Below are 61,613 nucleotides of genomic sequence, written 5' to 3' on the forward strand. Positions count from 1 at the left end.
TCTGCCCTACAGCCCTGATCTTACCCCCTGTACCCTACAGCCCTGATCTTGCCCTTTCATCTTACCCCGTCTGCCCTACAGCCCTGATCTTGCCTTTTCAGACGTCTTTTTGTTCCCCAAACTCAAAGAGCATTTCAAAGGAACATGGCTTGAGTCCCTTGAGGGTACAAAGAGTGCCTTTTTGATGTGGTGTAAATTGAAGAGGACAGAGTCTTGGTGTGGCGCTGTACAAATAAGCACTAGACCACAAGGTCAGTTTGAACTGCAAGGTTGGTGACTCAAACTCACCAGCCACTCCTCAGAAGCCCTATAGAGGGTGGCTTTAAGTCAGAACTGATTAGACGGCACGGAACAACAGCAAATGGAAGAGTACAGAATTCGTCAGGGAAGGTTGTTGTTGTTGTTTAGTGCCCTCAAGTCGATTCTAACCCATAGCGACCCTGTATAGGGTTTCCAAGGAGCAGCTGGTGAGCTTGAACCACCGACCTTGCAGTTCAAAAGACTTTGCCGTCTGACACATTAGCCCACAGCGCCACACCAGGACTCCTTAGAGAGATAGACACACTGCTTTCAGAAGCGTACAGACTTAGTTGGAAGATATTTCAGAAACAATGTCACATTTTGATATTTTTGTTTACAAAGGTTTCTATGATTATGTAGACTGTAGAAGAACTGATTTTATTTGAGTTATGGTATTAGAGGAGAATATTAAAAGTCCCATGCACTGCCAAAAGAACAAACAAATCTATATTGGAAGAAGTACAGCCAGAATGCTCCTTAGAAGCCAAGATGGCCAGACTTCATCTCTCATACTTCCGACATATTATCGGTCTTGTTCCTGGAGAATGACTTCGTGCTTGGTAAAGTGGAGGGACAGTGAAAAAGAGGGAGACCTCCAACAAGATAGATTGGAACAGTGGCAGCAGCAATGGACTCAACGATTGTAAGGTTGGCACAAGACCAGGCAGTGTTTTGTTCTGTTGTGTATAAGGTCACTGTAAGTTGTTACCAACTCAACAGCACCTAACAACAACAAAATTAGGTGGCAATATTTTTTTACTTACTCTTGTTTCAATAAACAGGGAAATAGTATGTGATGGGGTAAGTCTGTATAGAACATGGTGCGGGTTCAGGATTTAAAGATTAAGGGGGGAGGTTCTTGTCAGGGGAGTGAGGTGATCCCATCTGCTTTGAAACATTACTGCAATTGCTGTATGGAGAATGGATTGTAGGGGCACGTTGGAAGTTGGAGGTGCAGTTAGGAGGTGAAGGAACTTAAAAAAACGAGGTGCTTGGCATCAGGAGAGGAGAGACTTATGACAAACTCCATTATAGTTTCTGTTTTCTGTTCTTCAGAGGTGACTTTCAAAAGTCAGATACTCCGCCTTCTTCAGGCGGCCTGGGGACTCCTCCCTTCCTCCCCCTTCCTCTCCCAGCATTCTCCCAGCCTTAGCTCAGCTGGCACTGGAATATCCATGGAATAAGCTGTTAAATGACTGGTACCGTATTGGTTACAAATTGAGCTGCAAACCGCAAGGTCAGCAGTTCGAAACTACTAGCTGCTCAGGATATGGACATGTTGGACTGAACGGCCATGTAGCCAGTACCCTGTTGTCAACCAATCAGAATTTTCATGTTATAAGTTTCTGGATCTGCTGTCTTTGTTGTTGTTTTTGTTAAGCACTGTTGAGTCAGTTCTGACTCATAACAACCTTGTATAGGATTTCCAAGGAGTGGCTGGTGGTTTGAACCACCGACTTTGCAGTTCAAATCGACCTTTTGACCTAGTGCTTACCCTACAGCGCCACACCAGGACTCCCCCCTCTGTCTTCAAGCTCTGTGAAAATGTCCTTTTGCTGTAGTATTTGGTGACTAAGGAAGCACTATCAGATCCGAGATTGTTTTGCTCATTCAAGAAACTCTTGAATTGTAACAGAACTCCAGTGTGCTCTTTGAAGCAAGACTGGATTACTCCAGGTATAAACGAGGGTGGCAGGAGTAACGTGGCTGTCAGTCAAAAGGTTGGCAGTTCAAAGCCACAAACCTGAGGGAGAAAGATGTGGCGGTGTGCTTCTCTAAAGATTTGCGGCCTTGGAGGCCCTGTGGGATAGCTTCACTGCGGCCTTTAGGCTTGATGTGCCTCAGAATCACCTCAGTGGCAGAAGGGTTTTTGGTTTTTTTGTTTTGTTTTTTGGAGGGGGAGCTTGGGTTGGGCCTAGGTGGGCACCTGTGGATGTTATGCCCAGAATTCGGGGTCCCCAAAGACCACCCAGGAGCCGTGTACCGATGCAAATACATAAGGGTTGTTTATTCAAGCTCGAGCCAGGTCTCTAAACTTATCCGACACTTCGGAATAGGGAAAGAGCCCCGAATTCATTGTCTGCAGGGTTTTTATAGAATTTTCAAACAGCTCAGGTTTCTCAGCTTTACAATCTTTGGATTGGTTAACAATTGGCAAACTATGAGATGTTACAGTTTAATTGGTCAGGACTGGTGGTCTTTGTTCTTAGGCTAGGGTAAAGGAAAACATCTGGCCTCTGGCCTTGAGCTGCCTGGCTATTTATACATATATCATTTTCTTGGAGCTAGAGGACGTGTTCAGGCTAATGTACAGAATGGAGATTGACCTTGTTTCTGGAGGGAACTAAAAACTGAGGCCTTGTCTATTAAAAATGCTTTCCTGAGCCTGACTAGAGTTTAGTCAAGCAGTCTCTAGGTAGGCAAAATCAGGTAAAATCAGTTTGGACCTTACATGGAGATGAAAAGAAGTGGACAGGACTGATAGATCATTTGAATCCAGAGTTAAAACTACTTGATGAGGAAGGACTCAAGATGACTCCTCAACCTTCATCAGGCCCTCCAGACTGCGCCCAATCAAGCCACCATACTGCTTCCCTGCTTCCAAGTAGACCCTCAGTGGTTCTTCGTGGCTTAGCAGTCATATTCGGAACCCTGTTGCCAGGCAACTCCGGTGTCTCTCTCTCCAGAAGCAGCTCTGGTAGAGCAATGGTTATGAATCGGGCTGCTAATCTCAAGGTCAGCAGTTCAAAACTACCAGCCATTCTGTGGGAGAAAGATGAGGCTTTCTGCACCCGTAAAGATTTACAGCCTCAGAGACCCTGTACAGGATCGCTATGAGTCGGAACTGACTTTACCACCACCACCGCCGCCTCTCCCCAGAGAAGTCCTGGACTACAAGGTCAGTTTGAACTACAAGGTCATGGTTCAAACCTACCAGCCACTCCTCGGAAACCCCATACAGGGTCACTATGAGTCCGAACTGACTCGACGGCACTCAACAACAACAACAGCCTCTCTCCAGAAGACTCCCTTGGCATGCCTTTCTTCACAGTTGTGAGGAGCCTCTTCCTCGTGGCCTAGCATGTGCCCCACCCACCCCATGAACATCACCGGGAATCACCTGACACATGTCCACAAGCTCCTCGGGGGCGGGGACTTCTCCTTGTCTGCCATTGTATTGCCTCCACTCAGTCCCTTGCTCCTTGGGGCTTGGTCCTCGGAGCAGCATCATTGGCACAATCTGGAAGTTTGCTTGTTGTTGTTGTTATGTGCCGTGGAGTCGGTTCCGACCCATAGCGACCCTGTACAGGGTTTCTGAGGCTGTAAATCTTTATGGGAGCACAGAGCTTCATCTTTCTCCTGAGGAACAGCTGGTAGTTTCAAACTGCTGACCCTGAGGTTCGCAGCCCAATTCATAACCACTACGCTACTTGCTTAGAAATACAGAATCTCAGGTCCCACCCTTGACTCAGCAGGCTAGAATCTGCGTTTTACCAACAAACTCTCCAGGGCACTTGTGTGCACATGCCAGTTTGAGAACATGGTTTGTTCCCTGGTATACAGTAGGCACTCATTGAATAGACTGAATAGGACAGGCTAACAAATCCAGACTCCTCAGAGCTCTACAACGGTTTCTTTTCACTGACTAGACCCGAGTCTCATAGGAGCCAATGGATGCATGGGAAGGACCTGCCCCCATGGGAGGGGCAGCACCTATTGGCAGTACCATAGGACTATGTGTGGTTACTTCTACTTTGAGATAGGAACTGAGAATATCAGCGATTTCAGATTCAGTGTATTTAGTTTTTAGGAATACTCTGGAAAGCCATGAGTATAATTTAACACCTAACTTTCTCCTTTGAATAGAGAATAACTATTTAATTAAGTGTCAGAGAACAAACTTCCAAGTACCAAAGGCAGGTGCTCTGTTCACATATGAACTATTAGCAAACAATGCAAAAGTGCTAATTAGCTCATTAACACTTCGCTGCTACTGTTGGAGAACACTTCTTTATTTTCAGTCTAAGTAAATCAGTAAGGTCAGAAGTTTCCAGTTCTGTCTTAACTTTTTGTCATAAACTAGGGCAAACTTCTGCACCTCTTCTTCCAGGAACCATGCAACGGGGCTACTATACCTTCCCATAGAGTCCTGGCATACCGCTATAGGATAAACACTGGACCGCTAACTGCAAAGTTGGTGGTTCAAACCCACCAGCCATTCCTTGGAAGTCCTGTACAGGGTAATTGTGACTTGGAACTGACTCAATAGCACTTAACAAAAACAACAACATTCCTTCCTAAAGAGTCTCTGAGAACCCCCCACCCAGAGACACCTTGGTACAAAGGCCTGGAGGTCCGCCTGTGGAGCACAGTTCTACTCTGGCCCACAGGGGGCGCCATGAGTTGTAATCTACTCTATGGTAATTGGTTCAGTTCCTTCCCAACCAGCTCCCAGGAGCCCGTCAAATGATGACGAATTAGAGAGCAGGGATTCTTACATGCTTTCCAGGTCCTAGTCACTCTGGGTCAGGTCACTTAGAGTCCCCAGGGCATGGTGGCAAACACCAGAACTGAGGACACTTTATAGCATCTCGGTTTATAGCAGACATGGACTGGCCTGAACCCCTCACACTCTGAATTCTACATTGCTAGACTGTCTCTTTGATGTTGACCATTTAAGATTCCGGGAACCTTACCAGGAGGCACAAGCCTCCCGTAGCTCAGGGTCTTCCTGCTTCCAGCAGAATTCACTCCCTATTAGGGAAGCAGGAACTTGACTCTTTTTCATAAGATATTTGTGGAATCCTTGGGTTACTTGCCTGATGAAAATGAAGCACTTGAAGTTGGAGGATGGATTCCCGGGCCTCTTGTGGACATGCAGAACATCGTGGGACAGAGACATTTGGAGACTGTCCTCTTTGTCAGCACCCGGAAGTGGGACCGACATTCTTGTTATCTCTTGTCACTAGGGGACCTCTGGCATGCCTTCTAATCCCACCATGCTAGGGCTCTATCTTTTCTGCTGTTTCCTGGAGAGCATTGAAAAGCAAAACAGCTCAAATTCTGGTCCTGTCTCTATAATCCCAGGAATTCTATGCTGGTGAATGTTTAACAACTAGCAACAATGTATGGCAGTTGCCAAATCCCAAACCGAAACAAAATCAGTGCTGTCGACATGATCCTGCAGATTCTCTGTAGGGTCACTGTAAGTAAATGATCCCACCCAGGTCAATTTCAAGCTATCATGGCTATGTCAACAGACTCACAAATTTCCCTATGTTCTTGCGGATGCCATGAGCTGCCTCTAGCCACCATCATGAACAAGGTTCCTTGTCTATTATTCTGAGAGAGACAGGACTTTCAAGGGAAGGGGCAGCGATGTTCACTCATGCTCTTGGCTCTCTGCCTGGCTATTGGAAAAAGTCAGCATGGACATCAGAAAGTGATGGAAGACTGGCATTGGGGTGTGGGGCCAAACACTGGGGAAAGATGGTTCCTGTTTATCAGGATGTCAGACAATTTCCCTGGGGCCTTCTGCCAGAAAGCCATCACTCTTTGTGCTTGAAGAAGGGCACACAGTGACACTCAGAAATGAGAGTGCCAATACAACCGCTTCAAGGACAATGGTATGCCAGGTGGGGTGTAACAGCACGTTGAGTATCACCTCTCTTATTTAGTCTTGTGCTCATCAATTGAAACCAACTTTTTCTTCTAGGCCGACTTCTTGCTGTTTCTGAGGGGCGAGTACTATAATTTCCTTGCCTTATTTTTTTTTAAAGATAAAATTCCTCTAGTTCCAAGGATTTGTTCAGAGACGGGTTCATATTTCATTCTTATTTAAGCAAAATGAAAGGTCACGGGTCCAATTCTGCAGTATCTAGTTGAATTATACTGTGAACTATTTTGTCTCTCGGCCATGGGCTGTGTGCTGTTTAACTGAAGATTTCAATAAGAAAGGTTGTTTGAGGCATATTCTGTCTCCTAAGGGAGATCAAAGGATCCCTGGTGGTGCCGTAGGCTAAATGTTGGACTGGGAACCACAAAGTCAGCAGTTCAAACCCATCAGCAGCTCCACAGGAGAAAGATGAAATTGTCTGCTCCCCAAAAGATTTAAGAGCAGTTCTATTCTGTTCCGTATGATGGCTACGAGTTAGAATTGACATGGCGGCAGCGGGTTTGGGCTTGTTTTTTTTTTTTTTTTTTTAAAGGCTGCAGCAATGGGTTCGAGCATAGCAATGGTTGTGAGGTTGATGCAGGACCCGGCAGGGTTTCATTCTGTTGTGCTTAAGGTCGCTGAGTCAGAACTGAATCGATGGCACCTAATAACAATGTCCACTGGTTGGTACTCTTGTTAGCTGCCACTGATTCAAACAAAACCCTGCCCAGTGCTGGGTCATTCCCTGATTGGCTGTGGGCTGAACTGTTGTGATCCGTAATCACCATTGGCTGGTTTTTTGAAAGTAGACCAATCACCAGGCCTTTTTTTTCCTGGTCCACTTTAATCTGGAGCTCCTGCGGAAACTTGTTCAGCACCATAGCAACACACACACACACCACCACTGACAGGTGGGTAGGGTCTCTGCTTGAGGCGTCCTGGTTGGGCCTTGGACCTGGCTCTCCCCACCGGAAGGGGAGAATTCTAGCAGTGAAGTAGCACTGCCGCCCGGTGCTCGGCACACTCGTGATGATACCACGGCTCGGTGCGCAGGCACCACACGCTGTCCAAAGTACTGATGGGAAAACTGGACAGGAAGTCTGACAAAAAATTCACAGCCCTGCAGCCTTCTGTCCCATTCCCAGGACAGCTTGGCGCCACCATTAAGAGTTCCTGGTCAGGGAACAATGAAGCAGGGGGTGACCCCAAATGCAGGTTGACCTGGCGGCAAGAGGCTGGGACCAACAAAGTCCAGAGGTAAGGAAACCTTGGCAGAGCGCGACCATCCATCCTATAAAGAAATGCTGTTGGGCTCAAGGGAGACGTGGAAACTGGCCCCATGGAACTCTTACTGGACAAGCAAAACCACTCAGCGTGTCTTTTCTAGAATATGGGTGAGGACTGGGGAGGGGGATTGGGCTTGTCTCAAAGACAGTGATGAAAATTAGCTTGTTTGTGAAGAACTGTTTTAATGAGAAGGGGATTTCACTATATGATGCTTGCGCTGTTGTGTGCCACCGAGGCGATTCCAACTTGTAGTGAACCTACAGGACCAACTGGAACTGCCCATAGGGCTTCCTGGCTGGAAACGTTACAGAAGGAGACTGCCAAGTCAAGAGCAGTTCATGAGTTCAAAATGCTGATCTATTGGCTTGCAGTCGTGTGTTTAACCATTCTACCACTTTGGAGAGATTATATAGTAAAACCTGCAACAGCTGAATAGCTGTGGAAACTAAAATGTTTTCCACTAATAGAAAGGGAATGTGTGGACTCTTGGTGTGGTACTATAGAATACGCACTGGACTGTGAACAACAAAGTTGTAAGTTCAAACCCACCAGCAGCTCCTAGGAAACCCTAGACAGGGTCTCTAGGAGTCAGAACCGACTTAACAACACCTAACAACACACTTAGGTAGGTCTTTGTATAAGAGTCTCTGTACATAACACTAGAATTTGTCTAAGTAACACTTTTAATGTGTGTGTGTGTGTGTGTGTGTGTGTGTGTGTGTGTAGATAGAACCCTGGTGTGGTGTTGTAGGATCAGTACTGGATTGGGAACCACCAGCTTCTCCTAAGAAACCCTATGTAGGGTTGCTATGAGTCAGAACTGAGTCGACAACACTTAACAAAAACAACAGAGAGGGCTAGAAAAGTGTACCCCGTTCAAAGCATAAAGGCTGCGAGAGAGATGTGGAGAAACAAAGCAGGCCCGGCGAGTTCCGGCTCTCATAGGTTTCATTGTAATGACTGCATACTATTTATGCACAGGGATACAGGAGAAATGAAAATTAAGGTTGACTGGTAAGAGTAATTTTTCGCCACAAATTTCCCTGATTTGATAATATTTGAATATATTTCGGTCTTTTGTGAAAAGGATTTTCCGTCTTCACAGAGAACAAAAAGAGCAGGAAAGTTCTAAAGGTGACTTTGTTTCCCTCTTTCCTTCTACCTTTGCGAATTGGTTTATTTATCCAATTATTTATTTCTAGCAGCATAGACTCATGTTAGTTTGTTGTTAAGTTCCGTCAAGTTGGTTATGACTCATAGAAACCCTGCATAGGGTTTCCAAGGCTGTAAATCTTTGGAGGGGAGCAGAAAGCCTCATTTTTCTGTGGCAGAGTTGTTGGTGGACTCCAACAGCTGATCTTGTGGTTCGCAGTCCAGTGCTTATCCTACAGCACCATTGTGTTCCCGTAGACTCATGTAAATTAATTTTATCCTAAGGATTACAACCCAATGTTACTTTTGCTCCAAGGGTTTCAGCTTTGGTTCTTAGGAGTGCCTCCAGGCTGGTTCCTGTGCCCTTTAAAGAGGTTCTCAATCTTTTCAGAACACTTCCTAAGTTCTCAGCACAAGACATTCCAGATCACCTTGTGTTTATGTCATCCAGACCTACCATCAACCACCTCTTCAAGGAAGTCTGCTTTTCTTTACTGGAGGCTGCGTTTTAAAGACCGAAATCTGGCTGTTGGGTATGTTCATGGCTACTGGGGTGCACACTGATGAAAGGACTTATTTTCCCTCCCTAAATATTCTTCTTTGCTCCCACCTGAATTCTAGAACTCAGAGCAACCTGCATCATTGAAAACATCTTGTTGTACTACACTTCAGCTACCTGTGAGAAGGAAGCGTGGGTCTGGAAGGCTGGCCAGTCCCTTTATTATATTAGAGGATGATGTGACAGCAAGTGAAAGCAGGCTCCTGAGCAGGAAGGAGGCCAGGGACAGTCCAGCCTTAAGCACAGCCATGGCTTCGGGGGTAGGAGAGGAAAATTGATGAGGAAGGAGTGGTCATTGGGCCTGCCGGAGCTTACCAAAACATCCCTCTGAAGACAAAACATTCTATTGGGGATGTGATGTCTTTTGAGAATTTGGGGTTAGAAAGTTGCTGAAAACAGAATATTGGCAAAGATAGCTAGTTAAGGAAACCTTATTAACACTTCCAGGGACCATGGGCCTACATGTCCACTTTCTATGTGTTCACTGGCAAAACTTTGTCCCTTTAATTGATCTCGATGTTCTCTCAAGTGCATTCAATCAACTATAAACACTTCTTAGAACCTATGTGAGTCATCTCATACTTTCTTCAGTTAAAAACCACCTAAGGTTGGACTCTTCTACCCAGTCCCTCTCCGGCCCCAATTTTAACCCATTAACCAACCACCCAGTGCAAGATTAGGGGATGTGTGTTCTGATGATCAAAGTCAAGGCTAAGGACGTACTGCTAAGTCCATCAGGGATCCTGACTCCCAGTTCTGGGGAAAGGGAGTATGGCTGGGCAGTGAGAGGAGAAAGGGCAGTGGTGGACAGATCCAACTGAAGCAACAGTGGCCATCCTCTGGGCTCCTTCCCTTCCAACCCCCTTGAGCTGCAACTCCCCCTGCTCAGGCCATGCTGTGGCCCCCATAGGCTCTAAGATGCCGGCTCTACCTGCAGAGCCAAGACCCAGGCCATTTGCAAAGTCCACTGCACTGGAGACCAGGGACAGAACGCTACTGGAAGGTGACACTTAAGCCATCAAGCATCTCCATGAGCAGGAGAGGATAAAACCCAAACTCAGCCTACTGCGCGAGTCAACTTCCACTCACAGCGACGTTACAGAACAGATTAGAGCTGCCCCCACAGCGTTTCCAAAGCTGACATCGTTAAAGAAGCAGGCTGTCACATCTTTATCCAGAGAAGTAGCTGGTGGATTTGAACTACTGGTCTCTCAGTTAGCAACTACAGCGGAGCTCCCTAACTGGGCATTTGTGGTGCCAGATCATTGTGCAGAAAGCTGTGGGGCTTCTCGGCCTTGACAAAATCCTGGGGGTCGGAGACCAGCCTGCTATCATTTATTTATGCTAGCCGGTAAACCACAGGGTGGAAGAACAGGCCTGTCATGTATTAATAAGCAGGAAGCCTGCGATCTGGGAGGAGGGCTGCCCCCTTGGGCACACAGATGGGTCACAGGGGACAAAGAAGGCTCCCTGGGGCTCCAGGTGGGCCCTTCTAAGGACTCTTGAGTGAGGCTACTGAGGAGAGAATGGTATCATCTTTTTTTCTCCTCAGCACCTTTCTCTGAAGCACCCTCAAGTATTTCATGAGCAAGTTCTGTCTTGACGGATGGCAGGCTTTGTGGGAACTGTTTCCTTGGGAAGGAGAGGAAGGTGCCTTGGGAGCAGAGGTGCAGGACTGGTTCAGGTTGGCAGGAATTCCTGGGTGTTCTTCCCGCCTCCACACTCCTAGAACCTACCTCACGTGTTGGACTGGTGACAGAAGGCTATCAGATCTCCTCAAATCGAGCACATCTGCTTTTTCAAACACGTTGTTTTTGCTGTTGCTGTCGAGTCAATTCTGACCCACAGTGACCGTCTGCACAACAGAACGAAACACTGCCCAGTTCTGTGCCATCCTCACAATTCTGCTACACTTGAGCCCATTGCTGCTGCCACTGTGCCAATCCACCTCGTTGTGGGGCTCTTCCTCTTTCTCGCTGTCCCTCCACTTTACCAAGCAGATGTCCTCCTTCAGGAACTGGTCCCTCCTGGCAACAGGTCTGAAGTATGAGAGACGAAGCCTGGCCATCCTGGCTTCTAAGGAGCATTCTGGTTCTTCTTCCAAAACAGATTCATGGCACTTTCAATATTCTCCTCCAACACCGTAACTCAACTGCATCAGTTCTGCTACCGTCTTCCTTATTCATTGTCCAACTTTCCCATGCGTATGTTGTTCTTGTTAAGTGCTGTCAGGTTTAGGTCAGGCACAACTCTGTCCTCAAACTGACATCTTTGCTCTTGAACACTTTAAAGAGGTCTTGTGTAGCAGAATGATTTTTCTCCTAAGCACCTTTCTCTGAAGAACTTGGAAGTATTTTATGAGCAAGTTCTGTCATGACAGATGACAGGCTTTGTGGAAACTGTTTCCTTGAAATCATTTGACGTTTTGTCCTCAAAAATCAGTTCAATCAGGGCTCTCCTTGCTTTATTACATTATCTTTGACCTGCCACGGCACTGTAAGGTAAGCACTGGATGGCAGGCCAGTTTGAATCACAAGATCAGCGATCCAAACTCACCAACTGCTCCTTGGAAACCCTATACCAGGGTGCTATGAGTTGAAGCTGACTCAAAGGCACTTAACATCTTTAACACCATTAGTAAATTTGTGTTTACATCTGGCTCATCAAGATGACCCAGTGGTTCCTGGTAGTCTTCACTGTACCAGCAAGGCTGGACAACGAGGGCCTGGGCACTCAGTCTCCACTGGGTAGAGATGCTTGTGGGCACAAGGCCTTGGTAATCGTCAGAGTTGTTTCTGGGTCTCTAGGCAACCTCTTAACTCAGCCAACTGTAAGCACAGGAAACCAGTGTTAGTTCACTCAGGATGCTAGTTAACATGTACTAGGGGCCTGATGTCTCTATGTGTAGGAAAGACCCAGAATGTGACCACAGGAAGGGCAGCTCCAAGAAGTCAGCTTTGATTAAAGCTCATGTCTTCATCGTCCTGTATTGTGTTTCTGCTTCTTACACTTTGCCACAATCAGCTCGCAGGCTTATTAAAGCACCCCCTACCCCCACCCCAACAGCTTCAAAAAGAAAAATGTGGATGCAATGTACGGACAAGCATTTCTGCAGAAATGTGTCACCTCTGGTATATGTTTGGGCTGCCCCTGCCATTCAATTTGTTTCTCTCCCTGCTCTCCGTGTCCCAGGTTTTGGTGGCTGTCACGCATCTCAGGAAGGCGGTGCTGGGATGATGGAAAACCTGGAGCATGAGCGACCGCCGGCTGCTGCCGTCACTCTGGCCCAGCCTCCTGTACCCACCCTGTTCAGACTGACCCCTTCTCCAGTGAGGCCAATGGTTGGAATCTCCTGTGACAATCTCAGTCCTGAGGCTCCCCTTGTCCACACCACACTGTCCACCTCAGCAGCCCTGACTGTGCAGATTTCCTCATTACAATGAGGTCTGCCTTAAAGAACTAAACAGCTCAGCAGTTATTATTGGCCCCTCCCACCAAAGCCACGTCTAGCTCTCGAATCCTCAGCAGGTCCTTCAGTTAGATTCACCTCAATTGGGGTCACTCTAGTTAGCAGCAGCTCACCTGTATTGAAGTCAGCTGGGACACCCAGATCTTCATGTGCCCTCTCCTGCAGGTTAACCCTGGGCTGCTTAACACGATGAGTTTCAAGAGTGGGAGCCCAGTGAGGAAGCACTTACCAAGTTTTGTTGAAGCCCTCATTTGACCTAAGCAAGTCATGGATTTACACAGTGCGGCACGGCTCTCGGGACCACTGCGGTACCAACCTGCCACCATGCTTCATAAGACCACTATAGTACCAGCCACCATGATCCACGTGACCATTACTGTACCAGCAACCGTGGTTTGTAGGACCACTATGGTACCAACCACCATGCTTCCTGAGACCACGATACTGTACCAACCATTGTGATTCCTGAGACCACTATACTGTACCAGCCACCGTGGTTTGTGGGTCCTACTGTACCTACCATAGTGGTTCACAGGACCATTAACATGTACCATTCTGCCACTGTGGTTCATAAGGTCACTCATCCACTGCCCTAAGAGGCCTGATTGTTCACTTGCTTAACGAACTCATCACAGTCTCCCTTGGCTTTGTCATCTCTCTGAGTAGTTACTGGAGAATTCTGGGGGGCATTTCTCAGCTTATTCCACCTAAGCCTCCAGCTCAGGGGAGTAGCAAACTTTCTGCAAGGGACTGGAGAGCCACCGTGTTAGACTCTGGGAGTTACAGGATCTGCTGGATCAACCCCTCTGCTGCGGAAGTGTGGAAGCAACGACAGCCAGTCTTTCAATGAGTCAGTGTGACTTTTTTCAATAAATCTTCACAAAAACAGGTGGCAGTGTGGATGGCCAGATTGGGCTTGAAGTTGTTGATTCTCGATCAATATCCCAATTGTCTAGACTGTCAAAAAACTGTACATTACAGTCAAGTATTGCTCTCTATCAAACTTGAAGATGAAATGTCCTTATGGTAGAAACGGACCTCACCATGAAAGGGGACTGGCCACTGTGTGCGATACAAGGTTTTAAAGATGGTTTAAATCAGAAACAAATCCATAAAACTGTTTCTAAGCATCTTTTTAAGAATCTTGAGAAGAGTTATATTTACAGAATAAAATGCCATGGGTTGGCTTAGTAGAAGCTGAGAGGCAGTAACAGATCCCAAGAGCAAACACTCGGAGACAGACAGCCGACTTCAAATCCCGGCTCTGCCACTAACCAGCCCCATGACAAGGCACGAGCTCTTGAAGTTCCCACTTCCACATCTGAAAACAGGGATGAGAGCTGCCACACTTCCTAGTTATTGTGAAGACTGTGTTGTTGTTGGTAAGTGCCACTGAATCGGTTCCAACTCATAGCAACCCAGTACAGGGTTTCCAAGGAGTGGCTGTTGAGTTTGAACCGCCAACTTTGTGGGTCAAACCAACTTTATGGTCAAGTGCTTATCCTACAGTGCCACACCAGGGCTCCCCATTATGAAGATGAGTCAGTTCACATAAAATGCTCATAAAGGCGTCCGGATCATGGCTGAAGGATGTTCAAATGGTAGAACAAGTATCAAAATCCAGTGAAATCTGTGTGAGGCAGAACTAGCTGTCAGGGAAGGCAAACTCCGTTACTTTCCACTAGAACACGCACTGGACTGCAAGGTCGGTTTGAACTGCAGTCTATGGTACTCAACAAGCGACACACCAAAGTGGTGTGACCCACTCTGCCAAAGGTGGGAAACTTGTCAGATACAGAAAAAGCACAGTCCTGGAATGCTGTGGTTCTTACGGGTTTCACTGTATCTAGGATTTTATGATACAGTCAAAGGAGCTCTGGTAAGCGTAGTGGTTACGAATTGGGCTGCTAACCGCAGGGTAAGCAGCTCGAAACTACCAGCTGTTCAGTGGGAGAAAGATGAGGCTTTCTGCTCCCGTAAAGATTTACAGCCTCGGAAACCCTGTACAGGGTCGCTATGGGTCAGAAATGACTCCACAGCACATAACAAGAAGCCTTTAGTGACTTTTGATTATCATGGGTTTGAGAGCTTCCAGGTTCAGAGCGCTGTGGTAGGGTTTCAATTTTCGTTGTAAAATTAACATATATTGGCCTAGATCTGAGTACTTTCAAACCTACTGAAATTTGCCTAGCAAATTGGAAGTCTCATTAAGAGCTGATTTTGCATATGCCAGCCACAGTGGGGGTACATTATTAGTTATCAGAGAAGGAATACACAAAAAGGGGCTTCAAAAAGTCCATGGAAAATGGAATGAAAAAATAGTGCAATTTTTCCAGGAACTTTCTTAAGCCCCCTCAGACAGACATGTAAGACAGTTTCAGAAATTATAGTAAACCACACGCAACTGTTTGCTCTGGGTAGTATCTGGGGAGGACTGCTGAATTGACACAGTAGGCTGGTCACCCTGCCATGTGGAGGAAGGGGGTCCCCCTCCACCCCAAGTACCTGGCACCACGTGGCTGCTGCCAAGTAGAGGTGTAGCCCTGGTGGTGGAGCCAGGCTAGCGGCCATAGTCAAGAGACCTGCTGTGTGGGACACACAGGGCATTCTGAGACAGGCTGGCTTCCCAGCAATTTGGCTTTGGGGATGGAATGCTAGGCTGCTGGGATGGTGGAAAACTGTCCACAGGCATCAACAGCACGCATCAAAGGGAAGGCTCCCGCTCACCGTGGAGACATCCAGGGCTTCAAACTCCTCTTGACAGTCTGAATTTTCTGTGCTGGAAGCTTCCATTGACTCTCTCAGGGAAGGTGGGGCAGACAGCGCTCTCACCTGCTCAGAAGCTCCTCTGCTGATGAACAGGCCACTGAATGGCTGGGCTGTGGCCCGAGCACCCGCATGACCCTCCGTTTCCTGGGTTAGGCTGGTGTTGCTCATCCAGGCACTACTTGAGAATCACTGGTGGTGGTCTTACACAGAAGAAAAACCTTCAGCATCTTCATCTACTGGGGGCTGTGGTAACTCTTCTCTGCTTACAGCGCAACTTCATTCAGCTTCTCCCTCCAGACACCCACCTTTCATCCAGAGACTGGTCACAGGCAGGGGCTCCGCTTCATCAGCCCATCTAGCCGGATTTAAACAATTTGTCTACAGCCTTGAATTCTTCAAACAAGAGCTTCACCACCTTCCCTGTACCTTAGCATCTGCAAAGGCTTTTCTATCATCAATGGACCACGTCCAATGTCAAGTACACTAGCTTAAGGGTGTTGACAAGATCGCAATAAGCAATCTCAAAATTAATTATATATATAACTTTAGTCGGTGTGAGGCTCAAAGAGATCTAATGTTCTTGTCAGAAGGCCAGTCCTAGAAAGTATGCTCTGCCCAAAGTGTGCGGAAGATCCAGTGAGCTGGGGAACATGAAGCCACATAAAAGGAGTATGTTGCAAGATCCAAGTGATTTAAGATGACTTTCTTTGACCAACCTCCTAGGACTCTGGGACAAGCAGGTTTAATGTCACCCAACTCTCCCTAAGCTGGGAGGGGGTTTGAATGTTTACTGCACAACACTTGCCAGGGGCTGAGCCAAGAGCAAAATCTCCTTGTAAGTAACAGTTTTCATTCTAACTAAATCCTTGAAATAAACTCTTAACTCAATCTGTGAAACAAATGAATTTTCTTTCCATGTCTCACCCCCCCATCCCTGCTGACGTAGAATATAAAAAAACGCTGCAGACACATCACCTATATAGCACAATTCAAGTTTATTCCATTTGTTCTTGCAACACAAAACTGAAACACAGTATTAGTTAGCATTCGATGTACATGAACTAGTAGGCTAATATGAGAAACCCAACAGTGTCAAAAGTATTACATGGTGGAAGGAAGAACTCAATATATCAAGATGCACAGAGCACTAGTCTCCTTCGTTAGCGCTGAGGAGGACAGGACCGTCTCTCCATTGACAACATCGAATCAGGACGATCTGCAGTCTTGAGATTCTGCATGCAAAACACGGCAACTGCTCCTGTCCGCGCGCATTCTCACCAGCTTCTTCTTGGCACAACTGCATGTGCAATGTTGCCGGGAAGAATACTGCCACAAGGGGCCAGGGGGAGTTGTAATCAAGAAAAGCCAAACTCAAATAGGTAGAGAGCGTTAAAATCCATTTTTTAGGACATTACCACACTGCACACCTTTGTCCCTCTGCTCCAGGCCCACTGGGTTCGGGGAAGTGTGCTTCCTGGCACAGAAGGGCACCAGGATGAGTAGGCGCTGCGCCTGCCCAAGAACCCAGGCGGCAGCTGCAAGGGGCAGGTCTGCAAACACCAACAGGCCAGCCGCCTGCTGAGACAACTGGCTTTATATAAAACTACAGACCATGCACGTGTTTTCTGCAAGGTTAGACATCACGTCACTGGAGAAGAGAACTTAACTGGACCCTTTTGCTAATAATGCACATAGTACCAAAAAGCAGACATGGTTTTAGCTTCCTTTATTCAAAATAAGTACAGTAAGTGAATTTCTCTGCCAAGTGGTTCAGGACTACATTATAAATAACCTAGTTTGAAGAAAAGAAGGAAAATGGTAGCCATCTTGGTCAGTCTAGTCTACTCTATGTTTCTATGTTATTTTCTCAAGCAAGGCTTCATCATCAGGGTTTACAAAACGGCGGAGACCCAGCGCAGGGCGGATCAGCGCCTGCTGTGGGGCGAGGAGCCCCGGGGAAGCTGCACAGCTGGGAGGGCGGGAGGAGGCGACCAGCTTGGCCAGGACAGGGTCATGCGCTGTCTCCAACAGCCAACTACAAGAACACACGATTTGAAAAGCAAGGTGGAAGTCGTGTCGAAGGTAAAATTCAAGTCGCCCAGGCCTGCTTGCCCAGTGCTTGTGTTCCGGGTGGACTGAGTGCCGCCACTGTCCAGGGGGTGGACTCAGTGACATATGACTTTAAAACCACACCCACCCCACTGAGCCCATCCCTTTCACCCAACTCTAATGAGACAGCAGGAGTAGCCAAAGACCAGGGGGCCTCAACAAGGTCTTGGAAAGTTCCATGATCTACTGATTCCATTTTTCCAAGAACTTTTTGAAGGCCCCTTGAATAATAAAGCATTTAAACCACCACTTTGTGATTGTTTCCTTGGACGAAGGAGAATTGTCAGGTGAGGCGAATTGTGAGTGAAAAAGCCACAGGATAAAAAAGGGGGGTATTGGGGGAAAAATAGACACACACATCCACACACCCACCAACCAATCAGCAACTGATCGCTAGGATTTGTTATTAGCCAGGCCAACTGTTCTTGGTAATCACTCAACCCTGCCGCACAAGGCTACACTGCCTTAAAAAAAAAAGAAAAATCACCAATAATGTTTTATCTTCCACAATTTGAATATAAGTCTCTATCCCACCCTGCTGCCCCTTTTAAAAAAATTTGAGGTACATTCAATTATTGCATGACTTGGCTAAGGAAAACTCTAATATTTTGAGTCAGCTTCTCTATGGGTAGCAGGTCAAAGAATCGAGTTGTGTAGTTTGAACTCACTGAACCACTTCTGGAGAAGGACCACGTGGGCCCCCCTAGGGCACTGTGCTCCCAGAGCACAGAAGGCCAAGTAGAAGGCGCCACACTTTACGCAAGACAGGACTTCTAAAGCAACCCGCTATGCAGGTGGGCTGCCATGTGTCCAGAGAAGCCCATCAAGTCTGCAAGGACATCTGATAGCAAGCATTGGATTGGCAGGGATGGGTTAAATCTGCGCACATCTCACCCCCAATAGTGGTGGTGTAACAAGTAACCAGCACTCAAGCTGGGTCTGAGAGGCATTCTCAAGAAGGGTTTCCGATTCTGCAAACACAACTTGAGTCCAATTCACCCAACTAGCAAATGAAGCAAACCCAGAGGCCTGAGGACAACTGCTCTGTGTGCAGGGTACCAATAGGCTTATGGCTGATTCTACTGTAAATCCCCTTTTCACCACCAGCACAAGTCTGCAAGTGTTTCAATGTTAGATAATGCCTGGGCCTAGAGGAGAAACAAAATGAGGCCTACTGGAATGATTGCTCCTGAAGCCTGTCGAAAGTGGACGGATTTTATAAATAACACGAGTCAGTTCTAGCTAAAGACACGTGAGTTCCACGGGGCAGGGAGAGTTATTCCAAAGTTGAGTCATCCGGCAAAGTCGGGGTGTGCCCGTCCTCACCCTGACTGAGTTTAGTGTCAGAGGAAAGATTTGGTCCCCAACCACAGGCCGCGCTCCTGACAGTACCAGCAAGTCTCCTGGGAAGCGCGCGCTTAAGGCAGAAGGCTGGAGTGGGGTGCTTTTTCTCAGCACCCGGGTGGAACCCCCCTACAGGTGGGGCTGCCCTGTGGGTGCAGCTGGCCTTGGTAGCATCAGCTCTCCAACACAATCTAGTTCACAAATTAGCTAGGGAGCTGAAAAGGTCACGTGTGAACGTCTAGTTGCTCTTCGCTCTCCCTTGGGCATTAAGCTGCGGACTTTAGTAGAACTGGGGGAGAGGCAGACTCGTTCAGGAATCCTGGTAAAGCCCGATCGGGTTTCCCCCTCCTCCAAACCTTTTGTTTCTTTCCCGGAAGTCTGATTGGTTATGAATTTTGCTCTCCCCTCACCCCTCATCAAGTATTTAGCTGAAGAAGCTGGCAGATAGAGAGGGACAGACAGACAGGCAGCAGTGAGGCCACACGGGTCGTCCTCCAGGACCGCCGCTCCACGGCCATCACTGGAGCAGCGCTTTGATGGCCTGGTTGTCGGTGGCTTCCAGAGCAGTGAGGCCGTCAGGGCCTTTCACCGTCTTATCCGCACCCTGGGGAGGAGAGGAAAGCTGTTAGCACTTTGAGAAGAGTGGGTTCCTGGCTTAGGCTAGTGTTTACACAAAGAATTTAATCCCTCTACTGATGGAGCCCATTCTACTGAGGAGAAAGCTGAAGGGCTGTGGACTATGCGGTGAAAATGCCATTCAATTTTCAGGCACAGGAATCGGGACACACGCACACCAACCAAACAGGCGAGGACTCTTCCAGGTGTCTGTTTACACTGCCACGCCATACAGTGCTCTGATGAGCGAGCCGCAGATCCCTCTGTGCACAATGAAACTGGGAAAAAAGACATCGCTTTTGCTGAAGAAGAAAGTATTCCCGTGACTAGCTCAGTTTTCTTTCTTTCTAACACTGTTTGGGAGGTGACTGAGTGTGCACCTCTCTAGAACTTACAAGCTTTCTACTTCAGATAGGCTCCCTTGCCTATAGAAATGTCGAAAACTGGCTGTTTTCCCTGTGGACAACTGGCAAGGCTGGGGGCTTTGAGGGCCGGAGCCCCCTGACACTCCGGGGAAGCCCTTTGGCTCCAGGTGCAGAGACCAGACTCCTAACCCCAGCTCTAGGCTGTGTGGGCCAGATTCACGTTCTGTGGAACCTGGGACTTTAGTTCTCAGAATGTCTGTCTACGTGTTATTTCGATCACGGCCCCCTTTCTAGAAGGAGCACCCCATTCACGCATGCAGGAATCCTCTCTCTAGAGCTCATGGCTTTATCCCTGGGACCTCACCAAATGCCCAGTGCCCAGTAGGTGCCCCATGACATGCCGAGAGCATACCAGTTGGTTTGTTCTGCTCCTCCTAACCAGGCCCTTGCCAGACCTAACACTGTGTCTCCCGTCTGAGGGTTCTTTGCTAGCTAGCTCCAGCTTCCCAGCCTGCACCAGTGTTTACTGAGCACAAAGTCTCTAGTGTCCCCGTCCCCTCATCAAGCCTCATCCTTCCTTCTGCCTGTTCCTACCAACACCCACCAAACCCACCGCATGGCACCCACTCTGACTTGGAGCAGCCATACAGGGCGGAGGGAAGCAGCCCCATAGGAGTCCAGGGCTGTAAATCTGGCGGTCTCATTGTTCTCCTACAGAGCAGATGGTGGGTTTGAACCACCACCCTTTTGGTTATCAGTCAAGAACGTAACCACTATGACACCAGAGCTCCTCTGGGCAACACATTACGTCTAAACTCGGCCTAAATGATCCTTCAAAGTCGAACTCTTATCAAACTCCTTGGTTTCTTCTATTCAGTTTTTACTCAGATCCTATGGCATCTCCCACAAATCCCTGAGCTTGCCAGATGCCATGCCTTTGTACACACTGGGCTTGACAAGGATTAAATGCCTTTCCCCTTTTCTCTGGCAAACTTGTTCATTTGTTCAACCAATCTTCAGAGCTCCCTCACTCTGCCAGCTTTCCTGTTCATTCTCAACAGCCCAATTCTTTTCAGAATATCCTTTCTACTTGCTGGAGCCAATTTCTGATACTTGAAATAAAAAAAATCCTTAGCTGACTGGAAAAAACAACAACAACAAAAAAACGAATTTGTATAACCATCCTTTTTTTCCAAAACGATAACAACTTATCACAGTAAATTCAGACTACACACAGAATAGCCATAAACTCCATATTCCATTAAGCCAGATCCAAATGATATTAGATTTGTGCTTTTTCTACTCTTCTGTCTACAATCTGCTCGTGTAAAAGCATTTCTTTGGAACAGAATGTGCTAACCACAAGAGCCAAATGTTTGAGCATGCGCCCGGTGGTGACGGAGAGAGGTGAAGAGGTCCCCGAAGAAACACCACTGTCATTCTCAGGAGTAAGAGCTGAGATGTTACGTGTCAGCCACTGATCTTCCACAGTCGTCTAGACAATCCAGTGCTGTTGGACAGTATGTGGGTAAAACTGGGGAAGAGAATCTATCAGGTTCATGTATCTCCTCTGGAGCTCCGAGGGCCCCACACACTATAATAAATACACAGACAGGCCGCGAGAAGTAGCTGGGTAAATGAGCCTCGGAAACATGTACTGAGGCTATCTGATGTTATCCCGAGCAAAAAGGAGGCTTTTGTTGTGAGGCTGCTGGTTCTCTTCAGACACATTATCTGCACACACAGCAGCAGCTCGGCTTCCATGCAAAATCAATAAAAAATGTAGTGCTTCAATATACGATCAAACACTAAAACTCCTAACTACTCAAAACCCAGCATCGTAAACACTGACTTTTAAACTTTGTTTTTAAAGTCTTGGTAGACATTTCTGTGTAAGGTGCTAGAGACACTGGTTTACCTCCTTAGAATGTGATCAATTACTTCTAGAAAGAAAGCATTTTAGAATCAAACACAAAACGACTGCCTGAAAAGATCCGACTACAACGAGTCTAAAGTCACACCCACAACAAGGTCTCTCAACTACCCCTAGTAGGACAGACACTTCTGAGATCAGGCGTCCAGTCACCTTGTGCTGGTTTGGGTGAGGATGCAGGTCTGAAAGTTTTGAAATCACTGCAGGAGCTGTCCAGAGCCCAAGTGCTTCCTCACCCACTAGAGGCAGCGCTGGGGCCCCCACACAAAAAGTGCCAACCACCGCCTCCCAGTCCTCTCTACTTCTCTGGGTTTGGTCTTTCAGACCTCAGACACCTCACTCATGGTTGTGGGGCATATTTAGGAAGTGGACAGGTCACAATTCAGGGGTAGGAAGGTCCAGGGCACAGTTCTTCCAGTCAGGGAGGCCTCTCTTTGCCTGGTCAACATTACAAAATTCTCTTATGACTGCTGATAAATGCCCACAGGACACACCACTCCACAAAATCCTCAGACTGAAGTCATCCGGCTCTAGCTCATGGGCTAGCAAACCTGCCAACAAGTCTCCTGCCCAAATGCACTCCGCCTTCCTCGCTCCGCTCTGTAGGCTGGGATACCCACTGCTGGCTACTGCTCTGCCCCTCCTCATCGTCACAGATTTCTGTCCCTGGGTTGAGGAGGTCCAATCTCGGGGCCCAATTGGCTTTTGACTTGATGGTAGTGAGTCCCCGCTCCTGCTTCTGAGATGGCTCATTTTAAGCTCACCAGGATGGTAACACTGACCACTTCCTTTGTGACAGTTCAGGTTTTGTGTCAACTTGCCTGGGCCAAGATTCCCAGTGGTTTGTTAGCTGAGATGTGGATATCCCCATGGTAAGCTATAATACAGTGCAGTTACCTGTATGATGGTTGGTTATGAGCAGCCAATCAAATGAAACGATGTTTTCTTGGGGGCGTGGCCCGCTTCCAATGTAATGGACACTCTAGCAAAGCTGGCTTGCTTTCTGCTGGGTCAAGACCTTGCATCCGCCTAGTCCTCCGAGCTCGGATTCTTCGGATTTGAGCCTGTGGTCTACTTTACTATTTGCCTGTCTGTAGATCTTGGTTCATCTGACCCAGACTAGGGATGTTTCCATCTCTACAATGTTGAACCATTGCCTTGATCTACATCTCTCTCTCTATACACACCTAGATGTTTCACTGCCTTTGTTTCTTTAGAGAGTCCAGCCTAAGGCACCGCTCATTAGATTTCCAAGTGTTTACAGTCACAATCCTGGTAACAATCATTCACAAGTGACATCAGCATCTTCCCCACCTTCTCTTACCCTGATCGGTCGGAAAAAGGCATTTGGCGGAGGGTACCAAGACTGTGGCTAGGAGGGACATTAAATAATTCACTACACTGCAGGTTCTTCTCAGAAACATCTAATGCAGACTTAGAATCTTGTTTCAAGTACTCTCAGAAACAGAAGAAAGCAAGAGAGGGAGAGAACCTACTGGAGATCAAGAAAGTCAGTCTGATAGCAGTAATTTCTGACAAAAGCTTGAAATGTTGGAGCAAGAAAGCAACTGAAATTCAACCACCATCAAAGCTGAGCTCTGAGCCAGAGCTACTCAGACGACAGGACTAATGACTTATGTTTCCGCAGCACCCAGAGGCCCAACAGCTGCCACTAATGGGGGCACTCTCCATTCAGAACAGGATAAAGCGTCTTGATGTTTAAGAAGGCATCGATCGGTACTTTCTCCCGATTTCTCACCACTGGAATCCCATGACATCGATGTGCTAAGAGGCTGAGCTCTCCAGGCCAGGTGTTTGCCCCTGAGCCTGGCACCACGTAGTAAACCCCACCCCCCGCCCCATCTAGGGCACTGTCAGCTCGCACCTATAGCCAATATTTCAGTGAAAAAATGTTTTCATGACTATTGCCTTTGGGTGCTGGAATCATTACATATAAACTTACGGATACGCTTTAACACGCTGTTGCTCAGTGCTATTGACTTGGTTCTGACTCATAGCGACCCTGTATATAGTTTCCGAGGACTAGCTGGTGGGTTTGAACTGCTGACCTTGTAGTTTGCGGTCCAGTGCTGATCCTACAGAAGCACCACACCACATATATAAACATACAAAAATCATAAAGACAATACTATTAAGGGATAATACATAAAGGAGATTGTAATCACTGATATGGAATGAAGTGTATGATTGTAAAGTTGGGGATCTGCTCTGTAAACCTTCACTCAATTCACAATAAAATGTTTTAAAAAAACTATACACACATACATATATGTGTAGAATATATACTCTGACATAAGTGGTTGGATGACAATGGTATTTTGTCAGCTGTGCCAATAGTTCCATTGCTGAAGGTTCTAGATCATCTGAACTGTCCCTAGGAACGGGGAGGGCTTGTCTAGTCAGATTAGTAGTAATTGTCTGTGTTACTAACTGCCGTCGAGTCGCTGAGTTTGAACAACCTTGTAGTCCAAACTGGCCTTCCGGTCCCATGCTTTACCCCACAGCTCCACACCAGGACCTTTACCCAGGCGACACCTCAATGCTTCTTGACTCTGCCTATCAACTTAAGCCAAGTGAGCCTCATTTGGGCCCATGCTTTCAAGCAACTCGGTGCCACCGAGTTGTTACTCATAGTGAGCGACCTTACACATAGCACAACGAAACACTGCCCGATCCTGGGCCAACCTCCCAATTGTTGCCAAGCTTAAGTCCATCAATGCTGCCACTTTGCCAATCTATCTCGCTAGGGGTCTCCCTCTTTTTATCTGAATCTCCACCTCACCAAACATGATATCCTTCTCCAATGACTGGTCTCTTCTGATATGTCCGAAGGATGAGAGACGAAGTCTGGCCATCCTGGCCTCCAAGGAGTACTCTGGATGCACTTCTTCCAACACAGATCTGTTGGTTCTTTTGGCAGCCCATGGCACTTTCAATATTCTCCTCCAACACCATAACTCAAAAGCATCAATTCTTCTACAGTCTTCCTTATTCACTGTCCAGCTTTAGCACACCTTAGTCCTCCAGCTGACATCTTTGCTCTTCAACACTTTAAAAAGGTCTTGTGCAGCATATTTGCCTAATGCAAATTTCTTGACTGCTGCTTCTGTGAGTGTTGATAGTTGATCCAAGAAGAATGAAGTCCTTGACAACTGCAGTCTTTTCTCCGTTGATAAGAAATGTTTATTGGTCCAGTGGCGAGGAGTTTTACATCGAGACACAATCCATAGGGAAGGCTGTGCTCTTTGATCTTCATCAGTAAATGTTTTAAGCCTTCCTCATTTTCAGCAAGCAAGGTTGTATCATCTGCATGTCACAAGTTGTTAATGAGTCTTCCTCCAATCCTGATTCTATGTTTTTCTTCATAGAACCCAGTTTCTCGGATTATTTGCTCAGCATACAGGTTGAATAAGTATGGTGAAAGAATACAACCCTGTCTCACACCTTTCTTAATTTTAAACTATGTTTTAGTTAAGGCAAAACTCCAGTCATCCTTCCACTATGAAAACTTTTGACAATTTCTTTCCTTTCTCTTCTTGTCATCTTGTCTAGCTCATCCCTGAATTCTTGGGGCAACTTTAACATCAGCACTTCCTGCTTCTCCAGTTACATACGTTATGCCATCCAAATCGGTACTAAAAGCTGTGAGATCCGCCTTTGCTGGAATTAAAGTACGTGGGGCAGTCTTCTCTGGATTGGCCCTCTCCTCTTCTTTGCTCAAACTGTCCATTTTATGCCACTCCTTTAACTGCCTCCAAATCTTACTCTTACCCTTAACAGACGTGACTGGATGGTACAGTCTTTCCTCACGTGCTATTCTGCCGACTCTTTTCCCTTTGCCACTGATCTTAGTGAGCATCTTAATACCCACGTCTAGCGCTTTCTTTTGTGGATAAGACCTTTTGGGGGCATGCCTTTTTTTGCTAGACATATTGTTGGGAGTTTAAGGAGGTGTTACAGTGTGAGAACTTTGAACAACTCGGCATTACAATCCTAGCTGTTGCTTTGTATCATAGGAAATGCTGAGTAAAATCACAGTATAAAACCCTATACAGGGTTGCTATGAGTCAGAACTGGCTCAGTGGCACATAACAACCTAGGCCTGGCCTACAATGATGTCAGCATCAGTTGTGAAACCACAAAGTCTGAGTAGTATGCTGTTAAGAGTTGGACACGGTCCAACTTTCTATCTGACCCACCTCCTACCACGGACTTCACTGGAGACCTGGTTAGGTGCTATAGTGAACATGAGACAGGAAGCAGCGCTGCTTGTTACTCACAAGAGGTACTCTGCTCCCACACAAAAGGACAGTCCCAAGTGTCGGGACGACTTGTACTTCCTTACCTAACTGTGTCATGCTGTGACTCATGGAGACACGGCATGTACAGAGCAGAACTGCTTTGTCGTTTTGCTATGACCCTGATCCTTCACAAGGCCTCTGAGGGGGTGCAAATGGCCAAGCTGTCGCTAGCAGATGAACGCTGCGCTGCTGGCATCACCCCGGGACTTCTGTTGTACAGACAGAGGTCCTTAAGCTCAGAGAGGTTAAGGAACATGCCCATGGTCAGCTAGGAGTTAGACTCATAGTGACCCTGTACAGGGTTTCCGAGGCTATAAATCTTTACCAGAGCAGAGAGCCTCATCTTTCTCCCGTGGAACAACTGGCAGTTTCAAACTGTTGACCTTGAGGTTAGCAGCTTGATTTGTAACCACTAACCTATGAGAACTCCTCAGACATTGGCTACCCAAAATGGTGGGCCACAAAGACACAAAGGCTTACAAGCTTTCAAGAGGGAGCCTAGTTCCAGAGAGTGCAGGGGAAGGTCGAATCTCCACTGAGTGGTTTCCAACCTGTCTAGATTGCAAATGTAAAGGTAGACATTTTGTACCAAAAGGAGGGGAGTGGTTGATCTTGCAGTCCAGGAGCGGAGGTCCCTGGGACCTTCAAGGAAAGAGAGCGGACCGCGGGACCCTACCCAGAGAAACAGCAACGCCAGAGATGGAGGCAGAGACGCTGACGTGGACAGACGGAGTGGCTAGGGTCTCTGGACTCTAGGAGGGAGAGGGGCTGTGTGTTGACGGCTGGGGGCCAGGCTTGGAGGTGTACCCTTTGGCTGTTTGATAATGCATGCAGGGAACTGTAATCATTGCAATGAAACAAAATAAGACAGGATGAATGTAAAGCTAATGTTCTCCCATGTAGACTATCACATAATTCACAATAAAAACTTAAAAAAAAAAAAAAAAAGGAGGGGGGGTCCAAAACAGCAGCTTACCCCTACAGCCACCAGGAAGATGCGTGACACTGGTTGCTTGGCCACCCCGACCTGTGCTGCCTTCTGTTGACAGAACTCTGACTTCTTGTTGGCAAGGTTAGCTCTTCCTTTCCTGTGACAGCCCAGGATAAGGCTGTTGGCTTAATTAACAGCCATGCTAACGATTTTAGCTGCGTCCAGAACTAGACCCAAGGGGATGCCAGGCAGCCCTTTCCAGAGGCAGCACCGGGACAAATCTGAATAGTTCAGAGCAGGGGCTGTGAGCAGAGGAGTGACGACACGCTGAGGAGGAAAACCAACTGAGAGAGACAAAAAGAATCCAGATCCTCGTCATGTGGGCTTAGGCCCAGGGTCCAGTGTGCCTCAGTGAAACTCCTTTGCTCCCTGTCTGAGTTGGGTTAGTTCCCTAAGGAGCCCTACCTAATACAATATGAAAACCATAAATTACTGATGAACTACAAACCAATACTTGGAGCCTGTGGCAATCGGTTCTTAATGTGGTAAGTAAAACTATTCTCCAGTGACAACATTTTCAAAGGTACATTTTAATCTTGTCCTGGGCATGGGGGAAGGAGGGTGGGCAGCAGGAGAAAGACACAGAGAGATGAAACCTGTGTGGGCACATCCCACAAGAGATTCTGGATCCACTCCAGGGTAAACGATAGTATCTCCACTACTCACATTAGTATGGTGTGTGTTCTTGTTAAAAGCAATCGAGTTGGTTCCGGCTCATAGCAACTCAAACAGGGTTTCCCGAGGAGCAGCTGGTGGGTTTGAAGCATTACAGTGCCACACCAGGGCTCCAGTATGGTGTGTGGTGTGTGGTGGTGGCGGTGGTGATGTGCAGTGGAGTCGGTTCCAACTCACAGTGACCCTGTATAGGATTTCCAAAGCTGTAAATCTGTACAGGAGCGGAAAGTCTCGTCTTTCTCCTGTGGAACCGCTGGTCGTTTTGAATTGCTTTCCGTGAGGTTAGCAGCCTGACTCATAATCACTATGCTACCAGAGCTCCTTAATATGGGGTGTAGTGGCTAGAAACTGCTGCTGATATATTCCAAATTAAAACACAAACACACACTTTAATTCATTAATTGTGTTTTAACATAATGCAACAGGCAAATATTCCCACTTTTAGAGGACCAGAATTCAATGCTTTCACAAACGATCTAAAGAGACAAACATGCTACCTACCTCCTTGCCCCATTTCCCTCAAATCTTACTGAAGCTAATCCTGCACTTTGCTGAGGTTTACTGAGCACTTATTATAGGTCAAGAACTCTGGTAAATGTTGTAAATACATTCTCATTCAATTTCGACTTCTTTGCTGTTGGTAAGTGCAGTCGAGTCCATTCTGACTCATCTGTGGGTGTGAACCACAGACCTTAAACAGCGGGCAGTCCAGTGCTAATCCTGGTGTCACACCAGGACGCCTTGCTTCTTTAGAAGGCTTCTTTTCAAAGCCCAAGTGAGATGATGTGACACACGTTCCAGAGTATGGTCATGTTACGTTACAGGAAGCTCTCACTGACACTGGGATCTGACGTATAAAGAAGATGGCCCTCTTCCAACACCTGCAGGTCCCGGCGCAGGGTACTAGCATGGTTGGAACTGTGTGGTTAATTCCTAGGGCTGGATTTTGAACTTTAATAGCAAAGACAACACTGGAAATTAAACTTACCGTACCTCAGCCACATCAACAAACCGGGGGCATCAGCTAGCTGGCTCCCTCCAATAACCTTGCCCACAGTGCCAGAATGCAAACGGTTCCTAGGTCACTAAGCTTAGCTGACTTCTGTTTCATAGCCAAGATCTCCTCAGTGAAGCAACAGTGTGTTGGTTTATATTCTAGACTGAGCACCTTACCCACCCTAACTGGTAACCGTCTATAGACGGACTATTTGGAGCAGCCTCAATTTTAGATACTGTTTCGCCGCTAAACTTTGCGCCCTTGCTGCCAATCAAAAGTTCAAGAAAGGAATGAACCACGTCATGCTGGGCTTAAGCAGGCCCACCACAATGGGAACGCTGTGGAGTCGGGCTCTGGAACTCACCTTTGATACAAGCAGTTTCACACAAGAGATGTGGCCCTCATAGACGGCAGAGAGAAGAGGGGTGATGTGATGCTTGTCCGGAGCCTGGAAACGACAGGGACAGATGAACCACCTCGTCCACAGACTTCATTCCTTCCTTCTTTTAGATCTCATTAGGGAACTCGTCAGTATTTCAAAATTAGCCTTTACCTAGTTTCCCCTCCACACAAACACCACCCACGTCCACCCATTTCTTGTCTAAAAGCTGGCAGAGCCTGCCATGCCAAGACGCTGGTCCTCCTTGGGAGCTGCGCAGCTCTAAGCTTGATGCCGTTCACATGGCTGAGCCTCCATGGGCCCCAACTGTGGAAACTGCCCCCGAGGTCCAGGAAAGGAAGTGGGAGAACACGCTCACAACTAGGCCAGGTGACAGGGCTCTGAAATGGGAAAAGCTCATCTCCCTTGCTGCCATGGTTACTTGAACATTTTCCCCAAACTCTAAAATGTGGAAAGGCTCCAGTCAGGAGACGATGACTCCTGACCACACGCCCACTGCCTTTTCCCAGCCCACCAGCTGACAATGGACATGGCTGTCTGATGGCCAAGTCCCAGGCTCTAGCAGGAGGATGCCGCCTACCTCCTACGGCCAGCACCGACTCTGCAAGCTTCAGAGCAGGGACAGCAACAACCCAGGGACTTTTCAATGCTGCCAGTGGAGCCCTCTGTCGACAGGAGGCCTGTGAGTCACTAGCTCTAGTCTCATGCAAACTGCAAAGCTCATTGTCTGACCCATTTTTATTCTTAAAATAGTCAGCTTATTTCGTTTAGTTTGAAAGTCTGCGCTATCTGCTTTCTGGTTACAGGAAATTTGGATGGTATTCTTTCTAAAGAGGAGGTCCTGTAAGGACTGATTCACAGACTGGTAGACAGCAAGTGCTGCACACACACACTAGGACGAGGCTCTGTACGTACATTGATGTCTGCTCCTTTCAGCAGCAGATACTCCAGGATCTCCAGCTGCCCACAGTCCGCCGCGTAATGCAAAGGCTTCCGTCCACCTTCCAGTGTCCGGTTGACGTCTTCTCCCTGAGAATGGACATGAACTGACAGTGATGACGGGTGGCAGACGCCAGTGAGATGCTGGCTGATTCTTACTTCCTTTAAGTAAAAACGTTGTGCAGTTACGTATTGTGCAGAGGGAAACAACCCTCTGAAGACCTGAAATCTGGTCACCTTCCTGTTAGGAGCCAAGTGCTTAAATACTGTGCCACCATGGCTGCCAATTTCTGAGGAGGTCACTCAGCTTCATGTGGAGATGTGGTCACATCAGACGTGTGTGTTCGAGCCCTGGGATTGTACCTAGTTCACAGACCATGTACCACTAAGCTAGCCATCACTGTCCCCAGGTCATCTCAGTGAAAGCTAATGAGAGGTCACTCTACCCATTCAACAAATATGTATGAGCCCTACTGTGAGCAGGGCAGTCAGACATGGCTTCTGATGCTCGGGGGCTTACCCTCTAGTGGGGGAGGCAAACACGAATCCCACGGGCAATCACATAGCTAAATATATAATCTCAAAATATGAAAAGTGCTATGGTCCCCTCCCCCTGTTCCCCTAGAGAAGTTTTCATTAGCCGAGGATTCATAGTCGAAGACTAACAACAGCTACAATGACCCTTTGCCAAGCAGCTACTGCATGTTTGCACGGCATTACCGCTTTCTCTCTAATTCCCAGTCAACACTGAAAGGAGACAGATCTCCATTGAATATACACAAGTCTAAAGAAAAAAGTGTTGAAGTAACATGCTAAAGTCAAGTACCCTACTTTACAGCCAGCCTCCCTCCTAACTTCCTAGTATCTGAAACACTGTTAATTCTCCAAGGCCATACTCCAACTTCAAGTTCTAACTAGCCTCACAACTCCCTCACACCTCACAACCCACAGGAATCAGCATGGATACAAGGAGTGCCCCTGAGATCTTAAGAGTAGCAATGACTTGTTTCCTTTATCACAATTTGAAATCACTGTATTCGGAGGCATCGCCGATGGACGCCAGGGCTCTAGATCGGACTCCGGGAGCACTGAGAACCTCTCCTAGCTGGGTGGGCGTCAGCATCAGAAACAAACCACGAACTTGACTGTTTCCCAGGTTCTGGGGTTGGGAAAACAGATAGATGCGCATCTCAACTGGCCCTTGGCCCTGCATGGCACCTCATTAGGTGTCCCCTGTGAGCTTGACTGCCCCCACTTCACACAGATATGACCTCTTCCTTTACGCAGACCAGTGCCTCCAGACAGAGCTGTCCCCTCAGGAACTTCTCTGGCCACACCGTCCTGCACCGGAGTACCCTCTGCCCCCCACCCCCCCTCTCCAGCCAATCCCTTGAGAAGGTTTGGCTATCATCCCTTCTTGTTTTCTCAGAACAAGTAACCCTTGCCCTTTTCTTGCCTATATTTCTATGGCTCCTCTCCATCAACAGATGCAACTCATGAATCTTCCACTAAAAATGTCACAATGGACTCTATTCCACAGAGGCTGGCGGAACCCCTGAAACTACTCACCAACTCAACCAACAAGATCCCCTTAAGTCTTCTTAAAACCAAACAACAGGTCAGTGTAACTAGTCAAAGGTGTCTGGCATGAGCATTACTGCTCTTCAAAGAGCTACCTGTATGGGACCAAAGTGACAAGAGCAACTCGGAAAGTTAGATGGGAACTTCGGGGACAGTGAGTGGACGTTAACAGAGGAGGACCAACTCAGAAAGGAGGGCCAGCAGAGTTGTACACCTAGAAGAATGTAATCAACATCACTGGATCCTACATGTAGTTGTTAGGTGTCATGGAATTGGTTCTGACCCTAGAGAGCCTACACACAACAGGACCAAACACTGCCTATCCTGTGCCCACTCACGATTGTCATGTTACAGCCCACTGCTGCAGCTACTCATCAATGCATCTCGTTGGGGTCTTGCTCTTTACGCTGATCCCCTACACTGCTACCTACACCAACAAGCATGATGCCTTACTTCAGGGACTGGTCCTTTCTGACAACATGTCCAAAGTGAAAGAGAGAACCAATGAGCAATCTGGGCAGCGCTTCTTCCAAAACAGACCTTTATTAGTTCTTCTGGAAGTTCAGGGTATAGTCAATATTCTTTGCCAACATCATAACTTAAATGAATTAATTATTCTCCAATCTTCCTTATCCACTATTCAGATTTCACATGTGTATGAGATAATAGAAAAAACTATGGCTTGATTCAGGCACACAGTAGTCCTCAAAATGAACTTTGTTCTTTGAACACTCTGAAGAGGTCTTTTGTAGCAGATGTGCCTAATGCAATCCTCCTTCAATCTCCTGACTGCTGCTTCCAGGAGCACTGACTGGATCCAAGTACACTGAAATCTCTGACAACCGCAGTCATTTCTCCATTTATCATGATGTTACGTATTGGTCCAGTTGTGAGGATTTTCCTGAGTTTGAACTACCAACCTTCCGGTTCAAACTGACCTTGCGCTCCAATGCATTATCCTACAGTGCCACATCAGGACTCCACACCACACCACTGTCGCGATTATGAAATGCTTTGATGATGATGCTAAGTGCCGTCGAGTTGGTTCTGACTCACAGAGACCCCGAATAGGGTTTCCAAGGAGCAGTTGGTGGGTTTGAACCACCTACCTTGCGGTCCAGTGCTTATCACAACTCCCCAGTTAGAGAGGTTCAATTCCTAGTGCTTCTCGGAACGAGAAGGGATTGAGATGATGGTGCTGGAATTCTAAATCAAATGGAACCCAAGAAAGGTCTTAAGACTATTCTACTTTGCCAACTTCTGATTAGTTTAAGGACTTACTTTACTGACAATTTACCTTTTATCAAAATGTAACTTTTCAGGTATTTTTATCTTGTATCTTAAATGTCCTTCGAGGTTAAAGGTCACTCATAAATATAGAGTTTTTAAAATCTCAGTAACAGTTTGCTGTGACTATGATGTTGTTGTTGTTAAGTGCCAATGAGTCACCATAGTGACCCTGTATAGACTTTCTGAGGAGCGGCTGGTGAGCTTGAACCGCCAACATTGTGGTTCAAACGGCTTTACAGTCTGGTCCATTAACCCAGTGCGCTACACCAGGACTCCTAATAGTTCTCATTTAATAGCCAGTGTCTCCGACTTCCATTCACCAAATGTAAATGACTCAGAAAATTTCAACTGCTCTTTTCTGTTTAGTAAAATTTTCGAGCCTTGATGTCCACTCACTCCCTCTTCCCAATGCTGGCCTCGATGCTCTCTCTCTGTTTGTCTCCTTCTCTGGCAGCACGCACACACACCCCTCCCTCTGCTCCTACCCACACCGTGCTTCCCTATTCTTGGCACTGACACCCCACTTCCACACTTGACTGATGGAAATTCCACTTACCCTCCCCCCTCCAGGTTTACTTTCTTCAAGAAGAATGAAGTCCTTGACAACTTTAATCTTTTTCCATTGATAAGAATGTTGTTTATTGGTCCAGTGGTGAGGTTTTCTGTTTTCTTGACATTGAGATGTAAACCATAACAAAGGCTGTGCTCTTTGATCTCCTTCAGTAAATGTTTTAAGGTTGTATCATCTGCATATCGCAGGCTGTTAATGAATCTTCCTCCAATCCTGATGCCACGTTTTTCTTCATGTAACCCAGCTTCATATAACAGTAGTGAGGTTGGCCCAGGATCAGGCAGTGTTTCGTCTGCTGTGCATAAGGTCGCTATGAGTCAGTACCAACTCAATGGCACCTAACGACAACAACAATTGATGTAGAATTCTTCCATTTTTAGTAGTTCCTGTTTGTGCCTCTTATTCTATTTACCTCATTCAATCAGGTATTGGAAGGACAATGGCTTATTTAGATGCTCTGCCTATGAAGCCCAAGGTAACTTGCATACAGCAGTCACATTTAATGAATTAGTGTAGCGACCCACACCATCTTTGTCACACTGTAGATAACCTTCTGCTAACCAAAACCAGTCATTTTGTATCTGCTTCACCAGGAAGCGGGTTATTTTGATAAGATTATCAGTCTCTAGAAGCCACACAAGCTCACAGTTAGGTGATTCGGAATGTTATTGAATCCAACCACCCACCGTGTCTGAATTCTTGCCCAACCTACAAGTGACCATGTCTCCTGAAAAGCAACTCCAGAGCTGGCTGATGTGTCCACCCTTCTCTGAATGCTGGAATAATGACTGTTGATGGCTTCTGCTCCCGCCAGATTTACAATCTTAGAAACACTATGTGTCTAAAGTGACCCCATGTTGTTGTTGTTAAGTGCTGTGGAAAACGTTCTGACTCAAAGAGACCTTGTATAGAGTTTCCAAGAGCGGCTGGTGAGCTTGAACCGCTAACTGTGCAGTCTGACCTGATCTTGTAGTCCAGTGCTTTCCCTACAGCGCCACATGAGGACTTCTAGAAGCAGCAAGTCAGCAATTCATATTTTTATGTGAGATGACTGTTCTCAGCAGCCACATCGCACTGCAACCCAACGACACCTTTTCTTTCTGACTAGCTGTCACCTCAAATTTTGGCCTCTGGTTTTCTGGACCGATTACACCTACTACCATCGCATCCCATCTTATCATTGCCATCTCTTCCAGCCCGTCACCTTCTTTTCAGATCCTCATTATCATCAAGGGGACTTGTTAGTCCTCACCCCCCACTAGCTGCAGCTGCACACCCAGGTCACTCCTCAGAACCACATCAAACAGGGAAAGGCTGAGAACGAGCCCCCCCACAATGAAGGAACTTCCTTCCTAAGCCTGTCACTCACTTGGGAGTTACCATTCAAAACCAAAGGTTACTGCATATTTGCTAAAACGCTGGTGATAAAATTAAAGTTCTAGAAGCTCTAACAATTTGCATACCTTCTGTTATAGATTGAATGGTAACCCCTGGAAAACATATGCTGACATCCTCCTAACCCCTGGTACTAGCAAATGTGAACTGAATTGAAAATAGGGATCTTTGCTTATGTGACTGATTAGTTAAGTTTATACAACAGGCTGGACTTGGGTGGGCTCGAAGCTACTGTGATTAGTGACCCTAGAAGGAGCGACGTGACCTAGACACCCAGGGAAGGCAGCCACGTGAAGAAAGGCACCAGGTACCACTTCAGCTGTTGAAGACGAGGACGGTCTTACAGAGAGATGGACAGACCTGCTGACCACAGCCCCAGAAGGGCTGCGTGAAAATGCATGTGTTGTTTTACACAACCCAGTTGTGTACTTAGTTCTAACAGCCCTAGGAAACAAATATACCTGTCAAGCCATGGAAGAGAGAGTCAAGAAAACAAGTGCCTACAATGACAACAGGTAAAATGAAAGCAAGTCTCTACAAAGTAAATTCAAGGTCTAAACCCCAGAAAATGTAAACTGATCTATTATGACAATAAGAATGAATGCATGTAGTTCCTAAATTCAAAGACAAAAAAGAATCCCAGATTTTGTCAACAAAACCCCCATAAAAACCCAACTATAAGCTACATTCGAGGGCACACCTATAAACAAAGCAATCAGAGAATATGTATACATGTTGTTGTGAAGTGCTGTCGAGTCGTTTCCGACTGATATATGTATGTACACACACACCCACACACACACACACACACACACGAAGGAAAACACCAAGAACAGTAAAATTAAAATGGGACAAAGTAGAATCCAAGACCAAAAAAAAGGGGGGGGAGGGGAAGATGGTCATTTTACATTAAAAAATACATACATACACAGACAGGGTGTTGTTGTTAAGTGCTGTCGAGTTGGTTCTGACTCACAGCGACCTTTTATAGGGTTTCCGAGGAGCTGCTGGTAGGTTTGAACTGCCGACCTTGCAGTCCAGTGCTTAACCTGCAGTGCTACAGTAGGATTCCATACATACATGAGGGAGCTTCAAAGAGTTCATGGAAACATTTCACAATCTTTGACTTCTACTTTTTAACAATATTGTTAAACCCCCTTGTGAATCTGTATATGAAGTCCAACCAGAAAAAGACCATTTTCTCTAAGCGGGAAGGGAAGAAGGGAGACTGACTGTTTCACACATTTGGAGTTTCGAGTTAGTGCAGATGTCTTGGAACTGGAAAGAGGTGTTGGTTATACACTGTGAAAGTACTAAATACCTCTGAGCTGCATACTTCACCATGGTTAATTCTATAGAATGCGAATTTCACTTCATTGACAACAAGGACAGAAATATCACTGTGGGAACCGGTCACAGTAAACCCAGTTGTTGGCAGGTAAGATACAGCAGGAGTAACTAATCATCAATGGGATTGTATTCATATTGTAATCAAACTCTGTACTTTATGGAAACTACACCCCCCTTTTTTTTTAAAAACAAAAAAAGGGGACTTATAATAAATATCAGCCAAATCTTACAATAGACCAAAGAAAGGCTCAATACGATAAAATTAACAATTAGTGCCAAAAGTTTTAGCACAAAAAAACGGAAATCTCCTAGAAACAACAAAACAATACAAAAATACAACAACACACACACAAAAAAACAACAAATTCTAAAGCCCTAAATCACTGAAGGAGCAAGGAAGACATCAATACCAAACTGTTATTGTTATGTGCCATCAAGTCAGTTCCGACCCATCATGAGGAGCAGCTGGTGAGCTTGAACTGCCAAACTTGCGGTTCAAACACTTTGCAGTCCAGTGCATTAACCCACAGTGCCACACCAGGACTCTTTTAAAACCAAAGGCAGGAATATTACAGAGCTTAATTGATGGGTAGACTCATAACTGGCTATGAAAAGCCAACTTAGCTTTTGTGAGATGCTTACTTTAATCAATTTGAAATTTCATGACTATTCAAGTCCCACCAGCCACTCCTCGGAAATCCTACATAGGGTCAGTTTCTCGGGACCTGACAACAATTCTGATAAGAGCCCATGGATGTAGCAAAAAAGGGTTAAGTGCTGGAAAACTGGCCAGAAGGTTAGCAGTTCAAAGCCATCCAGAGATATGCCTGGGCAGACAGGCCTGATGACCAGTTTCTGAAAAGTCCACCCCGCCCCTTTCCAGTAACCCCCCCTGGGAGCAGCTGTACTCTGCCACATGCAGCGCCATCATGAAGCAGAACAGACTGAACCAGCAACAAATAACCTCATAGAGGCTGAAGGCCAGGGTGATTGTTGGAAATGTTGAAAAGATCTGCATATAAACAACATCCTTTCCATTTTGCTTTCAAAGAAAACAATTTCTAACATCAATTTTGCTAGTTTTGTGGGGTGTTATAAACACATGGCACTTTTAGGATTAATTAGGAAAATCTCAAACTTTCTTATAAGCCAACTCAAACCCACTGTCACTGAGCTGATTCCAAATCATAGCGACCCTCTAAAGGGTTTCTGTAACTATAAATCTTCACAAGAGCAGCCCACTTGATCTTTTCTTTTGATGAGTTCCTGATGGGTTTGAACCACTGACAATGTGGTTAGCAGCCTAACACCTAACACACAGTATTACCAGGGCACCTTAGGGTGGTGGTGGTTGTGTGCTTTTGAGTTGGTTCTGGCTCATGGTTTGTGACCCTGTATACGGTTCCCAAGGCTTTAAATCTTTATGGGAACAGAAAGCCTCATTTTTCTCAAAAGGAGCAGCTAGTGGATTTGAACTGCTGACTATACAGTTAAATACCCAAAGCACAAGCCACAACAGTACCAAGACTAAGCTATCTTATGATGATGTTGTTAAGTATCATATCGTTGAGCTGGTTCTGACTCATAGCGACCCTGTATAGCATTTCCTAGGAATGGCTGGTGAGCTTGACTCGCTGACCTTGTGGTTCCGTGCCACACCAGGATTCCAAGGTACCTTATGTGGTTGCTAAGTGCCATCGAGTTGGTTCTGACTCATAGCGACCCTGTATAGCGTTTCCAAGGAGCGACTGGTGAGCTTGAACTGCTGACCTTGCAGTTCAAACCGACTTTACAGTCCAGTGGATTAGCCCACATTACCACACCAGGACTCCATTACAGCCATTTTTAAATCTTAGTATTTTGGGTCAAAGTCTAAGTGTCAACGTAGTTGCTTTATTGTCTTTGATGTTAAACATATAACTGGCAAAAGGCATTATGTAATAATTTCATTGCTTCTTTTCGACCAGTTTAAATTACGAAGATAACAATTTGGACATTCTATGACAAAGACAAAGTCTTACAAGGATTTAAATAATTATTTGTGACACCTGAAATAATAGAGGAATCCTTTGTTTCATGATTAATTCAGAGTGTCCCTCCTCCTCCTTTGTATTACACCCTAGCAGGCGGACAAGCAGCCAGTACCCGCACCAGACCCCATGGAACTGTCTGCCCCTTTTGCTGTCACTTGGCCAGTGCTAAGATGCAGGTGACCTGGCTCACGGGGACTTGGTCTCTGTGACACCCCAGCTCTGCTTAGACTTTGGACATGCTTTCCTGTCATTTGGATCACAAAGTTTGCCAGTGACTTCTACCTCGACCTGGTGCTTCTGAATCTCATCTGGACTTTCTCCTCTGGACGGAGTAGTAACCAACTGTGTATCTTTCTATATGATCTCCTCCCACCTGGGTTCAGATCCCTGACCAGACCTGGAAGCTTTAAAGACTTTTCATTCATTAATCATTTGGTTAGTCAGTGACAGAGCCTCAAACGAGCCAGGAGAGATGCAGCAGTGAACAGACGAAGTTCATCTGGACCAGGGCTGGTTGTCAGCAGCTCAGCAGGAGCTAGATTGTGGGTGTCACAGCTCTAAGGTTTTTCTTCTGTGACTGTAGATTTGTGCTGTCATGCAAAAAAAGCCTGAGAGTCCCTTCCTCCCCTACCCCCTCAAATTTTTTCAAAAACACTCATCTTCCAAAAATGAAATACAAAATGGTTCTATAATCTGGGAGTTCTAGGGATAAACCCTAGAGTTGGTGTGAAGTGCCATCGAGTCGGGTCCGACCCATAGCGACCCTGTACAGGGTTTCCGAGGCTGTAAATCTTTAGAGTGGTTACCTTGAAATTAATTGATTTTCTTTGTCTCATTTTCCTTATCTGAAAAACAGTTCTTTTTTTTTTTTTTTTTTTGGTAACCACATTTAAACAGAGCACTCAGCAAGCAACCTAGCATGCATTAAAGACAGCCACTCCGAGGTCAGCTTTATGGTCATGCTTATCTCCAAACATAGGGCCGAGGGGTGTGCTTTCTTTACCAGAGTCTGGGGGCATTAGTCACTCATCACATATACAGTCCACAGAGCCCTTCTTCCCCTGATGGGCTGCAGCTTAGTGCCCCATTAGTCCCAGCAGAGCCTCTGGGAATTCAAGGTGAAGAAGAAGAAGCAGGTTAGAAATGACTGAAGGAAAAAAGAATCTGTTTGAGGGGCTTTGGGTTAGGAAGTGACAGATCTCCAAACGTCACAAGCCAAGTATATATATATATACACAGGGTAGATCAGCAAGTACAGTTCTGGTCCTTCCCCAAGATTCCCCCCAGTTTAAACAAAAAAAATCTTTACCTACCCTACTCTCCTCTTAACTGGATTTAATGGGGAATACAAATATCTTTATAAATACATGGCTTCTTTTTAATAATTTGATTTCCTATTCTTAATAGCAGTATTTTAAAAATCTTTTATGTTGTTAAGTGTCATCGAGTTGGTTCCGACTCACTGCAACCCTGTATAGGGTTTTCAAGGAGTGAATGGTGGGTTTGAACTGCTGACTTTATAGTAAGCAGTTTAGTGCTTATCCTACAGTGCCACACCAGAACTCCTTTATTTGTACCTCAACATCGTGGTTTGGTGGGATAACTGACAGATTCAATACACCTTACATTACAGGCCTCTACTACACAGCATTAGGCTGATCTGAATAATAAACACTCAGCAGTCCTTACAGATTAGCTACATAAAATGGTCATCTAACTCCAGCTGAGAATTTTTTTTAGTTCTTTCTTCAGGTGAAAAGAATTCTCTTCTTTTTGGGCCATGTACACACGTTAATGCAGCGACTTCTAAGGCAGAAGTAGCACACAGTGTACTGTCACAAGAGACCAGTGTCCCCAAAATCTACTTAACAAGCCAGTTCTAAATTAGCATTTGTGTGACCACTGTGACACTCAGCATGTAAATTAATACCTGGCACCTGACTGATGAGAGCTCAATGCAACAAAACACATTTCCCAAACGCTATAGGGTGAGTCCATGTCCCAAGCCTTCAGTTACAGCTAAGTATCACCTTTCCCCACTTAGATTTCAGAATTCTGGAGGGCTGTGGGGGTTTGTTGTTTTTTAAAAATGGCGGGGCCTTTTGAGAAATCAGATGAAAGCTAGGATCCCTCCTTCCTACCACTCTCCCACCCCCCCACCCCAGGGGGAACCTTACCTTAGGCCATAACTTTGCAAAACAATCAGATGCTAGCCTTGCACTGCTGACTTTAGTGGATAAAACAGCACCAGAATTAGAACTCGTTAACAGAGTCATGGGTTCAAAGGGAAGCCTTGCAAGCCAGACAAACCAACAAGGTGGCAATACCTGACTGCCTTCTCTGCAATCGAAGCCAGAGATGACGCAGGTCCGAGAAGTATACAAACAGCATACTCTTAACTCTACATATGTTCTAAGATGCTAACTGTTTACATCAAATTCATTAAACTTGCAATATGATACATGAGAACTCATTTCAAAGTAGTGGACAACACTCATCTTCACAGCTAACGAGCATGTATTTAATGAGTTCCTAGTTCATAAATACAACGGATGACAAGAAATACTCATAAAATGCCTTCAGTGTGTTCTGAACCACAGTTTCTTACTGCCCATTAAGACAAGCATTATGACCACAGTGATCGCCTGCAATTAAACAGCTAGCTCAGTTACCTCAGAACTGCTCTGACCAAACTACCAGACACATTTCAATGGCAGTGATGGTTTACAGTCTTCTCACACACACACACACACACACACACACACACACACACACACACACGGTTCACTGTCCAAAACCAAAAATGGAGAACTACAATATACAACCAGGTCCTTTGTTTTATATCAGAATCTATGCAGTTGGTCTCTGGGATTCTTAACTGAAAACTATTCAAGGTTCTGGAAGTTCACATATTCAAACCCTAAGGTCCATTTTCATTAATTGACTTATCTTTATTACAAAACTAACAAAAGTCAAAACACCAAAATGTAAGATAGCAGCTATGTTAAGGGAAACAGCACGCTTACCTCCTCTTGAAGCATTATTAACTAATCAAAGTGTTAAAGAATACACTTTTCTTATTGATGTGAATCGCTATGAGAGCAGAGTCTCATCTTTCTCCCATGGAACAGCTGGTAGTTTCAAACTACAGCCCATTTTTGAATGCTAGTCTGTGATAGCGTAGTGGTTACAAATCAGGCTGCTAACTACAAGGTCAGCAGTTCGAAACTACCAGCTGTTCCACAGGAGAAAGATGAGGCTTTCTGCTTCTGTAAAGATTTACAGCCTCGGAAACCCTGTGCAGGGTCACTATGAGTCAGAACCAACTCTAGGGTACTTAACAAGTCTGTGATCGTTAAGAGCCTTCCTGACACACTCCTCAACCTGGACATTTCTGAGGGGCTTGAAAAAGTTCCTGGGAAAATCCCCTGAAATTTCCCCTTCATAGAGCCTTTAGGCACCACCAGTCTTCCCCCTACAAATGACGTCTTCATTTAAATTATAAAAGCTTTTTAACTTTACACAGTTGATTTGCTTATTAATTCAATTGTTTTATTTTTTGGTTTGGAAGGTTTAAAAGCAATTAGTAGCACTTAGACATTTTCTCATGGAAAATATCAAGATACTAAAAAGAAAAATTTACAGTTTGAATCACGAGTTGACCAGTGAGCCTCAGGCCTTCCTTTCATCAAGCTGGGGCTGGGGCTGTGAAGGGAAGAATTCTGAAATGCTTCTTTTTGGTGACGAATTACCTTTGGCAACTGAAAGACTTCACAGAAACCACTTTCACTGGATCATTTTAAGGATCTCTATTTTCTGTTTGCATATTTACAATGGACAATTCCTGTTTTCAGAATAATCTTAGGCCTTTTGCCTAAGGCTGTGGGTTAAGCATTGGGCTGCTGTAAAGACCTCTGGCACCAATCAACCCTTCTTCCCATAGAACTCTGCGCTGGCTTGATTCGCTATGTCATTGCAGTGGCCACCCAGAACCAGACAGCACACTTACAGTTTCTTAGCAGCCAGGACAGTCTCTCCTCGGCTGTGCACACAGACAGGCCTCTCTGTACCTGGCTGAGATGACAAGACTCCTTTAGGGCTGTTGACACAAGTCTGTCCACAAGACACAGCATTCCACCATAAGCCTCAGCCTGAAGTTACTCGGCTTCTAGCTCCCCCAAGTGAAGTGCACGGGGGAGGCAGCCCACCGCTCTGTCCTGTGCCCTAGGGGTGGGTCCTGCTGCTCGCCTCCCACTCCTCCGGCATCACAGCTCCCGGTCCCTGGGTCCAAAGGACACCACTCCCTCCCCTCCTGGCTTGTCTTCATTGAAAGCAGTGAAAATTCCTGTTCCAGTTTCTGATATAGCTCCTTTTATTACACACGTTAGCGTTCCAGGTTTTTAGTCATAGTTAACCCTGCTAACCACTCACAACTGAATCATACAATCCTGTCAGCAGCTTCTTCCACCTTCTCTTACCCAGATCCTGCTAAGCGCAAGGTTGGCGGTTCAAACCCACCAGTCATTTTTGGAAACCCTAAACAGGGTCTCTATGAGTCGGAACCAACTTGACGGCAATAACACCATAGCTAGAAGAGACACGTTCACTAATTCATTACATCACGGATGCTAACCACAAGGTCAGGGGTCCAAAGATAAGGCTGCCTGCTCCCAAAAGACTTACATTTCAGAGGTGAAATTAATTCAGTAGCAGTGGGTTTGGGGTTTTGCTTTTGCCTAAGGCTCGAATTTACTGTAGAGATTCTATGCTTTTTCTTTTAAAGCATTTCATTCAACCTTTCTCACCCCAGCCACAGGTGGCTTTCCATGCCTCGCTTTTTCCTTATAGCTCAATGACTTTTGATCAAAGGTTTTGGAATCATACTTTGGAAATGCTCATTTCCAAAATAAGTTTTAAACCTCACCTATTTGAGGTGTTAAATTATGGGTACAGTTTTACATTCTTTATACTTTTCTTTCATCAAAAAAAAAAAAACAAAACAAAACCAAAAACAATTTTTATTTTAAAGAAACAAATTTCCTGGGTAAGGGGTATGGGAAACGGAACATTTTGTTTTACTTTGTATTCATTCAATACAGCTGCACTTAAAAAAAAAAAGTTCCTGGAAAAATTCCATCTTTCCATGAACTCTCTGAAGCCCCCTTGTATATGATTTTTTTCCTTAAAAAAGCAATGAAAATCAGCCTTAGTTCATTAGCCTTCTAGTTATCTGTCCTAATGGAACAACGTTTAAAATCCTAAAGCAAAACAATACATATGGCCTGTGGACATTTCAATATAAAAAGATCTTCCTTTATTTCATATTGATGATAAAAATGTCCAACAGCCTAAGAGTGAGAAGAAAATGTTTCTACAGTAAACAGTCTAAGAGGAGGCTTCGAAAACACTGTCTTTCAATTCACTTTTTATGAACTTGTTGAGTCCCTGTGTATTGACTGAGGGCATCTCCACCTTTCACAAGCTGGTATCTGCTAACTGAAGGGCTCAGCAGCATGTGGGAGGAGCAAAGGCAAAGCAGATGAATACATTTTTGAGATAAGAAAGGAACTGGTCATTTTTTTAAGAAAACCACAAACGCAACGCAGGCTGAATCAGGACCTTGGTTAAACAGGCTATTTTATCAGAAAGAAAAAAGTGAAGCCAAAAAATCTTGAAATTTCTTAAGATTAGAGTCCATGGGTTTCTCAGGTTCAAGAGATGCTATCAGCTCCCAGGGTGCACAACTGTGGCTTTGCAAACCAAATGGAGACAGATGCAATTAGAGCAGGGGGTGGAGAGGGAAAGGAAACCACAGAGAAAGGGAAGTGAGGGCCTGAGGTATTGAGTTGCACAGCAAGTGAAACAGAAGGACGTAAACAAGAGAGTACAGGGGACCAAGAGGGCTGAAGGCACCAGGGACTCCAGTCAGCCAGCCTCTGGCAGTCACCTGGGGGCAGCGGGTCCTCCAACACCCAGCCACCCCAAGCTCATTCCAGGCCTTCTCAGGGGTGCGTTCCCAGCCTGCTGGATCCTTTCCGTTTAACAGTTACATACTCAGAAGTATGGTATGTGGGAACTACCTTGTATTATGGAGAAATAAGGTCAATGGTCTCCTCAAGTAGAGAAGAACAAGGCGAATTGGGTTCAAATCTCAGCTTCTTTCATCCTGGCCTGTCTCTTCCTACTCAATGCAATTCACAACAGAAACGACATCGTGGGCTGAAGAGCTGAGTACATGAAATGATAGCTCCAAATAAATACTGAACCACAAGGCACACAAATGCAAATTCTAAGAACCTATTTTTTTAAACTGTGGTATAATACAGAGTCCTGGAGTGGCACTAGGGGATAAAACACTGGTCTGCAAAGTTAGTATGAACCACAAGGTCGGAGGTTCAAACTTACCAGGTGCTCCTTGGAAACCCTACCCAAGGTCACTGAGTCTGAACAGACTCCATGGCACTTAACAACAACATAGATACGCTTTGAGCAAAAAGGAACTCTGAAGAGAATTGAAGATGATAGGTTTATTTCCAGATGGTTAAAACAAAGACTAACGTAAAGAAACCAATGGTAGCCACTTTTCTCTCTTCAGTCCCAATCACTAAAAACTCATCGTGTGTCAACCTCTTAAAAGTCCATATCTCATGTGCATGTGCTGATCCTAAATGCTGGAAGCTGAGAAACCAGACAGACTGATGTGGTGGGAAAAATGAGAGCTGTAGACTGACAGCTCGGAATTGACAGGCCGCTATACCACTGACTTTGTCAAATCACTTCACTTCTCCATGCTGTATTCCTTAACCTACAGATGGAACAATAGGATAATAACATTGAGCAGCGTTGTAGGATAAGACTGGACTGCCAACCACAAGATCAGTGGTTCAAACTCACTAGTCATGCCTTGAAAACCCTATATAGTGTTGGTGTGAGTCAGAACAAATTCAACAGTACCAACAACAACAACAACAACAACAACAACAACAACACGTTGAAACTTAAGGAGCCCTGGTGGTACTGTGAGTTAGGTGTTGGGCTGCTAACTGCAAGGTCAGCAGTTCGAACCCACCAACCTTTCCGAGGGAGTAAGGTCTGCTCCTGTAAAGAGTTCCCATCAGAGACCCTAAGGGACTCTGTTCTACAGGGACATTGAGCTGGAATCCACTCCATGACAGTGGGTTTTATTGAAACTCACTCTGGGAGAAAGTATTGTAAGAGAATTCATGCCGTTAAGGCATGAGATGCCAGGGCCCATCCACGGTGATCAACAATAGACCCCAAGATCCCAGGAACTCTACGGCAAATTCTCTCTTCTTAGTTTTTATAGTGGAGGCACCAAAATGAGAAAGAATATCTAGCAACCCCACCCCCCAAATAAGACTCAGGAGCCTCAAGAATGACAGACATGCAAATCACAGCACAGCACTCTGCTAAATACACACATTGCCATGGAAGTTCATCCAGAGAGGCTTTCTGGAAGAGGCGGCATGCAAACTTAGGGGCCTGCTGAAGGACAGAGGCCTGCAGACTTGGTCAAGGACGATGACACAGTATGTGGAAAGAGCTCCTAAGAAGCCCGGTGGGCCTGGAGCAGGGGGCCTGGGGCCAGGTGAGTTTACCAAGCCCGATGGGTCAGGTCAGCAGCAGCTGCTGTTAAGTACCCTGGAGTCGGTTCTGATCCAAGCAACCCTGCATAAACTGCTGACCCTGTGGATGGCAGTCCAGTGCTTATCCTACAGCACCAGCCCAGGAAACACTGTTGTTGTTGTTAAGTACCGTGGAGTCGGTTCCACCTCATAGTGACCCTGCACAGGGTTTCTGAGGCTATAAGTCTTTACAGGAGCAGAACACCTCATCTTTCTTTTGTGGAACCGCTGGTAGTTTTGAACTGCTGACCTTGAGGTTGGCAGCCCGACTTGTAACCACTACACTACCAGAGCTCCTTTAAAATAAGCAGAATCGCAAGAGTATTTTAAGGGCAACAAGAGAGGATGTGCCGCTGTGAATCAGAGCTGACTGAGTGGTAGTGGGTTTTGGGGTTTTTGTGGTTCACGCTCAGATACACAGACATTATGGGGAGATCCCTCAGCTAAGCAGTGTAAGTTGTCCAGCAAGGGGAAACCCTGTCCATGCAGGAACCAGCACCTATGGACTCTAAAGGCGCAGTGAGGGACACCGAGGCTAAGGAATGGCCCGGAGAGGGAGATAATCGTACTCGGCAATCTAGGCCAATTCCCTAGTTAAATTAAAGCACATGGTTGAGCCATGATGTCATCAGGCAAAATGAAGACAACAGGAAGAGCAAGGGTCTGAGAGGAAAATAACCACAAGGCCAAAGCCACTGCCAGCGAGTCGATTCGGACTCCCAGAGACCCTCTACAAGGCCGAGTAGACCTGCCCCATATCCACGACCACGTCTTTCTCCTGTGAAGTGGTTAGTGGGCTTCAATTGTCAACCTTTCGGTCAGCAGCCAAGTGCTTAAACACTGCGCCACCACTGATCCTTGAGGGGAAAATCATTTGAAATTTGTCTGAGCAAAGGTAGCCTGGAGCTCGGGGGAGGCCAGAGCCAACTCCAGTGGAGGAAATCCATAGAAAAGGCAGAATGGAAGGCAAGGTGAAAACAGTACCATTCAGCGAAGCATTGTTGCTGTGATGTGCCATCGAGTCAGCTGACTCACAGCACCCCTCTATAGGGTTCCCAAGGAGCACCTGGTGTGTCTGAACCCCCACCTTATAGTTCGCAGTTCAGTGCTTACTCTACAGCACCACACCAGGATAGGCTGGCTGCCTCCAGATGCTCAAGCCCTGCGAGGTGCCCAGCAGACAAGGAGGATGCAGCGACGAAAGGTAGTCTTTAGCTCATCAAGAGGTCAAGATGCAGTCCTGAAGGCTCGAACACCTGTCTCAGACACCCTATGGAGCACTGGAGAAGTTTCTTCATTTCCATTTAGAAACATAGCACCTGACAACTCTGAGTTGACTTTTCAGAGTTCTAGAACTCATCCCCATACAACGAATGCCTGGCCATACTTCACACAGCTGAAGCTGAGTGAAACTGCACAATGACACACTGTTCAAAGATTCATTTTAAAAAGGGAAGATACTAAAAAAAAACCAAAAACAACAACAACAAACGGGGTAAGGGGCGATACTGACTGAAATGCCTTATATACAGGTCCAGTCTTACCTACACGGAGACTTCAAAACGTTCCTGGAAAAAATGAAAGATAATGGAAAATTTCCACGAACTTTTTGAAGCTAGCCCTTCCAATTAACCAGGTGAGAGATCTTCAAGGTATTAAAATTCAAAGACTCTATCCCCTTACAAGGAAAATTGTTTCAAATGTGTCTCCGTGTATTTTCTGAGTACAGACCGATAGATGGGTCACACTACATGACACAGACAACAATCAGAGCTCAGGGATTGGTGAAGACCAGCTGGGCCACAGGACCACCGGAAGGACGGCCACTCAGGAAGCACCAATTGGTGGGTGCAGCAGGACGAGAAGAACTTAGTCAAAACTGGAGAGAATGGTTTCTCTGATTTTGTTTTTGGGTTACTTTTCATGCACAGAGTAAAAGCTATTTTCAGAGACTCAAAACTAAGAAAGAAAAAAGCTCAATGGCCTGATCAGAGGACCATTGTCAAACTTTTAGGATAAACCTGTTCTCAAGCCTTCCTTTGCTCAATTTAAAAACCATCTGAAGCTGACAGAAATGATTCCATCTTTTTAGGCACATATTGTTTATGTAGCGTAGTGATTATGAATCAGGCTGTGAACTGCAAGGTCAGCAGTTCGAAACTACCAGCTGTTCCGTGGGAGAAAGATGAGGCTTTCTGCTCCCGTATGGATTTACAACCTCGGGAACTCTGTACAGGGCCGCGATGAGTCGGTACCGACTCCTCGGCACATAACCACCACCACCATTGTTTATAAGGAGTTCTGATGTGGTGCCATGGGTCAATGTGCTGGACTGTAAAGTTGGTTTGAACTGTAAGGTTGGCAGTTCAAGCTCACCAGCCGCTCTTTGGAAGCCCTGTACAGGTTCACTATGGGTAGGAACCGACTCCATGGCACTGAACAACAACAACATTGTTTACAAATGATCTTATGTGAAGACTTTGTTCCTAATTTCTTGGCCTACACGTGCTTCTTGGGAGTGTCTTTCTGGAACAGTTAGTGCTATGTGCTTTCTTTTCACAAGGAAACTGGAGACAGTTAGAGAGCACACGCAGTAGGCTGGGAGTCTCAGTTCTGGAGACAATACTGCAGCTCTGCAGTTACCGCATTACCTCTGTAACTCGGGACTCTCCAAGTACTTCTATCTCTAAAAGGAAGCTGATAGGACTTCCCTCCCCAGACTGATGTAAGGGTGACAAAAAATAATTTATCAGGAAGACACTATGCAAATTGTGTTATTTTTGTAGCTGTAAGTTGTTAGTACTTACTTATCAACGCTGCATTTTAAGTAGAGCAAAACCCACCCACTTCCAGAGTACTGATGTGTCCCACCACCAGCAAGTGTGCCACCGACTGAAGTGGTCCCCATAATCTCACCCCTTAACCCTACACTGCACAAGTCAGGTTTCCCTAGCTGAGAAGGCAGGGGAACAGAAGGCAGTTTGTCCTGACTGTCCACTCTAACTCATGACCTGTCAGGTAACAGGCACACACGTACTCTGAGTTGTAATGGCATTAGACAGAGTGCCTTGCGCAATCCCATGAGCTTCCTGGATTGCTGGCCGTATGAATGAATGGCGACCTCTTTGGAAGAATGACCATCCAAACGACCTTCCAGGGTTCTTCCATAAAAGTGAACTTCACTTTCAGAAGATGTCTCTTTGGACCATCCCCCTACTAAAAATCACGTAATACAATCCATAATGACAAAAGGGTCCATCGGCAGGCCACCAAGGCGTGTTTAGGATGTGGATTCAGTTTGGAAGTCTGGGTTCAGGCTTTTAATGTATGCCGCGACTTACCCCCTCACATAGTAAGACATGTTGTCCGGAGGGACCAGTCCCTGGAGAAGGACATCACACTTAGTAAAGTGTAGGGTCAGCAAAAAATCGGAAGCCCCCCAACGAAATGGTGGCTGCCAACAACGGGCTCAAGCGTAACGAAGATTGTGAGGCTGTCCCTGGACCGGGCAGCTCTGTTCTGCACGGGGTCTATGTGAGTGGCACCTAACAACACCCCCCCCCCCCAACACCAAACCACATCCATCACCCTAAGGGTAGCTGGAGGCATTTCCGATGGGAGGAGGAAGATGGCTCAACTGAAGCCAACGCACCACTTTAGGAACTGCTCGGCGATCTCGCCCGCTCCCAGGTGCCACCTCCCCGGCCGAGCAAACGTGTCCCCGCGGTGGCGGGGAGAGGAAAAGGGCCACACCCAAGCTGCCACCCCACAATGAAGTGAGACCAAGTTTCAGAACTCTCTTACTCGGTCAGACGTGAAATTCACACCAGGCCCACAGTGAAAAGAATACGGCCCGTGGTCCTCGGGGCTGGGGGTGCAAGATGGAGAACTGCCTCATTCCAGCGGGCTGGGCGCGATGCTGGCGCACAGGAGGGCCAAACTTAGCCCATTGGGACTCGGGACGCCCCCGCGAGGGAACAGGGCCCAGCGCGCTGCTGGGGTCTCGGGCCCCGATTTCGGGGTCTATCGGCCGGGCCCACTCCGCGCCCCCGATCCCCCGTCCGCCCCCACTGCTCTCTCGGCCTCGCCCCCGCTCACCTTCGCCACGTAGTCTTTCACCTCATCCAGGTCTCCGTTCTTCAAGGCCCACATGAACTCCTTGTCGCACATCGCTGCAGCGGGCAGGCCGGCGGGCCGGGCAGAGACAAGCGGAGACCGCTGGCGAGAAGCAACAGGGCCGCGCGGAGCCGGACCGGGAGAGACGCGGAGGCGGGATCGCGGCCGGGCGGGCAGGCGAGGCACTTGGCCGCGGCGACCGTTGGGGCGGGAGAAAGAAAAGTTCTTTTGCAGCCGCCGGGCCCAGCAAAGCAGGTTCCGCCTGGCCGAGGAACAGCAGGAGCCCTTACACTTCCGGTTCACTCCCACTTAGGGCCCGCCCCTAACTTCCTCTTCCGCCCCTTGTGCACAGGCGCGGTGGCCGGGCGAGTTGGGAGGAATGGGGCAGTGGGAGAGGCTGGGATCCTGAGTGGGCGGGGTTCAAGGGAGGAAAGGCGGGAAGCAAGGGCAGAGCTTACACTTAGTGTTTTTTTTGGGTTAGGCCTTTGGGTCCCACCATAAATGGGGAAAACTTTTGATACAACCATGGAGGAAGGACATCGTGTTCACTCTTATCAGTGCAGGAATGCTTGATTTGAATTCTGCCTCCTTCCTCCTTCATTCCTACCCCTCCTACCTTCCTCCTCTCCTTCATTCTTCCCAGGGCCTTTCTTGTCAAGCTGGTTCTAGTCTCCTTAGGACTTAAGGTACAGACACCAGGTGGCTCATGACTTGCAACTCTAATGATCCAGACATGCACACACAGAGGAATCCAATAAAAACTCCTACTGGGACTGTTGTATCTACAAATGACCCACTAAACAAACCAAAAGAAACCCTGGTGGCACTGTGAGTTAGGCATTGGATTCCAAACCAACCAGCCACTCCTAGAGAGAAAGATGATGAGGTTGTTTGCTCCCCAAAAGATTTACAGTTTCAGAAACCCTTTATAAGGTGGCTATGTTGTTGTTGTTGTTGTTGTTAAGGAGCTCTGGTAGCGTAGTGGTTACGAATCGGGCTGCAAAACGAAAGGTCAGCAGTTTGAAACTACCAGCTGCTCCGTAGGAGAAAGAGGAGGCTTTCTGCTCCCGTAAAGATTTATAGCCTCGGAAACCCTGTTCAGGGTCGCTATGGGTCGAAACCAACTCGACGGCACTTGTTGTTGTTGTTAGGTGCCATCGATTGGGTACCGACTCATAGCGACCCTATGCACAACAGAACGAAACACTGCCTGGTCCTGGGCCAACCTCACAATTGTTGCCATGCTTGAGCCCATTGATGTAGCCACTTTGCCAATCCATCTCGCTGCGGGTCTTCCTCTTTTTCTCTGTCCCTTCCACCTTACCAAACATAATAGCCTTCTCCAGCTACTGGTCCCTCCTGACAATATGTCCTAAGGATGAGAGAAGTTTGGGCATCCTGGCCTCCAAGGAGCACTCTGGCTGCACTTCCTCTAACACAGATCTCTTTGTTGTTTTGGCAACCCATGGCACTTTCAGTATTCTCCACCAACACCATAGAAGAATAAAGTCCTTGACAATGGCAATCTTTTCTCTGTTGATAGGAATGTTGTTTATTGGTCCAGTAGTGAGGATTTTTGTTTTCTTTACATTGACATGCAATCCATAACAAAGGCTGTGGTCTTTGATCTTCATCAGTAAGTATTTTAAGTTTTCTTCACTTTCAGCAAGCAAGGTTGTATCATATGCATATCGCAGGTAGTTAATGAGTCTTCCTCCAATCCTGATGCCACATTTTCCTTCATAGAACCCAGCTTCTTGGATTATTTGCTCAGCATACAGGTTGACTACACCTTTTTTGGCTGAAGAGTCGGGATCAACTCAATGACAGTGGGAAAGCTCCTTTATTACCACTGTAATCTAGTGTATGGCTGAAGAACACACTCTGGAACCAGACTACTTGTTTTGAATACAGTCTTGTGCTTGCTGATTTTTTTCATCTGGAGAAAGTTACTAAATTTCTCTGCTTAGTTTTCCCACATGTGTAAAATCGGCATAGTAATGTATTCAGTGACTGTAAACACTTCCCTTGGTATCATTTAAAACAGAGAAATGTTTCCAATCAAAAGAAAACCCTCCAAACTTAACAGCTAACTAGATTGTTGTTGTTAAATGGAGTTAAGTAGATTGTTGTTTCGACTCATAGTGAGCCTGTACAGGGTTCCCGAGGTTGTAAATCTTTACGGGAGCAGAAAGCCTCGGCTTTCTCCCACGGAACAGCTGGTAGTTTCGAACTATCAACCTTGAAGTTCACAGCCCGATTCATAACCACTACGCTACCAGAGCTCCTTGTTAAGTGGATTAAATGTTGTTAAGTGGAGTCGGTTCTGACTCATAGGGGGTTTCCAAGTCTTTTAATCTTTGCGGGAGCAGAGCAGAGAGCCTCATCTAGATTGTTGTTGTGGTTGTTGGGTGCCGTTGAGGCTGTCCTGACTCGTAATGACCATGTGCACAGCAGAGTGAAGCACTGCCCAGTCGTCCACCATCAACACAATCCTTCTTATATTCGAGTCCACTGCGGCAACCGGTGAGAGTCTATCTCTGTGAGGGCTCTCCTCTTTTTTGCTGACCCTCTCCTTTACCAAGCCAGGGACTGTCTCCTCCTGATGGCCCGTCCAGAGTACGTGACATACAGTCTGGCTATACTTGCTTCAAAGGAGCACTCTGGCTGTACTGTTTCCAACACAGATTTATTTTTGTTTTTCTGGCAGTCTGTGATAGATTCAGGAGTTTTCACCAACGCCATAATTCAAAAGCATCAACTCTTCTTTGCCCTTCCTAACTCATTGTCCAGCTTTCACATGGATATGAGGTGATTAAAAATATCATGGCTTGGGTCAGGTGCCCCTGGGCCCTCAAAGTGACTTCTTTGTTTTTAACACTGTTCATTTTAATTACTGACAACTAGAAATACAAATTCACATACTCAAAGATGATACAGTTCCTGAAACAAGTCTCAAGGAGGAATTTTCTGTGCAAATTCTGGAGTCTCCATCTTTTTTCAAGAAGGCCAGGTGGCACAATGGGTTAAGTGTTGGACTGCTAACTGCAAGGTCAGTGGTTCAAACCAAATAGCCACTGTGCAGGAAACAGATAAGGCTCTCTGCTCCCATAAAGAGTTACAGTCTCAGAAACCCTATGGAGCGGGTCTACTCTGTCTTCTAGATGAGTCAGAATTGACTTGGCAATGGAAGGGCATGTCTTCTCTTGTTCACACCCCCATCCCACTGACAGCTCTTGATTTATAGTTCTCACCCAGACTTCTATGCGATTCACTCCTATATTTGACTTTTTATCTATTCAGATGTCTCAATCTTAACATATCCAAAGTAGGAGTTAGTCTTCTGCTAGCCCTGGAATCTAGACTGAGCTGTCCCCTCAGAGGTCACTGAACTTTATAAATGGTGCCACAGACCACTCTGTCAGTAACAACAGAACCCTGCAAGTCAAAAAACACTCTTTGTTTGCCCCAGTTTTCTCTTGTATCCAATCTATTGGTTGGTGGTGTAGTTCGCCTTGGGGTTGATTCTCAAAGTGTTACCAAGAAGAACTACTCCATGGGGGTTGCTTGCCTGGAGTCTTAATAAAAGCCGATCACCAGGTTTTTTCTTCTGTGGTTAGTCATTGAGTATAAACTGGAAGTCCTTCAAAATATATCTTAAATGTGTATACTTCTTGTCATCTTTATGACTGGCCCTTCCTACCCTAGTACAAACCACGCTTAGCTTTTGTCTGCTCCAAGTCATTACCCACATAGCCACAGTTACCTTTATAAAACACCGATCAGAACCAGAGCTTCAAATCAGTTTTTCCTGGCCCAGTCATGGCCAAAGAAGTGAAACCTGAATGGACCTGAGTTTGCAAAATGGGATTAACCAGAATGATAACTGGAATGAGGAAAAGGAGAGGGTGGCCACCTGTTAGAAACTTAATGTCTCTCTTAGAAAACAAGACAGTGTATGTGTGTGCTCAGCAATCCAATCAGAAACAGCGGTGTCCTGCTCAAAGATGGTGGCTGACCTGACAGCTTTGAATGTCTATCACTCTCCACAATTCTGGTTTAATCCAATCTCCTGAATTACGCTCCTGTTACAGGATTTCGACCATGATTTTTCCTATTCCGGTTGTCTTTATGCTTCACCCCCAATTTGAAAATTCTGGTTGTTTCTCATTTCACTTTGCTGGACATAATTGAATGGTTCAAAGCTGTTTGAAACCCTGTTCAAGACCTGTACTTCTTGTCTTAAAACCTTTCAGTGACTTCCTATTGCATTGAGGATAAAATCCTAATAACTTGCTGTGGCCTTCAGGGCTCTCTGTGACCTGACATCAACAGTCTCCCTTCTGATGACACTCCCTTCCTCTGGTCAGTTGCTTCTTGGGCTCCCAGAAATCTAGTCTTGTGTCATTTTCAGGAAAAACCAAGCTCATTCCCCATAGGACCTTTATGCTGATTTCCTCTGCCTGGAATGTTCTTCCTCTAATTCTGTTCCCTCTTCCCCCCCTTTGATGCCTCAATGCAAATACTAGCTCTTCAAAGAGGTTCTCAGCCTACCTACCCACTTTAAATAGCCCCCCTCACTACTCCTACCAGATAGCTTTGGGGTTTTTTCCCCCTTCACAGCATACATCACAGCTATTTTCATAATTTGTTTCTTTATCGCTTACAGTAGGTATCCATGCTGTTCAACAGTTACTTCCCTTTGTATGCCCTCTGGGTCCAAGAGAGTTTGGCTTGTCCTGGCTTCCTTGTGCCCGAGTACTGTCTTGTAACTAATTTGATCTGCTAGTTGTGAGTAAAGAGTCCTGATGTGGCACTGTGGGTTAATGTGCTGGACTGCAAATTCAGTTACAACCTCAAGGTTGGCGGTTCAAGCTCACCAGCTGCTTCTCAGAAACCCTATACAGGGCAGCTCTGAGTCAGAGTGGAAATTAACAATAAAACAAGTTGTGAGAGGGGTACCCTGGTGGCACAGTGACTAAAACACTTTACTTGCAAAAAGTCATCATTTTGAACCCATCAGTCTATCCAGTGGAGAAGATGGGATAATGTGTTTCTGTAAAGGGTTACAGCCTGGACACCCCTGTGAGAGCATTGCTACTCCATCCTATAGGGTTGGGAGGAGTCAGAATGGGCTCAGCACAGTGGCTTTGGGTTTTCTTTTTGTAACTGGGAGAGGAAGTAATATGGGTTACCTCCAGGCTTGCCAATTCAAGACCCTTCGGAGCTCTTTTTTTCCCTCTGGTGCAGCAACCATCAAGGAGCTCTGGTGGTACAATGGTTAAGTGTTTGGCTGCTAACCTAAAGGTCATTAGTTCAAACACACCAGTGGCTCTGTGGAGAAAAGACCTAGCAAATGGCTCGTGTAAAGGTGCCAGCCTGGGACACTCTGTGAGGCAGTTCCCTGTCTTATAGGGTTGCTGTTACTTGGAATCAACTTGATGGCACAAAACAATAACAACACAGTGACCAGAACATTCCAGAGCCTGACTCCTTCCTCAGGGATCCTCAGTGACTCAGTCCACATGCCATTCATGTTTTGATGGATATGTAGATTGAATCAGAATGAAACCTTTGCTTCTTCAATCCAATTCAATTTTGGTGCTTATGATTACAGCAAGATTGTCGATCTTGATTGACACAAAAATTATTGCCTGAAGGGGCTATTATGAGAACACACTGTAAATGCATGTCGTGGGCTTAGTGGTATGGTGGTGAGCAACAGCAGGAAGGGTATTGGAAGCCATAAGGACGGTGACTCACTTTCACAGGGGTGAACATTTGGTACAGCAGTCTCCCGAGATAGCATGGGAAAGCATGGAAGACAGATCATGTACCCAGCCAACATGTAGCCCTACTGGAAAAGGGTCTAGAACAGAAGGTTGGTGGTATGTGTTAGTAGCTTTTGATTGCATCTGATTAAACACTGAAGGGAAAGACAAGCCTGGAAGAGAACTGATCAGCTTGCAATCAGCAAGAAGGAGATTATAGAGTCCCGAAATGTGAAGACTTGCAGTGTTGGATATTGTTGTTGTTGTTGTTAAGTGCCGTCAAGTCGGTTCTGACCCATAGCGACCCTGTACAGGGTTTCCAAGGGTGTAAATCCTTACGGGAGTAGAAAGCCTCATCTTTCTCCTGCGGAGCGGCTGGTAGTTTCGAACTGCTGACCTTAAGGTTCGCAGCCCGATTCATAACCACTACGCTAGTTTTGGATATACAAGTGGCTATTGTCTTCTATGAGGACACATCCACTTTTGCTGTTGTTGTGAAGTGCTACCAAGTCAGTTCTGACTCATAGTGACCCTTTATAGGGTTTTCAGGAGCAGCCAATCTTGTAGTTAGCAGTTGGGTGCTTTTCATACAGCGCCATATGTGGAGTCCTCTAGACCAACAGTAAAGGGTGTTTAGAACTGAGCTTTGTGATAAGGATCAAATCAAGGATATAACTTGCTGTTACCGGTTACCATTGAATTGATTCCCTTGGTGACCCCATGTGTGTCAGAGTAGGACAGTGTTCCAAAGGGTTTTCAATGGCTGATTTTGGGAGAAGTAAGTCTCTAGTCTAGGTCTGTCTTCCAAGGTGTCTCTGGATGGACTTAAAACGCCCAATTTTTGGTTAGCAGTGGAGCTCATTGAACATTTATAACCACCAGGGTCTATACAAAAACAAAACAACCCAAGCAACGAAACAGGTTGCCATTGAGTTAATTCCTACCCATGGTGATCCTACAGGACAGAGCGGAACTGCCCCATGGCATTTCTGAGGCTGTAAATCTCTACACAGGCAGATGGATACGTCTTTCTCCCATAGAGCAGCTGTTGAGTTTGAACTGCTGACCTTCTAGTTAGCAGCTGAGGACTTTGCCACTGAGCTACCAGGGCTCCAAAGGGTTGTTATTTCCATGGTGCTTACTGTATGATAATCACTGAACTGCTAACTGAAAGGTTGGAAGTTCAAACCTACCAGCTGCTCCTCAGAAACCCTATATATAAGGTTGCTATGAGTGGGAACTGACTTGACAGCACTTAACAACAACAATAACAAAACCCTTTATAGATTACAACAGTGCCCAGTAAAGCCTTTCAGTTGGATGAAAGGGAGAAGCAGTCTCCCACCAAAATCTGCTGTACTCAAGTTACCAACAAAGAAAGAAATGAACGAGAAAGTCATCTCTCAGAGATTACAGTGGGTAAGACCACTGGTCCATGGAGCTGTCTTGAGTCATTAAGAAATTGACTCAGTGTGTAAGAGTTGTGCCAGAAGATTGACCAGCCAGGGCTGAAGAAAACGAAATGAGACTTAAAGTGACTCTTGGACCTCAACCCTCTGTGAACAGGAAGCAGCTTGAGAAAACTGTTCAGCCCTCAGGGAAGACTTACTCTCTAATGTTCATTTAAGATAAGAGCAAGAAGAATAATGGAAAAGAATCTCTTCCCCAGAAGATGAGGCTAAGGACCACAGCATACCACAATGAGGGATCAGAATTGGGACCCAATCAAGGAACCTTCCTACCAGAGGAGTGGTAGAGGAGAAGAAACAGCGGAACCAAGAGCCAGAGCACGAGCCAGAGCAGTGGGCTTCCCCGTCCACAGAGCGAGCAACCTGAGAGCCTTTGGGCAGGAGGTTTGCTTGCGGACTGCCGGTACTTCCAATTGCTTAATTCAGGGAGCTGTTTGCTGACCCGTGGAACTAGAGCTGAGCACCTTCAGGCTGATGCTTATGATCAAGTGGGCTGCCCTTTAGGCATTTCTCAGCAGAGCTAAAGAAGCTTTTTAAATATTATCTGAGCAGGGCAAAGGCTGAGGGGTCTTGTGGCTGAGAGACTGGACACAGCTGAACAGAGGCGATCATGAATGAAGGATGGTCTCCTGAGCATTTCTGATCCAGAATTGTAACTTGTCTGTTAACTTCTCTAATAGAGCCCATAGTCGTGACTGATATCTGTGAGTTCTGTGTGGCCATTGCAGTGAATGACTGAACCCAGCAGAGAAGTAGAGAATGCCGTAGGAAGGAAGGGTGGAAGGTGGAGACCTGTGTGATCTCAGACTCACAGGAATGCCCTAGGCTGATACTGAGTTTGATTCTTGTGGGGGACCTTTGCTCTGACTGCAGAGCAGGATTCCAGAATTGCCACAGGCTAATGTTTGCTGTCTCAATCCCATTCTTCCCCTTTTTGATGAGAATGCTTATTACAACATCCTGTTCCTACCCTACTATTAAATATTGAGTATGTGAAGGAGATGGTGGGACAGATGTTTTGTCTCTTCAGCTCATATGTGTCCACACCAGGAGAAGACACGCCTAGGACCCATGTAGTGATTGTCAGACATCATTCACGTGTGCAGACTCCCGTGAGGCCCTGGACTTTGAGTGGTGAGAGAGAATCCCTTAGGTTTTTCCCTGGAAGAACTTATACATGTATTTTGCATGTGGGAAGACGGGTAAATCTAAAGAACTTGGTTCTTCTGATGATCATGATGCTCCTTGCTCATATTTCCTCTCATGAGCACCTTCTGCCCCCCTAGTAGTTGGAGAAGGAGCCTTGGTGGTGCAGTGGTTAAGCACTCTACTGCGAACCAAAAGGATGCTGGTTAGAAATCACCAGCTGTTCCTCAGGAGAAAGATGTGCCAGTCTGATTTCAGAAAGCTTGACAACGTTGGAAACCCTGTGAGGCAGGTTGGCTCTGTCCTATATGGTCAGGTCACTGCTGTGTTGTATGAGTCAGAATTGATTGAATGTCAACGGGTTGTTTGTTTTTAGTGGTTGAGGGAAAAGAGGAAACGAGCTTTGGTGGCACAATGTTTAAGTGCTGGATGTTAACAGAAAGGTCAGCAGTTGGAACTCACCAGCTGCTCTTTGTAAGGAAACACCTGGCAATGTGCCCCAGTTAATGGTGGTGGGTGTGTGCCATCGAGTTGGTTGTGACTCAGTGACCTGCATAGGGTTCCCGAAGTTGTAAATCTTTATGGGAGCCAAAAGTCTCATCTTTCTCCTGAGGAGTGACTGGCAGATTTGAACTGCTGACCTTGCAGTTAGCAGCCAGCTCCTAATCCACTGTGCTTTTCCCGTAAAGAGGATTGGAAATCCTATAAAACAGTTTTACCCTGCCACATGGAATTACTATGAGTCAGAATTGACAACCCACAGCAACACTGGTGTGGGTGGGGCCCTGTGATGAGTTGTAAACAGAAGTGATAAGGATCACTCCCAGGTCTAAATGTTTAGTTGCCCTGTGAGTTTTCTTTTTTTCCAACAGCTTGGCCACCACAATCCTGGTATCCTAAGTGACTATGATAAATAGATTCCCTTGTTAACTTGTGGTAGACATGTAGCATCAATGCATAAGAAACTTCTGTTTTAAGTCTGTGAGATTTGTCATTGGTAAGTTCTGACCGCATGGCAACTCAGCCTGAACCACTGACATTGTATTTCAACCTGACTTTGCAGTTCAGTGCATTAACCCACAGCACCACACCAGGACTCCCTCTGAGATTTGGGGAGTTATATATTATGATGCTGTAAAATAAGCACTAGACTGTGAACCACAAGGTTGACTGTTCAAACCCACTAGCTCCTCCTTGGAAACCCTATACAGGGTCGCTGTGAGTTGGAATCAACTCAAGAGTACTTAAGAACAATGTTATTGCAGAATAACCTAGCCTGTTCTGAATAATACACCAGCTCATCTGCCTCTTAAATTGGAAAGCAGGCTTAATGAGGACAAAGATCTTGTCTAATTGCTTTAAATTTATATCAGATACCACTACATCCAGCTCATAGTAGGTGCTCAACAAACACTGGCTGAGTGACGGAATGGGTGAGTTTTCCAGAAGAAAGAATGCAACAATGGTTTGGAGTCCGACCTTCCCATCGAGCTTCAGGATGAGGATGGAGACTATGCCTTTGAGTTGGTTCTGACTCATAGTGACCAAGTATAGGGTTTCTGAGAAGCAGTTGGTGAGCATGAGCCACTGGCCTTGTGGTTCAAACCAACCTTGCATCCCTATACTTATCCTATAGCATCATACCAACACACCAGCTCATGATTAGAGGGCTTATTTAGGAAGGAACAGGTTACAATTCAGAATCAGGATGAACTTGGAAACAGCGGAAACAAGTTAGGAAGCAGTTCTTCAATTAGGACTGTTTCTTCTTGGCCATGTTTGTAGCCAGGCCTCTGCTGCTGGGCTCTACACAAGTAAATGTTACATCTCTTTAGCTCTGCCACTAAGTACCTGGAGGCACCCCATTCCTCCAGGAATTCTCCTGCCCGAGGCCCTCTGCTGTCCTGCTTCATGGGTTGGCATGTCCACTGTAGCTGGGGAGCCCACTGTGCTGTCTTGCATGGGTCTCTTTGTTTTGATGTCACTGGACTCTGTTGTGCTTGCTGTCTCACGTCATTTCCAGTGTTACAGATTGCTCTGTCTCCTGAGTCTAGGAGGTTCTCATCATAGGGACCCTTACTCCGAAGTTCCTAGCTCTTTTTTTTTTTTTTTTAAATGTTTTATTGTGAATTATATGATAGTTTACATGAGAGAACCTCAGTTCCATATTCATTCCATCGTATATCATTACATTGCCATGATTCCAATCCCCTCCATGCATCGTCTTCCGACCAAAGGGCATATCCTAGAAGCCTGTGCTCTACACATCCCCTCCCCTCTCAGTCTTCGGCCCACAGTTCCTCTCCCTGTCTGGATCCAAAGTCCCCAGCCACTTCATCCCTCCATGTCTTCATCTCTGTCTCCATCTCAGGCATCCCGGTTCTTTGGGTGGGGTCCCGTTCTCGGCTCTTATCCATTGGTGGTCCCAGAGACCTCCGCTCCTAGACTGGAGAAATAATCACTCTCTTCCTTGCTACAAAACATCTACCCTTGCATTTCCAACACTCACAATCCGTCTTGATAACCATTATTCACTAGAGTATCTCACGTAACCCATCTGTATTTCATTTCATCAGCTCCACCTAGACAAATTGGATAGTACTCACTGGTGATTCTGCCTTCCTCCATGTCCCCTAGCTCTAGGTTCCCTCTTGAAAGCTTGTAAGCCAGTTACTTCTTGCCTTTGTAGTCCCTCCCTCCCCATTTGGGTATCCAATGTCCAAGTTGCCCCTCTCTGTCTACTCTGTGTGTGGAGGGGGTGGGAATGTTTCTTGCTGTAAGGATTTGTTGCCTCTTTTGTGTCACTGCATTCGTATGCATAGGTCAAGTTCATCAGCTTGGATCAGCTCAATCTTCTTTCCCTCTACCCCCTCTTCTCTTTCTTCTCCTGGTTGAGCTCTGATCATCCAGTCATCCAATCCCGGTCACGTGGATGTCATCTGCAAGTGTGGGTGTTCTTGTGCACATGTCCTCTCTTCCCATCAGCCAGCAGCTTCATTCTCCACTTGAGTCCTCCATGGCCATGTCACTGACTCTGGGCCCAGGAGTCCTCGGGTCTCCTCGCACTGCTTGCCAACTAGGTCCCCAACCGGGTCCCCAGAAGCTCTCTGAATATTGTGGGGCTTAGTTCGCCGCTTCATTGCTGCCTTTACCCCATTTCTCCCCAATGGTGATGCGTGTGTTTACCAATCAGAGCGTGCATTTCCACCTTGTCTCAGTTTTGGGGTGGGGGTGGGGGCTACGTTGGTAGGACCCGACCGACTGCCCCAATGTCTCTTAGGGGAGCGACCTGTTTGTTCCTGTAGTAGCAGTCCATCTGTCTCCATTGTGTCATGTTTTTCCTGTAGGTCTTCCATTCGAGAT

The 61,613-nt window shown here is 46.3% G+C and overlaps 1 protein-coding gene across 1 annotated transcript; it reads right to left on the bottom strand.

The window, feature by feature from the left end:
• Nucleotides 1-19,162: 19,162 nt before the first annotated feature.
• On the bottom strand, nt 19,163-49,918 carry MTPN (myotrophin). Its single transcript, XM_006861159.1, has 4 exons — nt 49,847-49,918; nt 29,859-29,972; nt 28,908-28,991; nt 19,163-19,249 (listed from the first exon to the last, which is right to left on the bottom strand). The coding sequence occupies exons 1-4, from the start codon at nt 49,916-49,918 to the stop codon at nt 19,163-19,165; spliced, it is 357 nt and encodes a 118-aa protein (XP_006861221.1).
• Nucleotides 49,919-61,613: the final 11,695 nt, after the last annotated feature.

The sequence above is a fragment of the Chrysochloris asiatica genome, unplaced genomic scaffold, assembly GCF_000296735.1.
Source record: "Chrysochloris asiatica unplaced genomic scaffold, ChrAsi1.0 scaffold00041, whole genome shotgun sequence".
NCBI classification, from domain to species: Eukaryota; Metazoa; Chordata; class Mammalia; order Afrosoricida; family Chrysochloridae; genus Chrysochloris; species Chrysochloris asiatica.

What these genes read in the sequence shown, in the direction of transcription:
- MTPN (XM_006861159.1), bottom strand. Translation starts at nt 49,918, where the DNA reads ATGTGCGACAAGGAGTTCATGTGGGCCTTGAAGAACGGAGACCTGGAT. An exon ending in TGAAAGGAGCAGACATCAAT is followed by an intron (nt 28,992 to 29,858) that starts GTACGTACAGAG and finishes TGTCGTTTCCAG; the next exon opens with GCTCCGGACAAGCATCACAT. An exon ending in TGAAACTGCTTGTATCAAAG is followed by an intron (nt 19,250 to 28,907) that starts GTGAGTTCCAGA and finishes TCTCCTCCCCAG; the next exon opens with GGTGCGGATAAGACGGTGAA.